This window comes from Hibiscus syriacus, unplaced genomic scaffold (assembly GCF_006381635.1).
Source record: "Hibiscus syriacus cultivar Baekdansim isolate YM2019G1 unplaced genomic scaffold, ASM638163v2 tig00110656_pilon, whole genome shotgun sequence".
NCBI classification, from domain to species: domain Eukaryota; kingdom Viridiplantae; phylum Streptophyta; class Magnoliopsida; order Malvales; family Malvaceae; genus Hibiscus; species Hibiscus syriacus.
In genome coordinates this window covers 1,473,813-1,545,901 of record NW_024062816.1, presented here as the reverse complement: position 1 = coordinate 1,545,901, position 72,089 = coordinate 1,473,813, and the positions used below count along the sequence as shown (strand labels likewise).

General features: G+C 34.8%; 4 protein-coding genes across 4 annotated transcripts; 3 read left to right on the top strand and 1 right to left on the bottom strand.

Moving 5' to 3' along the window:
* Positions 1 to 4,219: 4,219 nt before the first annotated feature.
* LOC120137325 (pectin acetylesterase 5-like) lies at positions 4,220 to 7,412 on the top strand. The gene is made up of 12 exons (XM_039153096.1): positions 4,220 to 4,504; positions 4,608 to 4,690; positions 4,882 to 5,011; positions 5,102 to 5,181; positions 5,277 to 5,366; positions 5,501 to 5,625; positions 5,969 to 6,029; positions 6,251 to 6,304; positions 6,469 to 6,546; positions 6,635 to 6,740; positions 6,902 to 7,047; positions 7,194 to 7,412. The coding sequence occupies exons 1-12, from the start codon at positions 4,303 to 4,305 to the stop codon at positions 7,326 to 7,328; spliced, it is 1,290 nt and encodes a 429-aa protein (XP_039009027.1). The 5' UTR covers positions 4,220 to 4,302; the 3' UTR covers positions 7,329 to 7,412.
* A 13,691-nt stretch (positions 7,413 to 21,103) lies between these two features.
* LOC120137318 (uncharacterized mitochondrial protein AtMg00810-like) lies at positions 21,104 to 23,071 on the top strand. Its single transcript, XM_039153092.1, has 4 exons — positions 21,104 to 21,608; positions 21,681 to 22,150; positions 22,276 to 22,358; positions 22,990 to 23,071. Exons 1-4 carry the CDS (start codon positions 21,104 to 21,106, stop codon positions 23,069 to 23,071), a joined length of 1,140 nt encoding a protein of 379 aa, XP_039009023.1.
* Positions 23,072 to 33,096: 10,025 nt separating this feature from the next.
* Positions 33,097 to 34,428, bottom strand: LOC120137328 (kinesin-like protein KIN-10B). Its single transcript, XM_039153099.1, has 6 exons — positions 34,259 to 34,428; positions 34,087 to 34,175; positions 33,703 to 34,001; positions 33,557 to 33,625; positions 33,416 to 33,478; positions 33,097 to 33,336 (listed from the first exon to the last, which is right to left on the bottom strand). The coding sequence occupies exons 1-6, from the start codon at positions 34,399 to 34,401 to the stop codon at positions 33,253 to 33,255; spliced, it is 747 nt and encodes a 248-aa protein (XP_039009030.1). The 5' UTR covers positions 34,402 to 34,428; the 3' UTR covers positions 33,097 to 33,252.
* A 2,503-nt stretch (positions 34,429 to 36,931) lies between these two features.
* LOC120137354 (transcription factor AS1-like) lies at positions 36,932 to 39,227 on the top strand. Its single transcript, XM_039153117.1, has 2 exons — positions 36,932 to 37,039; positions 37,976 to 39,227. The coding sequence occupies exon 2, from the start codon at positions 38,029 to 38,031 to the stop codon at positions 39,070 to 39,072; it is 1,044 nt and encodes a 347-aa protein (XP_039009048.1). The 5' UTR covers positions 36,932 to 37,039; positions 37,976 to 38,028; the 3' UTR covers positions 39,073 to 39,227.
* The last annotated feature ends 32,862 nt before the right edge of the window (positions 39,228 to 72,089 follow it).

The following is a 72,089-nucleotide window of genomic DNA, read 5'->3' as shown; positions in this document are numbered from 1 at the left end:
CTTCTAACTATTGGATTCGCTGATGACCTTTCTGTACAGTAATTTCTAGCTCAGTAATCTTGGCTTTTAAGGCCTCATTCTCCTGCCTTGCTTCTTCTAACTCTGCTATCTTTTTCTTTAACATCTCGTTTTCTTTTGAAGATGGGACCCATCGTTGTACGAGTTTTGAAAAATCTCATCCATACTAAGCAACTGTGCTTCGAGCCGTTCAATCTGTTCCCGCCTCTGTGTCAATTCTTGGTTAGTCTCATATCTTTTCTCTCTTAGTCTTTGGGCGTGCTACATGGCTTATTTTTTCTTCTTCTTGATATCTTCTTGCGTTCTTTCTATCGAGTTTTATTTTTAGGGTCTTGGCAGTATGATATAGACCATGGGCTCTCATATTCTTCTCTAAGGCCCTAAAATCTTGATTTAGCGCATCAAAACTTTCCTGAACCTTCTCTTTATCTTTGGACAATTATTTTATCACTTCATCCATCTTAATCAGCTCGAGCTCCCACATTGTCTTCTCATCTGAGAACTTTCTGTGTTCTTTTTCTCTCTCCAAATTTTTCAGTCGCATTTCATCTCTTAACAATTCAACCTCTGTTGGGAGCCTCTTCAATCGCTCCTCCATAGTCAACTCATCTTATAAATTTGGCTTCGTGTGTTGTTATTAATCCTCTGCAACCTCCAAACCTCGCAGGCCGACGTGAATACGGGCTCTATCATCTTGAAGCTCATACAGTGAGGTTTCTACCAAGCTGTATAGATCTTTGAAATCCTCTCTCGGTAACCTAGAGTGGAGAAAGAAAACTGCGCCTCCTTCAGGCCGTGGGTAGCGGGTACGAACTGCAGAGTACTGAACTGTTTGAGTGCAATTAGCGGAGTATACCCGATCGCTCCCCATAACCCGTGTAGCATTACAAAACTATCGTTACCGCATCTGAAAAGTATGTCTTCTTTGGGTAACCAGTAAGCCTTCCATACTACCTCGGTATCTTTTATGTTACGGAGAGCTTCAACCCATTCATTCCTCTTGCGATGCTATGGTATTTGACACTTGCTGAGGAAATCCACTAGAGGCGAAAAATTCGATTGATGTCTCCGAGCCCAGCCTTTCTCGACTATCCAAGAGTGGCTCCATCACCAAACTAGTAACAATGAGGCACATCCGGTGAACTAACCTCCCCCCAATTGTCTATAATGGTTCAGTGACAATAATGTTTCTGCAAGGATGGCTGGTGCGGGATTCTTTCTGGAAATAGCTTCGACAAAATCAATTAAAGCGATGTTGAAGTGATCCTCATTCCTGGGGAAAATGACCAAGCCATATAATGCAAGTGCAAAGTAATCTCTTCTTCCTTTTGATGGGTCTGCTCATAAATCAAACTCTTTAGTTGAGGCTAGGAGATTCCCTCATCACGAATATACTCTTCGACCCACTACTTGGTCTTCCCGGTCAGCATGACCATTTTGGTAATGAATCCCTTAGGTTGGATTGCCTTGGTGTAAATGGAATGTCTTTTAATATTTGGGATATTCAGTAAAGTCGTATACTCCTCCAAGGTAGGGGTTATATCTACTTTACCAAAAGTGAAACACCTGTAAGCTGGATTCCAACATTCGGCCAGGGCTCGAACAACCACTGCGTCTATTGGTACTCTGAGAAGCTCTACGATGTCACCGTATATCTCTAAACAGTATCTTCTCATTATCATCCCACGTGGCCCAAATTATTGACAAATCAACCCAATGTGTTTGTCTGACTCGGATAATCACATTCTCTGGCAAAACTGATTCTTCAGTAGTAACAAGACTATCCCCGAATCACGTCTGCCCATACTCAGACCATATCTGAACACGATTGCATTCTCAATCCCATCGGAAGACATTGATGCCTTAAGCTCTCTTTATGACAACTAGGTAATCTGGGAATCAATACCGTTTATGAAATATGTGATATGACAATGATATATGCAAAAACAATGTTAATAAGAGCAAGTTAGCTCAAATAATTAGTCAAAAAATTATAATCTTACATATGACTTAAGGTTGAGATAAAAAATAAAGCATACAGGAAATTAATAGTCCTAACCACATGCGTTCTAGTTCTCCTAGGTTATCCGTATGGCTCTAGTGGGGTAGGCTTACTAGATTGTCTATGTGAGGCTGGGTTCTAACAAAGGTTCCAAAGCCATTTTTACAACCTGCTAAGGTTGCCCCCGATTCTGGCCCATTACAGACTTGCGAATTGGGTTCAGCTCAAGGGATCACACCACTAAAAGCGTACCTCAGAACTGATATCCGGATAGGCAACTTAGGGTGTTTTCCAGAGATACTTTGTCAGACCCACACAAGGAAGCCCAATGCTCCTCGTGTGGTGTGACGTTTCTCCTTACTTAGGTAAACCGAGATTGAGCTCGGGTTTAGAGCTATGATATGCAACAATCCTAAATATTTCACAGAAGTGTAAGCATTAACGGAGAGAAAATCCTTTTTTTAAAGAACATAATGAACCACAAATTAAACAAGATCAACTCATAATTTCCAAATAATAAATATAGGGTAACCAACTCGTGGCTCGACTCTCAATTTGTTTAAAAACAAAGTCCCCAACGGAGTCGCCAGGTTGTCGACACCGTTTTTCGCCGAGCGGGGAAAGACCGATACCGACTCGGGGGTTTTCTCTTTGAAAAGGTTTTTAAAATGTGAGGAGTCGCCACCAATCATTTCAGGTGAGATTGGAACACCGTAAAAACCAGGTGATTTTAATAAAACATTTTATTTTAATAAAATACCAAGTTTTGGGGTATGCGAAAATCCAAAAATTAGGTTCGGGAGTCAGTTACGCGTGGGGAAGGATTAGCACCCCCACAAGTGCCCAAAAATTGGTACATAACAGTGACACCTCAACACCCTAAACATGCTAGATTAACTTTCCGTGACATGGATATTGGATTACAACGCTTAACAGTTTAAAGATCGTTTTCTTACAACTTGAAGATCTTAAACGGATGTCTAAGCAAAGGAAACCTAATATAAGGTTAAAAAAATATGTTATTGGAAATGTTAAAATTTTTGTAACATTTTCAGTAAAGCGTTGTTATTTTTTCTACAGAAATATTAATATCGGACGCTACCGAAAATGTTATTTTTCTATCAAAAAAATATTAACATTTCTGGTAGATCCTTTCTTTAGCCTTATATAAGGTTATTGTACAGCAAAACTACCCGATCTTAATGACCATTTTGTAATCTTTTAAACTTTAGGGTAAATTACACAGTTGGTCATTTTTGTTCCATTTTTTAAACCTATGGTCACTCGACCATAAATGTCAATACGTAGTCACTTTTGTTTTCATTTTGATTAAGACGTGGTCAGTAGACATTAGCTGTTGTGAGTTGGATGACACGGCACGTAAGTAAAAAAGTTTAATTTTTATTTGAACCCTTAAACTTGAGATAAATTACTAATTATGGTCTTTTTGTAAATCCAAAATAATTCATGGATAAAAAGTCAATTAACCATTTTTCCCCCATATGTTCTATTCAAATGGGAAATACCTAAAACCAAACCCCCAAATTTCATTTTAATCCTATCACCATTCCATCGATCCCTCGCCATCGTTCGGTCGTCGATGACCATCACTACCGATGCCATCGTGAGCGCCTAATCAAAGTGATCAAAACCCTGTTGAGAGTGTCCTATGAGCCACTACCGTTCGACGTGGAAAGCTCGTCGAAGTTATGTCAGAGAACTCAAAACAACCGCATTGTTATCAATGAATTCTGGCAGATCAAGTCGTCTTTAGGCCTCACCGTCACTATCCATGTGCTCCCCGACTTCTTGCGAACCAAACCCAACCGATGTGAACATCCGGTCGCTGTCGTGGAAGGGGGTGAAGCGTGGAGGTTTCGGGTTTGTTGATAAACATATGGAAGAATGGGTAAATTGACATTTTATCCCTAGACTATTTTGGGTTTACAAAAATACCCATAATTAGTAATTTATCTCAAGTTTAAGGGTAAAAATAAAAATTAAACCTTTTTACTAACGTGTCATGTCATCCAACTCACGAAAACTAACGTCTCAGTGATCACGTCTTAATTAAAATGAAAAAAACAAGTGACCACGTATTGACGTTTCTAGATTGAGTGACCATAAGTTTAAAAAATGAAACAAAAGTAACCAACTATGTAGTTTACCCTTATTAGAATATTGTTAGTCCCAACCAACTAAATACTGAAGAAACTCTCCACTACAACACCAACGATTTTTTTAAAACGAAAATCAGCTTTGCAGAGAAGAGCTCCCTTTCAATGGCAAATCCCAGGCTTCGTGCGTTGACTCGATGGGGAAAGTGGGCAAAGAAGGATTGGGCCATCGCAGCCGTAGGATTCACCATCATCCTCTTTGCTCTCACTCTTCTCTTCGATTCTCGAAACCCTACCACTCCCGATCTCTCCGCTCACGATCTCGTTCCCCTGACTTTGCTGCATAGGGCCAAAGCTACAGGCGCATGTACCCACTCTTCTTCTCCAGAAAATTCGAATTTTTTTTTGTTTTCGATTTTCTACTCAAAATTAATATTTTGTACTCACATTCGCTTAATTTTCTTTTTCAGTATGCTTAGATGGAAGTTTACCTGGATACCATTTCCAGAAGGGCTTTGGATCTGGCTCTAACAATTGGCTTCTCCACATTGAGGTAAAATTCATTACTTTCACTTTATGCCCTGTTTACTAGAATTTAGCTTTGTTTCAAAGTTCTAGCTTCGAGTAGCTATATATGCAGGTGTGTGTTTTTAATAGCTCAGAAAGATTATGAATAGATACTATTTTGAAATCACTCGGAATATTAAAAGCTTTGTTTTAAAGTTTTTCTTGTTTGGTTTATAGGGTGGAGGTTGGTGTAATTCAATAGAAACATGCAATATTCGAAAAAGAACAGCTTTAGGTTCCTCAAATTACATGGACCGTCTGGTCCCATTTGCTGGGATTTTAAGCCGTCAACCTTCACAAAATCCTGGTATATTTTTGCGTCATTTACTTTATTTTATTTGATAAATTATGCTGTTCCAAGAATCTGCTTTCAAAATGGGTAATTTTCTTTTTGTAGATTTTTATAATTGGAACATAGTTAAGATACGTTATTGTGATGGTGCATCCTTGGCTGGCCACCCTGAAAGTGAGTTCAAGGTAAATTTTGCTAGTCTATTTAAAAGCGGAATGATTATTTGCTTTTAAAAAATGGATTTTTATTTTTCGCATTTTGTTCTTATTACCGTTTGCAGAATGGAACAAAGCTTTTCTTCAGAGGCCAACTCATTTGGGAAGCAATTATGAGTGAACTCTTATCACTTGGCTTGTCTAAGGCGAAACAGGTACCGACATCGATTTTTTTAGAGTTTTATTATTTAAAGTTGGGATTTTTAATTGCTAAATTGTTTTCACTTTTTCACAATTGTTAGTTATTCAGTTGTTCGTTGTGAGGTGATGGATTTTTTTGACTTTGCAGGCACTTCTTTCAGGATGCTCTGCTGGAGGTTTGGCGACTCTTATACATTGCGATGACTTCCGAGATCATCTCCCGAAGGATGCCATTGTCAAGTGTCTTGCTGATGCAGGTTTTTTCCTTGATGAGTATGTTTTGTTTTTTGGCACAAGATCAATGCCTTTTAAATTATAAGCTAATGCTTAAACTGATCATAGTGGTCTATAATATATGAATTTAAAACTACAGGAATGTATATTTCTAAGTATTTAATAATATATCTATGTAGCTATGTATGCAAGAATGCATGTTAGAACGAGTCATTTTAATGTCGCCAAAATATAGTAGGTGCGAGATACTTGCATATGCATATCCAGATTTACGGAGTATTACTTCATTTATCTGTATAATTCAAGTTAATGCATCCTAATTAAAGTTAGTCTTGAGTCTTGACTGCATATGTTAGTTTATTTTCTATTTTCTGCATTGCAGGCTAGATGTTCTTGGAAATCGCACCATGAGTGCTTTCTACCATGATGTTGTCCAACTGCAGGTTGAGATTCAATCTCCATATGACATATATATCCTGCCATGTATCATTCATCCTCAAAAAATGATATATCATTTGGTTTTAGTCATTTTGATAATTGCCATAAAAATTTAAGGTGATCCGGGTACATCCCCTTGGGTCCAGTGTTTCCTTTTTCTTTTCCCCTTGCTTCTTCAATTATTCAATCATTTTTGAAGTTGATCTCTAGTCTTCATACATGTCAGGGTGTAGCAAAAAGTTTGCACAAGAAATGCGTCAGTAGAATGGAGCCATCCAAGGCAGGTTTTTTTTTCTTTTTTCTTTTATTTGCTTCTAGTTTCCCTTTGGCATCCGTATCACTCTTATATTTATATTTGATCATTTTTCTCCTTTGCTGTTGACGTTCAACAAGTTTGAATCACAACATTTACCTGCTGTCATCTGTTATTGATTGCTCTTCCAGTGCATCTTTCCTCAAGAGATTATCGAAAACGTTAGGACCCCGTTGTTCATCGTCAACCCCGCCTATGATTTTTGGCAGGTAATTCGTTCAAACAGTACTATTTGCTAATGACATGATCCTATTTCCTAATATTTATAGGCTCTAACACTGACTGGATAATCATTAGATACAACACATCTTAGCCCCTGCTGGATCAGATCCTCATGGCTACTGGAGAAGATGCAGATTGACCATTAAGGAGTGCGATTCTACCCAGATCGGAACATTACAAGGTAGTTGGATGTGTGATACGTACCCAATTTACTTTGCTCAACAATCCAATCAAACTTTAGAACATCGAAATCAGAGATTTTTCGTGCAATTATAATCTACAAGCATTGAAGACCTCTTTGTTGTGGCTTGGCCTGATTTCTTTTTTTCGCCTCTGGCGTAGGTTTCCGTAGTTCCCTGCTTAAGGCACTAAGTAAGCTTGAGAAAGACAAGGAAGGGGGTATGTTTATAAATTCTTGCTTTGTTCATTGCCAAACATGGATGGCTGAGACATGGCATTCACCCAATTCTCCAAGAATCAACGATAAGGTTAGCGATGCTTTTAATATTCAACATGTTTCTCTATTATAGAATATGGATATCAAATGATAGATTTCAGGACCCGTCATGATTATCCGAAATTAAAAGAGTTGATATTTAATAATCATTAACCATCTCAGTTGTTTTTGAAACAGACCATTGCAGAGTCTGTGGGTGATTGGTACTTCGGCCGTAAACCATCGAAGGAGATTGATTGCCTTACCCCTGCAATCCCACTTGCTATAACATGGACTTCACACGAGGTTTATGAGACATGTCTCGAATACTGATTAACCTCTGCAACTTCAAAACCACAGCTAGATATTATCCCGATTTGCAGTTAAATGAGGACCTCGGATATTGAAACACAGTATGTCAAATCAGTTTTATGTAAACTTTGTATATCATCCTTCTATTGTTACATTTTCGCCCATCTTATAGCCTTTTCTAATGTTCAATACTGGTGGCAATGTGAGATAAAACTTAAGGGAAAGCAAGTGCAACTATACAGTGAAAATGCAGAGGCTAATAAACAGTCCTTTTAACTGGACAAACTCGACGAAACCTCGGCCGACTTTGATATCTTTGATCTTGCTCATTAGGTTTGACAGCCATGGTAATGCAGGCCTGCTTTATCAGATTGAGGCAATTGTTTTCACTTCATTGCACATGATGGGCATGCTGTTGGTCTCCTTTTAGCCCGTTCTTCTTTGTATTTCTGGTATTTGTTTGTGGGTAAATTACAAATCCCATCCCTCAATTTTCATTTCATTCTAGCTTTGGTCATTGAACTTTAAAATTTTTTAGTTTTCAGTCAACTTTGACATTGCTTTCGTTCTGGTCACTTGAGTGTTAAATCACAAACGGTATTATGGTATGATAGATGACACACCCAAAGGACTTCATTTTAGAACTCCACAAAAGCCACCGAACCAGCTCTGATTCCAACTGTCACTCCGAACCAGAACAACTAATTATTGGTTATGTCGCATGCTATGTGCCCGTCCAACTCAGTTGGTAGAGCGCAGGGCTCTTAACCTTGTGGTCGTGGGATCGAGTCACACGGTGGGCAATTCATAATTTTAACTGTTGGAGGTCTCCCACGGAAGTTACTCTCAACCTGGCGTTGTGAGCAGCCTACTATCCTACCTCCCTTTACCCCATTACATATGAGAATAGAGTCAGTTAATTTTTATTTTTCTACTACGTAGGTAAAGACGAACCCTTTAATATGTGCCTTTCAGTGAACGTGTTTTTGTCAAAAAGGTACCAGTTTAATCAGTAATATTATTTGGATTACATTTTAATAAAATGGATATTATTACCCTAATATTATCAATCAAATGAATGAAATGTACAAATCAAAATCATCGTAGACCTTGGATTTCAAGCACATGCAAAACATTTATTTAGATAAAGATGGGTGGCTAATAGAATCGATAATTAACAACAATCTGTATTAAGAATTGAGCATTGCCAACTGGAAGGGTTGCCAGCTGGAGCCGTTAGCTGTTGGTTTTGCTAACTGTTTCTGGTAAATTGTCAGGCGGTTAAGCCAACTGTCTTTTGTTGTGTAACACCCCCAACCAGTATCCGACCCGAATACGAGTCTGAGGTGTCACATTGACTTTTCAAACTTTGATACTTAAAGAAAACAGAGAAATTTAAAACTTTCATTAAAATAAAAGCGGTTTATTTACATAAATTGACCAAAATAACCAAAATCGATCAGAGCATTCATAACTTACACTTTACTTACATGACAACATACTATACACGACAAAATACATACTTTATCAGTTACTTCTGATCTGATCCGCTAGCAGTGTTGCTGTTCTTGCCACCCTATTTCCGTTCTTCCTGATTCTTGGTACCTACATGTAAATCACTTACACACTAAGTCACAGACTTAGTGAGGTATGATATAAATGTATGTATTCACATGTATAATCATGAATTTATGAACATGCATTCTTACCATTAATCAGGACATTCCAATGTTCATGTATCGATTACACGATAACATATATGATGATAACATGTACATATAACACATACATCTCATTCCAATTTCACTTTAATTTATCTTTGAATTATCCATGTACATTATTGAGAACAAAGGTATGCGAGTACATAGAGGTTGTGCACTATGTTGTCACCACAGCTCGTATAATTCCCTCAAGGGGCACTGAATATTTGTCCCGAAGGACCACTATGTCCCGAAGGACCACTGATTGTTCCGAAGAACCATTATGTCCTGAAGGACCACTGATAATCCCTCGACTCTTGCCATGCCAATTATACCTATAGCTCTCGTATCATATAACATGGGCTTAAATATGAATACATTTCTCATTTCATATCTCTTTCATCACTTTTCATATAAACAAATATAATCATTTCCATTAATCCACATACATGGATTGTTTCTCTTGTAATGGCATTCGTTCCCATAATATCATATTGAAGCATAATGAATTATACATGAAATCACTAAAAAATAATACATGTATGCATGTACATGAATATTAAATCATGAATTCAACTATCAGAGATAGACTTATCACAAGTCTTATCTCTATACACTTTAACTAGAAAATGCACTCACCTTGGCCTTGCTTGTTTCGACTTGATCCTAATCCGTTGTTTGTTCCGGAACGAAATTATGTTCTATATCTACATAGTAATACATTGATACTAATTAGTATATTAATTAATATATTCTAAACTATCACTCCTTAGGCTAAAAACAAAGTTAATTTCTAACTTTTAATGAACGTATGCATCGATGCACTATACCATGTATCGATGCATCCATTGACAGGTGAATCGATGCACTACCTATGCATCGGTGCATAAATCCCATTCGATGTTTGTATTTTAAACAGGTGCATCGATGCACTCCTTACACATCGATGCATCAATGGCATTCGATGTTCATTTATTTGAGAGTGCATCAATACACCTTGAAGGTGCATCGATGCACTCAACCCAGAATTGCCATTTTCAACACGAAATTCACCCCTTTCCAACACAACTCTTCTTATTTCACTTTCTTTAAGATTTCTAACTCGCATACATATGCTTACACTCATTACTATTCAATAACCACTTCTTTAAACTTAAAATCCAATCTTCCACATAGAATTCAAGAATTTCACCCAAATTCCAACATGTTCAAAATCTAATTTTAATTATTCATCTTCCTTAATTAGGTAGATGACAAGTCAAATTCAACTTCTTATTCCAATTATAGACTCTATTTCGAAATTTCATTCAAAAACTCCAGATCTTTAAATCCTTCTACACTCTTCATTTTGTTGTTTTACAACAAACTAAGCTTTCCTTAAGCTTAATTAGCATCTAAGGAGCAAAACCTAACTTAAATTTCAGCAAACAATTAGCTTATGAAGAATCTCACCTATGCTATAAGTCTCACGTTTGGGAGAAAAGAAGAGAAGAAAAGAACTCTAGAACCTTTGTTTTTCTTTCTTCTCTTCCACGTGGAGCTAATATATATATATATAAAATCCCTTCTTAATTATTTTCCTTGCCAAAAGACCATTCTATCCTTCTATTCCTTCTTCCTTGCAAATTAACCCTATATCAAATTACATTACTATTCAATTATTCTACTTTAATCACCAAGTTCTGAAATTTTACAATATAGTCACTAACCCGTTATTGAGGCTATTAAAAATCTCCCCCTAAAGAAAATCCGTCCTCAAATTTTCTTTTCACGAAGATATGGGGGTATTGAATCCTCATATCTTCTTCACGCTCTCATATTGCTTCTTCTACTTTGTGATTTCTACATAATACTTTAACTAGTGGAATAGTCTTGTTTCTTAGTTGCTTAATCTCATGAGCTAAGATTTTAAACGGTTCCTCTTCATAAGTCAAATCCAGTTGAACCTTAACCTCTTCTGGAGTCACAATGTGGGAGGGGTCAGATCGATACTTCCGAAGCATTGAGACATGGAAGACATCATGAATCTTTTCCATTTCAGGTGGCAATGCCAATTGATATGCCACTGGTCCCACTCTCTTTACAATCTCATAAGGTCCAATGAACCGCAGACTCAACTTTCCTCTTCGACCAAACCTCAAAATCTTCTTCCAATGAGACACTTTAAGAAACACTTTATCTCCAATTTGATATTCTATCTCTTTTCTCTTTAAATCTGCGTACGATTTCTGTCTATCAGTTGTTGCTTTGAGGTTACTTTGAATTACTTGAACCTTTTCTTCCACTTCTTTGATTAACTCCAGACCAATAATTCCTTTGTCTTTAAGCTCGAACCAATTTAGAGGCGTACGACATCTTCTTCCATAAAGAGCTTTATAAGGAGCCATTTTGATGCTTGATTGATAACTATTGTTGTACGCAAATTCAGCAAGTGGCAAATACCTCTCCCACAATCCTTTGAAACCGATAACACAAGCTCTTTAACATATCCTCCAAAATTTGGATTGTTCTTTCGGATTGTCCATCGGTTTGTGGATAAAATATTGTACTAAAGTTCAACCGAGTTCCTAACGCTTTATGTAATGACTTCAAAACCGTGATGTAAACCTAGATTCTCGATCCAAAACAACGGAAACAGGTACACCATATAAACGTATAATCTCTCTGATATATAACTCGGCATACTTATCCATAAAAAAGTCAACTCGTACTGGAATAAAATGAGCTGACTTAGTCAATCTGTCTACAATAACCCATATCGAATCTCTTTTATTCGGAGTCAAAGGCAACCCCGTTATGAAATCCATTATTACATTCTCCCATTTCCACTAAGGAATAGACATAGGTTACAACAGTTCTGACGGAACTTGATGTTAAGCTTTAACTTGCTGACACGTCAAACATTTGGATACAAATTCCGTAATATCTCTCTTCATTCCATACCATCAATATCGACTCTTGAGATCCATATACATTTTGTTTCCTCCCGGATGCATAGTCAATGGACTGCAATGAGCTTCCGTTAACAAGTCTTTCTTTAATTCATCATCATCTGGAATTGCTAGCCTCCCTCTCCATTCTTTATCTGTTGTAGTTTCTTTGAACACTTTTCATCTTTAGCTTGCAATTCTTTAATTCGATCTAGCCATGATGGCTTGAGAGTCAATTCCGCACATATGGCACCGTCTCCTCTTAGTGATAGTCTGGCATCCAAAGCTCGTAATACTGCAAACGTCTTTCAACTTAAGGCATCCGCTACCACATTCGCTTTCCCTGGATGAAAATCGATCACTACATCATAATCTTTTAAAAATTCCACCCATCTTCACTGTCTTAAATTCAATTCTTTCTAAGTCATCACATACTTTAAACTCTTATGGTCCGTATACAGGCAGCATCGCTCGCCATACAAGTAGTGATGCCAGATCTTAAGAGCGAACACTACTGCAGCCATTTCCAGATCATGTGTTGGATAATTCTTCTCGTGCGGTTTTAGTTGCCTCGATGCATACGCTACCACTTTGCCTTCTTACATTAACACGCATCCCAAATCGTTATGAGACGCATCACTATACACTACAAAGTTCTTGTCAGACTCGGGTTAAATCAACACTGGAGCTTCTGTCAAGGCCTTCCTCGGTCTTTCAAAACTTTCTTGGCACTCCAGAGTCCATACAAAGTTTACAGCTTTCCTCAATAATTTAGTTAGGGGTAATGCTATTATCAAAAAGTTTTTAACAAACCTTCGATAATAACCAGCTAACCCTAGAAAACTTCGGACTTCTGACACATTCTTTGGAATTTCCCACTCTAAAATAGCTTTGATCTTTTGAGGATCCACTCGAATTCCTTCAGAAGAAATCACATGTCCAAGGAATGTCACTAACTTCAACCAAAATTCACATTTAGAAAGCTTGGCAAAAAGCTTATTTTCTCTCAAAGTCTGTAGAACTATCTTCAAATACGAACTATGCTCTTCTTCCAACTTCGAATACACTAATATATTGTCAATGAATACCAAAACAAACCGATCCAAATAGGGTTGAAATATTCGGTTCATAAGATCCATGAAAGCAACCGGAGCATTCATAACTCCAAACGGCATCACAATAAACTCATAATGACCATACCTCGTTCTGAATGTTGTCTTTGGAATATCTTTATCTTGAATCTTAAATTGATGATAACCAGAATGTAAATCAATCTTCGAAAATACTGAAGCTCCCTTTAACTGATCAAATAAATCGTCAATTCGGGAAAGTGGATACTTGTTCTTGATGGTCACTTTATTGAGTTGCCTATAATCAATGCAAATATGCATGGATCCATCTTTCTTTTTGACGAACAAAACTGGAGCTCCCCATGGTGAGACACTCGGTCTAATAAACCCTTTGTCCAATAATTCTTGTAATTGGATCTTTAATTCTTGTAACTCTTTCGGGGCCATTCTGTATGGTGACATGGCAATAGGTGCAGTTCCCGGCATTACTTCAATCTGAAATTCTACCTCTCTATCTGGCGGCAAACCCGACAACTCTGCAGGAAAAACGTCAGAAAACTCTCTGACTGTAGGAATTTCTTCCATCCCCTTCTCTTTTACTCTCACATCAAGCACACTTGCCATAAACCCTTGACATCCCTGTAGCAATAACTTCTTTACTGACATCATCGATATTACATTAGCCAATGGGTTCCATCTTTCACTAAATACAATAACCTCTATACCTTCTGAACTTCTCAACGTTACTCTTTTCAGTCTACAATCAACATTAGCATAGTAATGATATAACCAATCCATCCCCAGTATCACCTCAAATTAGTCAAAAGGTAATTCCATCAGATTACCAGGGAATTCAATTCCCTGAATCCGTATGGGACACCCTCGACCCACCATATTGACTCGAGCATTGTGTCCTAACGGATTAGTCACTATTACATCATTGCTAGTAGATTCTAACGGAATATTCAATTCTTTCACCAACTTACTACAAATATAAGAATATGTTGACCCCGTATCAATCAATACAAATACATTCTTGTCATATAACTAAAAAATACCTGTTATGATTTATGGGTCATCTCTATCCTCGCTAGTCCTGAGATTATACACACGAGCTGTAGAATGTATTTCTTGCAGAGCTGACGACTCTGATTGACTTCTTCCTCTGCCTCTACCTCTACATCTCTGTGTAGCCGAGGCAAACCTCTCTGGCTGAGCAGATTCACCCGCTAATATGGGACAATCCCGAACAAAATGTCCAGTGTCCCCACATTTAAAACAGGCTCCAGAAATCATCATGCATATCCCCGAATGGTTTCTTCCACAATGTGGACATTGTTTAACTTGGCTCGGGTTAGATCTCCCAGCTCCAGATCCCACTGATTGTGTCTGTCGACCCCTCATCTGATTTGATCCCCTTGTAGAAGATGTAACTGACTCCGATCTCGCTTGGGGTCGAGGACCAGCATCTCTGCCCCTTTTTTATGGTGCCGAACTCGATGATGCACCTGTTCTTTTTTATGTCTGAGCCCGCGAATCTCCGAACCTTTCATTCTGAGCCCTTTCTAGAGCTTTAGCACGGTTCACCACTTCTTGAAATGAAGATAGATTTAACACAATTAACATCTCTTTCAAACGAGGACGTAATCCCTCCACAAACCAATCATAAACATCCTTTTCGGTAGGGATCAACTTCGTAGCAAAACAGCTCAACTTGTTAAATTCACATTCGTACTCATAAACTATACGATTCCATTTCTTCAAATTCATGAACTCTTGCTTTATTTGTCGGATGAACTGATCTTCGATATATTTATGTTTTAACTCTTCTTAGAATAAGGACCAAGTTACTTGATCACCAGACATTCTCAATGTAACGTTGGTCCACCAAATCCTTGCTTGCCCTCTGAGCAATGAGACTATTCCATCCAGCTTTTCTGGATCGGAACAATGGAGTCCCTCAAGCATGATTTTTACATCATTAAGCCAAAGATCTGTAGCAACAGGACCTTCTTCGGCTTCACCTCTAAACTCTGGTGCTCCTAAACCCTTCAACTCCTTTGTAACATTCATTCTTGGAGTTGAAGTAACAGAAGGTTGAAAACACGCCAATACCGCGTCCAGTGTTCAGAATAACACATCTTGATCATTTACAGGCACTCCAGAGGGTGCCTGATCTTCACTCTGCCTGGCCAAGGCATGTGAATTACTACTTTAAGTGAGCCTATCATCTCCCGCTTCACTTTTAGAGCTACCATGTACATCTATAAAAACATACACATATCATTCTATCAGGAAAACAACATACTTACTATTATATCAGATCAGAAGTTTTCACTATTTTGTTAGCATATATACTTTGTAGGACTCTCTAGACTTCGGTTTATGCCGAGAATCGACTAAACCGTAGATCTGATACCATTAAATGTAACACCCCCAACCAGTATCTAACCCGAATACGAGTCTGAGGTGTCACATTGACTTTTCAAACTTTGACACTTAAAGAAAACAGGGAAATTTAAAACTTTCATTAAAATAAAAGCGGTTTATTTACATGAATCGACCAAAACAACCAAAATCGATCAAAGCATTCATAACTGACACTTTACTTACATGCCAACATACTATACATGACAAAATACATACTTTATCAGTTACTTCTGATCTGATCCACTAGCAGTGCTGCTGTTCTTGCCACCCTATTTCTTCTATTCCTGATTCTTGGTACCTACGTGTAAATCACTTACACACTAAGTCACAGACTTAGTGAGGTATGATATAAATGTATGTATTCACATGTATAATCATGAATTTATGAACATGCATTCTTACCATTAATCAGGACATTCCAATGTTCATGTATCGAATACACAATAACATATATGATGATAACATGTACATATAACACATACATTCTCATACCAATTTCACTTTAATTTATCTTTGAATTGCCCATGTACATTATTGAGAACAAATGTATGTGAGTACATATAGATTATGCACTATGCTGTCACCACAGCTCGTATAATTCCCTTAAAATGCACTAAATATTTATCCCGAAGGACCACTATGTCCTGAAGGACCACTGATTGTTACGAAGAACCACTATATCCCGAAGGACCACTGATAATCCCTCGACTCTTGGCAAGCCAATTATACCTATAGCTCTCGTATCATATAATATGGGCTTAAATATGAATACATTTCTCATTTCATATATCTTTCATCACTTTTCATATAAACACATATAATCATTTTGATTAATCCACATACCTGGATTGTTTCTCTTGTAATGGCATTTGTTCCCATAATAACATATTGAAGCATAATGAATTATACATGAAATCATTATAAAAATAATACATGTATGCATGTACATGAATATTAAATCATGAATTCAACTATCAGAGATAGACTTATCACAAGTCTTATCTCTATACACTTTAACTAGAAAATGTACTCACCTTGGCCTTGCTTATTTCGACTTGATCCTCGTCCGTTGTTTGTTCCGGAACGAAATTATGTTCTATATCTACATAGTAATACATTGATACTAATCAGTATATTAATTAATATATTCTAAACTATCACTCCTTAGGCTAAAAAGAAAGCTATTTCTAACTTTTAATGAAGGTATGCATCGATGCACTACACCATGTATCGATGCATCCCTTGACAGGTGCATCAATGCACTACCTATGCATCGGTGCATAAATCCCATTCGATGTTTATATTTTAAACGGGTGCATCGATGCACTCCTTACACATCGATGCATCAATGGCATTCGATGTTCATTTATTTGAGAGTGCATCAATACACCTTGAAGGTGCATCGATGCACTCAACCCAGAATTGCCATTTTCAACACGAAATTCACCCCTTTCCAACACAACTCTTCTTATTTCACTTCCTTTAAGATTTCTAACTCGCATACATATGCTTACACTCATTACTATTCAATAACCACTTCTTTAAACTTAAAATCCAATCTTCCACATAGAATTCAATAATTTCACCCAAATTCCAACATGTTCAAAATCTAATTCTAACTCTTCATCTTCCTTAATTAGGTAGATGACAAGTCAAATTCAACTTCTTATTCCAATTATAGAATCTATTTCGAAATTTCATTCAAAAACTCCAAATCTTTAAATCCTTCTACACTCTTCATTTTGTTGTTTTACAACAAACTAAGCTTTCCTTAAGCTTAATTAGCATCTAAGGAGCAAACCCTAACTTAAATTTCAGCAAACAATTAGCTTATGAAGAATCTCACCTTTGCTATAAGTCTTCACGTTTGGGAGAAAATAAGAGAAGAAGAGAACTCTGGAACCTTTGTTTTTCTTTCTTCTCTTCCACGTGGAGCTAATGTATATATATATATATCCCTTCTTAATTATTTTCCTTGCTAAAAGACCATTATATCCTTCTATTCCTTCTTCCTTGCAAATTAACCCTATATCAAATTACAATACTATTAAATTATTCTACTTTAATCACCAAGTTCTGAAATTTTACAATATAGTCACTAACCCGTTATTGAGGTTGTTACATGTTGGGTTAAACTATCAGGGTTAAGTGTGGCTATATTAACAGGCCTTTTGACCAAGGGCTGAACATAGTCTTTAGCCTACATTCTATTTTCCTTCACTCCATTTCAGTTCTCTGTGTTTTTCCCAGAAGATGTTTTTCTAAGTTTTAACATGGTATCAGATATCTAGCGATCCAAGTGCCAGTGATTCAACGATGATCTTTCTTTGATGATTCTATTTTTCTGCTCATCATACCTGACTCGTTTGTTGCTGTCGAAGCAATATCAGAAGGAAGCAGTGCTGCTGCTGCCAATAATCAGATGGTGGAAACACCATTCATGAACAAGTATGTTAATATTCGACTAGATGACAACAACTTCCTTCTTTGGAAGCAGCAAGTTCTCCTTATGATTTAAGGACATGAGCTGGAACATCTACTGGATGAATCGTTGCCGATCCCACCTCAAACCATTATCGATGAGTCTGGTGAATTAATAGTGAATCCGGTGTAATGGTGGCACAAAAAGTAGGATAGTTCTTTGGCATCCTCGGCTTGTAAGAGCACATACCTCTACTAAGATCTGGAATACGGTTCTCAGCATATTCTCCAAGCTCTCCACTACAAAGATTATGAGCTTGCATGGAAGACTCAGGTCTCTTAGAAATGGAGACCTATATGTGCGTGAATTTTCCACAAAAATCAAAGAGATTTGTGATTTACTTGCGACAAGTGGAAGCCCAGTTTCTAAGATTGATCAAATTATTACATTACTCAATGGGCTTCCAAGCGATTTTGAACTGTTTGTTGCTGCCATAACAGTGAGTCGTGACCTTTATACCTTTTACACTATCACTTTGGTTTTCATTGATGTTGAATTGCAGATTGGTGACCTTATGAAGACAGTGGTCAGCATAAACTTGACCAGTTATAATATTTTCAATGGAGAAAATGCTAATAGTAATCGTGACAGGTATTACACTAGTAATAGGTCGAATGATTCTCGTGAAAAAACTCAAAACATGAATAAATACAAGGGCAAACCTAGGCATCAATGTCAATTATGCGGGAAGATTGGTCATCTAGTGGATAGGTGTTGGCATCGCTTCGATGAGAACTTTAAAGGCGTAGCTTCAAGGAAGTCCAAAGATACCAATGAGATGCAGGCCAATGTGTATAAATATGATGCTAATGATTCGTCATATAATATGTTTGTTCATACAGCTGCAAGAGGTGAGGTGCTCGCTGAAGATGCCACCACTAACACTGTACAAATCAACTCTGTCATTGCTAAAGGAGTTTTGTCTGCTGCTGACAAATTGTATCCCGACTCTGGTGCTACACACCATGTGATCTACGACAAATCTAGAGCATCTTTGGGTCGACCATACTCAGGAAAAGGTAAGGTCTACCTTGGTGATGACTCCACATTACCAATATCACATATAAGTAATGTGCCATTGACTGCCAATACATGTGATTTACAGCTAAAGAATGTCTTGTGCGTTCCAAAAATAACTAGGAACTTGTTATCTGTGTCTAAACTTACACAAGACAACAATGTATATCTTGAATTTCACTCAGACAAGTGCTTTGTGAAGGATGAAGAAACTGGTAGAATCCAGTTAGAAGGTAAACTGGAAAATGGGTTGTATTACTTTAATAAAACTGCTCGAATGGATGGCATGCTTCATCAGGTTATTGCTTCTGCTAAGGAAAAAGATGTTAAGTCCAATAAAAGCTTATGGCTCTGGCATCGACGGTTGGGACACCCTGCGTCGAAAACTATATCTTCACTCTTTCACATTAAGATTGGTGTTCATAATAATAGTGAAATATGTGTTGCATGTCAGCTAGGAAAAAGTCACGTGCTTCCATTTTTGCAATCGGATACAGCTTATAGTCGGTTGTTTGAGCTGGTAGAAACTGATGTATGGGGTCCATCACCGATTAAGTCTGGTGGCTGGTAATATTATGTTTCGTTTATAGATATGTACATCATGAATGTATAAGTATACTTGATGTGTAATAAATCGGATATTACTCAAGCTTTCAATTTATTTCATGCTCTTGTTAAAAATCAATTTAAAACAAACATTGTTGCATTACAAACTGATGGTAGGGGTGAGTATCGAGGTTTAGAGCAGTGTCTTGCAGCTGCAGGAATTAAACACATGGTTACATATCCACATACCTCGCAACAAAATGGTGTAGTTGAGCATAAACACCGGCACGTCATTTATACAACCTTAACACTTCTAGCTCAGTCAGCCATTCCCTTCAAATATTGGTCGTATGATGTCCTTACTGCATTTTATCTAACCAATAGGTTACCTGCAGACTTGCTTGGAGGGATCTCACCATTTGAGAAGTTGTACAGTAAGAAACCCGATTATCAGTTTCTTCGAGTATTTGGCTGTCAATGTTTCCCATGTCTTCGACCTTTCAATTGGCACAAGTTTGACTTCAGGTCCAAGCCGTGCGTGTTTCTTGGCTACTCTCCAAAACATCATGGATATTAATACCTTGACAAATCAGGTCGTGTGTATATATCTCGGCGCGTGGTGTTCAATGAAAATGTGTTTCCATGTATGTCTCAGCGTGTTAGTATCAATCAACATGTTAAACAAGTCGACTGGGTTGTTCATTTTCCTTGCAAGGAACTCAGCATGACCGATCACGAGGATACTGGGTGTGATAATCCGGTTAATATACCTGATCTGGTGGAATATACTATATCTGATTCATCTGACACACCTGGTGTAAGTGTTGGTCATGATGATAGAGATCACACAATGGAGGCAGAGCCAGATGCTGTGTCGAGAGCCGTTGCTCAACTAGAGGATACTCATAGTGAGCCTACACATTCAAGTGCTACTCCAAATGATGCTCATAATGGTTTAATAAGTGTTCAGGAGCCAGGTGCTTCAAGTAGGCCTGTATCTAATGAATATAATTGTGTGAATGCTCAGCATATCACGAATAAGCATCACATGGTCACACGCAGCAAAGCAGGAATTTTCAAACCTAAGGTTTATAATGATTTGTTTAATGAGACTCCTATGAATGTGCAAGATGCTTTACAACATAAGCATTGGCGTATTGCAGTAGAAATGGAGTTCAAGGCGTTGACTGATAATAACACGTGGAAGTTGTTTCCTCTGCCAGCTGATCGAAAGGCCATTGGGTATAAGTGGTTGTTTCGCATTAAACACAACTCGGATGGTTCTGTTAATATATTCAAAACAAGGTTTGTCGTAAAAGGGTACTCTCAAGTACCAGGATGCGACTTTGTTGACACCTTCAGTCATGTGGTGTGATTATTCACGATAAATGTGCTACTATCAGTTGCTGCTTCACGTGGATGACAAGTCTATCAAGTAGATGTTAATAATGCCTTCCTCAAAGGTAATCTACAGGAGGAGGTATACATGATTCAACCAGAAGGGTTCGAATAGACTGGTGATCATGGAGAAAAGCTAGTGTGCAAGCTTCAAAAGGCCCTTTATGGACTTAGACAAGCCCCTTGCAATTGGTATCAAAAACTTCAACAGTGCCTGTGTGACATGGAATTTCGACTTTCTAGAGCTGATAACTCGTTATTCATTCGTGGAACAAAGCATGATATCACATATGTTGCTGTGTATGTTGATGATATTCTTGTCACGGGGTCTTCTGAAAAATATGTTAACGAGGTTAAGAAGCAGCTACATGACAGGTTCTCGTTAAAGGATCTCGGGCTTCTTCACTATTTTTTGGGCTTTGAAGCTGTTTATACATCAACTGGAATGTTTTTGAGTCAAAAGAAGTATGTGCAGGAGCTATTGACCAAGTTTAATGTTCATGCTAAACCAGTGGACACACTCTTGCCTATTACACCCAAGCTGAGTTCAGAAAATGCAGGAGCTCCAGTCAATGCTCAACAATATCGAAGTGCAATTGGTGCACTATTGTATGTGTGTCATACTAGACCAGACATTGCTTTTGCGGTTCACAAGGTAGCACAGTTTATGCAGTCCCCTTGTGAAGCTCATTGGACAGGAGTTAAATGCATTCTACGTTACCTAAAAGGTACAATGGATTATGGATTATGGTTGATCAAAGGATAGGGGCAACTTTAAATCAAGGCCTTTACAGATGCAGATTGGGGTAGTGATACCGATGATAGGCGATCAGTTTCCGGGTATTGTGTTTACCTAGGCAGTCATTTGTTGTCATGGAGTTCACGCAAGCAAAGGTCAGTGTCCCGATCAACAGTTGAGGCGGAATATAGAATCCTTGTTGATACAACTACTGAGGTTCTGTGGGTTAAAGCAGTTCTAGATGATATGAATATTGAACTGTTTCAAGCTCCGGTTATATGGTGTGATAATACCAGCACCGTAACCATGGTTGCTAATCCAGTCTTGCATGCTAAAGTTAAACATGTGGATCTTGATGTTCATTTTGTCAGGGAGAAGGTCATGAACCAGCAACTAATAGTCAATTATGTTCCTACAAATTGTCAAATTACGGATGTATTAACCAAGCCATTAGTTACAACTCGATTTCAGGAATTATGCCAAAAGCTTAATGTTTTCTCGCTGCAGAGGCTTCAGCTACACAAGAATCAAGTTTTTTTACCTCAAGAAATTGAAAAACAGGGTGAATGTTAAGAATTGAGCATTGCCAGCTGGAAGGGTTGCCAGCTGGAGCCGTTAGCTGTTGGTTTTGCTAACTGTTTCTGGTAAATTATTAGGCGGTTAAGCCAGCTTTCCTTTTTTGGGTTAAACTATCAGTGTTAATCCATGAAGGAGGCAATCAGTGTGGCTATATTGACAGGTCTTTTGACCAAGGGCTGAACATAGTCTTTAGCCTACATTCTGTTTTCCTTCACTCGATTTATGTTCTCTTTGTTTTTCCCAGGAGGTGTTTTTCTAATTTTTAACAATCTGTACATCTAAGCAAAAACAAATGTATAAAGGGAAGTGGAAAGATCCGATTTGCTTTACCATTGTGTTAACTTATAACTTTACTATTTATGGAATTTAATTGTAGATTTTTTAGGAGTTGAATATATCAAGAAAGCTTAAGGATTTGATTCGTTACTTCTTTTTTTTCCGTTTCTTTTTATAATACTGAGTATAAAAGGAACACTAAGGGTCTGTTTGGTCTTAAGAAATGAAGGGTATTTTCATTTTCATTTTTTAGAAAATGAAAAAAATATCAATAAAAATGTGTTTGGTGGTAAATATAGAAAAAAAATTATAAAATGAAAACAAAACATAGTAAAAAAAGCTAAAAACGTAAAAAATGACATTTTCGATGTTTACCTAGAAAATTGTTTATAAATTTTAGAAAATGAAAAGAACACGGATTTTCATGTTTTAATTTACAGGGGAAAATCCATTGGTATCTCTATAATCGATCAAAAGAATAATGATGCTTTGTAGAATCTAGACTTCAATTGCAGAATCGACCCTGAAAGTTTCAAAGCTTGTGTTCCCCTCGTCACTCACAATAACTTGGAGTCTTATATTCAAACGAATTGTTGATTGTTCTTCTTCCCCGATTCTTACGAGTAAAGCTGCTACCACCCATTCTCTTACTTTTTTTTTACCTTTCTTTCGTTAGTTATCATTTAATCGATTTTTTTCCAAGGAAAACCCAATTTTGTTCCTTTTTCAATAAAGAATTAGGGTTTGTTATAGTTCATCCAAACTAATTTTGTACCGAATTAGCATGGGAGATAGATCTATTCTCCAAGCCGTGGTGTCATCCCAAGGTGTGATGGTTAGGAAGCTTTTGCTAATTATATTTCGATTGGTTTGTTATAGTTCTAGTCTATGTTGCATTGATATTGATACGGGGACGGGGACGGGAAACGACAATTTTTAAAATTATAGGATACGGGGATAGCAAGGGTACGACATATAAAATAATTTTAAAATAATATATATATAAATCATAAATAAAGTCAAATATCAAGACTCAAACCATAATATTAAGTTTAGAACAATAAAATCCATAAACAAATCACAATATTAAAATGTTAAATTTCAATATTCAAACCACAATATTAACTCTAGAATAATAAAATTCATAATCAAATCATAATAGTAAAGTGTCAAATCTTAAGACTCAAATCATAATATTAAGTCTAGAAAAATATTAAACCCAAATCAAACATTATTAACATCTTCCGAGATTAACTGGCTCTCTAAATCCAGCTCATCAAGCGAGAGTTCGGCAAACTCTAAAATATTCAACATCTCCCAATGAATCAAAATCATCTCCACCAACATCCCACATCTTGGTTTTCTCATCCTCATATTGACTAGAACTCCTTGATAAAAGAAGAAGATTGTAGTGGTTGTAAACTAAATCTTCGGCGCGACTCAGATTTAACTTATTTCTCCTAAGTGAGTGGATAAAAGAATAAGTGCTCCAATTTCTTTCACAACAAGAGGATTAAGTAGGTTGTCCAAGCACTTTGAAAGACAAAGATTGGAGCAATGGAATTTCTGCACCAAAGTTAGCCCACCAACTTTTCAGATCCGAAGAATACCTCTTTGTAAGAGACATCAAATCTTCAAAAGGCACGAGCTTAAGTGAGAAACAAGCAAATTCATCCAAGACTTTGCCATTATCATCATCATTTGGAAATAACCTACGAAAACATTTCATTCTCTCTCGAGACATTTCACCATCTCTATGAGGAGCAACTCTACAAGGATCCTCGCTTAGTCAACCATCACTATAAAACCTTCAACATATTAATAAGAAAATTACACATAGCATCAAAGATTTAGGAGTTGAAAATATAAAATTCAAAACTAACAAAGTTATGTATGTACCTTGGATTTAGTGAATGAGCTAGACAATGAAGAGGAATATAACTCTTTGTCCAACGTGCTATAAAAATCTCATAAACAACATGATAAAAAGGACTGAACTCTGAAAGAATATATGTTTCCTTCTTATAAATTTCACACTTCACTTTCTCAATCATGGAATCCCACAACTCATATATCAAATGAAGACGTGGCTTATCAGTGTCACATATTCTAAGCATATCATAGATGGGCTTTGTAAAATCAATGATGTAAGCTGCTTTATCCCACCAATCATCACTCACAAGCTTTTCTTTCACATAGTTTGCTTTCACCATGTCATACTCCCTATAAGAATTTTATTCATCGCTAATGACCATTGCTTGAAGTTCCTGCTTGATGAGCTTAAACCTCTTAAGCATCACAATGATCAAAGCAAAACGAGTATCGACAACTGAAAGTAACTTGAGAGGACTAAATCTTTGAAAGATTATCAATCTCATGTTATGGTTCATGATGAAATTCTTGATTTGTATGGCATCCCCATGAATATCAGTAATCCAATGGCACAAGTTATATGTTTCCTCATTTCCCTTGACATTTTTTCCAGAACAAATGTTCTTCAAGGAAAGATTAAGTGTATGGACAACACACAGTGTCCAATAAATATGAGGATACATGTTCTCAATAATCTCTCATGCCCCCTTGCAAATTAGCAATTAGTTGCATTGTCAGTAATAATATACACTATATTTTGATGACTAACCTCATCAATCACTTCTTTCATCATATTAGCAATGAAAAACTTATCTTTGACTTCACCAAAATAATTCACATCTTTAAGAAACATAGGTCCATTTCAAAAGCAGCCATGAAATTAATGAGAGGCTTTCTTGTTGGATCACTCCAACCATCACACACAATAGTTAACCCTTTTTTGCCATGTTGCTTTAATCAGTTGCAAGAGCTTCTCAACATTATTTTTTTTCTTGTTGGAGCAATGTGGTTCGTAATTTATTATAACCAGGGGAACATAACCATGAATATTGTGAGTTGCAACAAAAGTGAAAGCCCTATGATAATGAGGATTTCTAGGAATATTAAAGGGAAAACCATCGGTGTAGAACATTCTTGTAATTTCTTCATCTAATTGGGCTCTTGTATTCATGTCGAATGATCTAGAAAGAGGTGACAATCTAGGTTTTCTCTTCTTAGAAGAATAATAAATCTCAATTTCAGCTGAAGATTGAGAGGGAAAAGAAACTTCTCTAGTTACTCCTTGTTTCTTTATATTCTCCCACTCTTCTACCAACCTTACCATTTCAAGTTTTTGATTTGTAGTTATCTTTTTGCAAATTGCATCTCTTTCAAATGAAATTTGAAGCAAATGTGCCTTTATCCTAGTATAACTTTCATTACGAGTTTCGCCGCAAATGTTATATAAAAAATTCCAAGTTCCTCCAACAGTCCCTCACTTTTCTATCTTTGTCACATAATTCCACAATGGAGATAAATTCTCATTTTGGGACAATGAAATTGACCCACTCCCACTATTACTTCCAGTCCCACTACCACTTTGAGATGCCATATTTATACTAAATTAATATGTTTACATTAAACAAAAAGTAGAATGAAACAAATCAATGAACACATAATGAAAAAGAACTAAATAATTTAATAACATAATTAATTGATGAAGTACCAAACTCTAATTTCATCTCGTAATGAAACACCAAACCCAAAATATTTTTAACAACAATAAATAGTTAAACTAAATAATTTAAAATTAATTTTTCATTATATTTTGCAATCCCCATGTGTTTCCCTTTCTCGTTCCTTCTTTTGATCCTCACCTAAAGGTCATTTATAAATGTCAAACATTTATTCAATACCAACAACTTTTGTAAATTAAAATGGTAAATGTTTATTCTTGTTCTGGAATTCAATAACATTTCTTAACTCAAGCATCTATTTTTTTTTCATCTTAAATCAACGAAACAACGACTTTTGTAAATTAAAATGGTCAATGTGACAGTCCACTCAACCCCACCATTTTGTAAACTAAAATTATTTTATATAAAATAATTAAGAAACAACAAATATTTAACATCTATTTTTTTTTATTTTTTCCTCTGCAATTATTTTTTTCATGTTTAACATCTATTTTTATATAAAATTATGTAAACTAAATTACCAACGAGTTAAAAATTGTTTTGATTGACATGCATGTGTAGTAAATCTTTAAAGCTAGAATTGAAACAACTTTGATTGGCATGAACCAGCGAAGCTTTTTTTTTCTAAAAAAAATTCTCTATGGGATGGATCTACTGATACGAAACTTTGAAATACCACAATGAAACTTTGCATAATTGAAATAGAAAAGAGAAGAATGACTTACGAGCAACAGGCTGGCTGGAGAGCTGGAGAGAAATGAGAGGATACGGGAGCAGGAAGGTTACAGGAAATTTTGAATTTAATCCCATTCCTCGATAGTGATTAGGTTTTCTTTTGTTTTGTTTTTTTAATCTATTAACGCAAAATACCAAAATTACCCCTGGAGATGCATGTGATAGACACATGCCGTCCCCGAAACATCCCAGGTCTCGATTGAAACATCCCCGACCTTGTACGACTGTACCCCGTCACCGTGGTGCGTCCCCAGCCGTCCCCGTGCTGTCCCCGTGCCGGGGACTTTTGGGTACTTGAAACGCCCTCCCTTTGCCGTACCCGTGCTTCTTAGGTTCTAGTTAGGCTGATTATTTCTTTTTGTGGGTAGCCTGCTGTTGTTTCTTGCTTCATGTTGCTTCTTCCCTTGTTTGTCTTTTGGAATTGGAGTCTTTGTTGTTCGAATTCCTTTCGTTTAAGGATGTTCTGTTAAACTATTTTCATTGAGATATGTACTAAACCAATTTGAATGTCATTCTGACCCATAGAATTGCTAAAGCTTCATTATTTTTCGACTGATTTATGTAATCATTTTAAGTATCGTCCCAACATGTAATAGAATAAACGGAATTGAAATTAGGAGGCATGTTGGTGAGTTGTTTGCTTATTGGATTCTCTGGAGGCGAAAACAATAGCATTAAATTTTCAGAATCGTCCAATAGACAAAGGAAGCTCCGTCGATTTTTCCAACTTCTCACAGGTATCATTGGCCTTAGATAAGGTCCCCAGTTGCTATTATATTATTGTTTATTGAGGTTGTTGTTGGTATTGTCTTTCAAATTTGATGACACAGAAGCAAATTCATCTAATTCGAACGAGGAGCATATTACATTTGTATGTCACAAACTGACGAGATGGCTCAAGTTTGAGAAGAGATTGCTACACCATTATGGATTAATTAGACTTAATTAGAAATTCAAAACAAATGTAGTGATTATGAAGTGATAATGGTGAGTATATCTTTTGAATTATATTTAATTATTATTTTTATTAAGAATACAAATTGAATTCTTTTTATTGGATTCAAAAATTTCAATTGTTTAATCATAGTATTATTATATTATTCTAATAATTATATTTTTATTAATTAATTAATTATTTATTTGTTTATTTATATTTAAAAAATTAGATACCATACACATTTTCACTATTTTCGTTTTTGAAAACGAGTTTTCATTTCTTTTGACCAAGCATGTTTTTTCACTTTCAGAAATTTGAAAATGAAAACTATTTTTTGAAAATAAAAATAAAAAAATAAAAATGGAAAATGTTTTCTAGAATCAAACGGACCCTAAGTTTGCATTTTGTCTTGAGCTTCCATCCAGTTCGAATCATATCAGCTACATTTTTTGGCAGGATTTCGAATACATCTTTTTTGGATTAAAAATTCATAATTATAAACACATGTTTATAATGTATAGTGATCTAATAAAATATGACACATTCAATGAAAAATCGATAAAGTTTGCAATATCTTCGTATGCTGCACTCTACAATAAAGTTCACAATATCTTTCTAAAGCAAGCAAAAAACAGATATGTCAACTTCGATCAACAAAGGGAACGTTGGAAAATGTGCATCGAGGGGGGCATATGGGCGTGTAAAGAATTCTATACTAACATCAAGAAATGGATTTCTTATTCACTGCTTTTACAAAGGCACTAGGCCATGCTTATATAGGTACATCATAGCTCACATACTCCTGGCATGTAAACGTAATCAACTCTCAACAAACTCTTAACTGCTCTCAACGTTCTCAACTGTATAATAACCTATAGTTCTAACATTCTCCCTGCTTTTTTTTTCCTCTCTTCTATCAAATGAAAACACTTGAACTTTAGACCTAAACTGCTCAAACAATGGTCTGGACAACGGCTTAGTAAACCCATCTGCAACCTGGTGACTTGCTGGAACATAGTTAACAACCACTTGTTTAGCAACAACCTTCTCTCGCACAAAATGCACATCAAGCTCCATATGCTTAGCCTTTGCATGATATACTGGATTGCTACTCATGGCCACAACACCATTGTTATCACACCAGATAATTGGCACTCCTTGTCTCACAACTCCCATATCTGAAAGAAGTGCATCAAACCAAGCCACATTTGTTGCTGCATCAGCTACACTACCATACTCAGCTTCCATAGTGGACCTTGAAACTGTCTTCTGCTTCTTAGAAGTCTAGGACACAAGAATATCCTCCACAAACACACAATGCCCATAAATAGATTTCCTATCATCAAGATTACCACCCCAATCTGCATCAGCAAATGCCATTATCTTCACATTCACTCAATATGGAGATATCACTAGGCCATACTCAAGTGTGCCTACAAGATATCGAAGTATTCTTTTAATAGCAACCAGATTACCCTGACGTGGTGCATGCATGTACTGAGCTACTTGATTCACACTATAGGTGATATCATGTCGAGTATGACATGCATACAATAACGCTCCAACGATGCTACAATACTCTCTCTCATCACACAGTAGGTCACCAACAACAGACTCCAGCTTGCCCATAACCATATGCGTTACCACCTAACTGGCTTTATCCATACCCATTTTTATTAACAACTCAAGGACAAATTTACGTTAACTTAGCACTAACGATCCTTCTTAGCTTCTTTTTAAGTTTCTAAGTGAGTTAGTAACTTCATTTCGTGACCTTTGATTAGTGAAAGAAGTTGAAGAAAACTTCAAGGTCAAAGAAAAGCTATCACTTAGTTGAACCTTGAGTTGTTATCAGCAGCTTAGGATCAAGGTAACATATTTCTAACCCATATATACCACTTGTAGATCATTAGACGTGCTTGGTTAGCTTGTATGTGTTTATAAAACATGTAAGTGCATTCATGGTAGATTGTGTTTTAAGATGTTATAGAACATGAAAAATGAATTATTATGACTCATTTAATCTTACATAAGCTTTTAATAACTCTTAGGGGCCTTAGATAGGCAAAAGGGTGAAGTTGGGTGTCATTTCTGTGGAAAATAGAGATTTATAGGGTTTGGTATCAGTATTGGAAGAATAATATCGATATTGTTCTTCAGATAACCAAAACAAGGGGTTTTTGGTTGGGTAGTATTGATATCCTATTCATAGGGTATCGATACCATCCTTCGAGTATAAATACCCAAGGGTGAGATATCGGTACCATCGTTAAGTTATAAATTCCAGTAGTCAGATTTTGTATTGGTACTCGACGAGTATTGATACTACTTAAAGCATAAACATTAATACCCTAAGTAAGAGTAACATCGAATCCAAAATTAGTATCGATACCTAGAATGGCATTGGATCCTAATATAAAGAAGTATCAATACTCTACTTAAGGGTATCGATATTATAGACATCTGTTTTTTTCCGGAGTTTATTATTATTATTATTATTATTATTTTACAGGACCAAATTACAAGCCCGAATAGGTCTAACATTTGAAAACCCTAATAGCCCATCATGTTAACACTTTGGCTAACCCTAACTTAGGGTTATCCACCTACCACCCGTCCCAATAGCCACTCACATCGCCAGATATGTTCCCAGCTCCCGCCGCCCAAGCCGACCCATTCCCACAACCAACTTCACATCGTCGCCTCTATTATTTGCTCTGACGTCGCCATTTCAGTTAACGGCGACAAGAAATCAATCAACAGTGGAAATGAGCTTAGTAAACAACCAAATCAAGCAAAAAATCAATATAATAAAAGGAAATCCAAAGGCAAATCTAGGGTTGTCAAATGCTTGAGTTAGGGTAATTATTCCTTAGGATTGAGGCTTATTGCTTCACCAAACTTGGATATAACATGCAAAAGGGAACACTCGAAGGGGGAACGAAAGACAAGATGGCAGATTGGGAGATCAGTTCGGGGGAAAATTGGGAAAAAGACAAAAAAAAGAAAAATGAGGAAGCCATTTCGAAAAATGGAAAGATCCGAAAAAAGGAAAGAAAAAAAAACGAGGGAAAACCTTACCATATTCGACGCTCGTCAGAAGTCAAAGGGTTGTTGAAGTTCAAAACTTTTGAAAGACATTGTTGTAGATCTAAGCTCCTAGGGTGGGTCTTAGGACAAAAGAGGTTTGAATTCGACTTAAAGAAGAGGATAAGAGCATTTTGGGGTTGTTTGATTCCCTTTTGGCCACCATGGACGACAGTGAAGGCCATCGGTGAACGGCAGTCATCTCCTCCGACGAAGGGAACTTAAGAGCGTCTAAGAACTCTCTCTCTATCTTTTTCTCTCTCTCTTTCTTTGAAACAAATGAAAAAATGGGAAAGCCTTAGGAAATAGGCTTTATTTTTAGGGTTATATATCACTAATAAAACGACGTTGTTTCACCCTAGCTCTCACCCTTTGGGTCTTCAAGGGTAAATAGCAGTTTTGATCCTTCGAGTTTATGTAATCTTATGTTTTAACCACTGAATGAAATTGGATTTTTTCTTAATTCGGACATGTGGTTTTCCCTGACTTTAATTTTAGTCCATTTTACCTTTTAATTTACCAGCTTTTATTTCCTTACTACTTAATTTTAGGTATTGTTTTTTTTACTCGTTTAGCATAATTTTGTACATTTAATTTTTAGTCAAAGTAGCGTTTTTTCATTCCTACATTCAAGTGTTGTTTACTCTTTCATTTTTCTTTATTTAGTTTTCCTTTTATTTGCATGTAATAACTTTAAATTTACTTTCCAGTAAAATGTACATTTGCATTAACTTACTCTTGTATATTCCTATTTTGATCCCTTTAGTATTTGCCTATTTATTACGAGTTGTTTACATACATATTTACGTTACCATTATATATGCATTAAATATCTTATATTCATTCAAACTTTTATTGTACGTGTAATTATAAGCTTTATATATATATGTTAAGTCTATTATACATATTGTTTATTTCGCAATATACCTATGCTATACATTATATTTAGATTTTAATTACTTTCCTTTATTATTTATATGTTATGTATATAATGCAATTACTTATAAATATATTAAGCTTTCTTTATTTTTTTTATTTTTCTTAAGTTGCACGTATATTTTAATTTTTATTAAACTTTTTATTTGATACAAATTTAAGTGCTTTACTCGAATACTTTCAAGAACATCTATTGTAGAATGGGCGTGAAAAGCACTACATGATAGGAGTAATGTGATTCGACAACATTCAAACAAAAAGCGAACTTAAAATAAATTAAGTCCATTTTTGGCAATTTTTATGATTTGAAATAATTAATCAATGTTCAATATAAAGGATCTCATTTTAATTTTGACTCGAATTTGCAAATTCCACTGCAACGACAACGTATAAGCGATTAGGTACCGATTTTGGGCGTTGTGGGGGGTGTTTACCCTTCCCCATGCATAATCGACTCCCGAACTCTTAAATTTCTGTTAATACACAAACCAATTTTTGGCTTTAAAATGATTTTTCTTAAAATTGTTTAAAAGATGTTTTTAGGTATTTGACTTACCTAATCCAAATGTTGATAGCAACCGGTTATGACAGAAGCTATAAGGCATCATCAAAACATCGAATGTATTTTTTGTATCGATACCAAGAGAAGGTACCGATCCTGTCAGGTCAATACGAATACTAATGAGTTTAGTATCAATACCTTCGTATTGAATTAGGCAAAAAAACTAATTTTGACTTAAGGGTTCAAAAAGGGTTCTAGGAAGGTTAATACTTCTTTAATGAGCTAACAAGTGAGAACAACAAATTAATACAACAAAATCTTGAAAATCTTATGAAATCAGATGACATAAAAGTTATGCCTTTATATGACACTCGGAAACAACAAGGACACATGAGATTCTTTAGTAAGTATGATGATAGTCTTATGTGATTAGAAACATCTGGATATATCTTAGCTAGTGACAGGACACTTATCTTTATTGACTGGACGCAAATGTCTCAAGTACTCCAAGGGGTAAGCTAACTGGGTGTATGTTTCCAATGCAATTACATATCTCACCTCATATACCCAATGAAATCATAGGCAAGTTAGAGGGGTATGAGTCTCGAGATACAGTAAACCCTTCGACCACACCGTCATGCCTACTTCAGCTTTGTGTGTTTAATGTTCCTGTATGCTTATGTCTCTACCTGTCAACATGCTTATGTAGTGAATGCATATCCGAATTGTGAGCTCATCATTAGGAATTTGTTTTCGAGTGCAGGTTATTAGATCTTCCGAGGAGCTTATCGTCGATTCTTGGAAACTCTAATGTCTAAACGAATTTATTAAATCTCACATTATTTACCCACTGTAAAATTTTGGGTCCCAAAGGCGGAAACAGAACCAGTTATATCAGAAAATTTTGATACAAGTTCACATTTTTACTACCATCTTCTAAAAATTCAACAATCAGTACAATAATGAATGTACTGCATGAATACACTTCTACAGTTCTGAATTGACAGACCAAGAAAATAGTACACAAAACATATTACTTAATAATTCCTTTTGCAGCTCTGCTGAACAAGTTGTAAACCTGCTTTGATGAGAGGCCAATCTTTTCCAAGTCACTTAGCTGCAACCAAAGCCAAAAGCTGCCTACTAAGCTTTTTACCCATAATTCAAAAGATTATGCATAGGAAAACTTCCCTTACCGATTCTAAAGGTGATGTTTCTCTAAGTTCAATGATATACTCTGTCATCTTCGTTCCAATACCCTATGTACAACAAATAATGATTATGTGTCATGAGAAAATTGGGAAAAAACTGCTTAGTCTTACTTGGCCGAACGGTACCTTTAGGCCTAGTAGTTCTTCCCTGCTAGCTGTATTTAAGAACTCAACATATTCTTGAATAAGAGTGCTCTACAGGAAGGTTTATGAAGTTAGAGCAGATGGAAATTTATCAAGTTGGAACAAATGTATGACACGTATATACACACCTTCAACTTAGAACTCCATGCACTACGTTTATCGAGTGGGGTGCCACCCACAGTTTGGAATTTGTTGGCAGCAAAGATAATGGAAGGCGACTGGGGAGATTTTGGCTCATGTGACAAGGAAATTTGATCCTTGGATGATTGCTCCTTGATGGATTCTGGAATTATATTGGAACTGATGGGGCACAAGGCCTTTCTTTGGGGGCTTTGCATTGCGGTTTTCCTCTCACTAACCGGAGATAATTCAATGGTATCGACCGATGTTTCGACTGCGGTAGTCTCTTCCTTGCATGATGATTCTTCTACACATAGAATACATCGAGTAAGAACTATTCTACTAATAACTCAAACGATTTTGCCAATAAATTTCATACTAGATTAACATACCAGCTAAGTTCATAGTTGATTCCAACATAATCTCCTCAACATCAACACCTCCATTACTGAATAAATTTCTGGTAGTCAAAGATATGTCCCTGCAGACATGTTCAAATTAAGCAATGGGTCTATGAACTCTGCTCCGAAGGGGTATTCAAATACCAGTCAAGTTATTTTGTACCTGGCTTTGGCATTAGAAATTTTGGCTTTACAAGAGCTGTTACAGTCGAGCTTCTTCATATAATGTATGGAACTTGGTACCATTCTTAGTGCACTCTTTTTCTTGCCTTTCGATTCGAGCCAGGCTTTCAATTTTGCTTCCATATCAACTTTTTCCTTTGGTGTCTGTTGTGTTTTTGTGTTGGAAATCCTATTTCCTCTTTCATCTTAGATATTTAACAATTCTTGTTAGTTAAACAAACTTATTCTTAAAATATATAAACTATTTCAAAATTATCATTTTCTTTATTCTTTTAAACTTTGTGATAAATCTTTTTCTTTATTTCCATTATCCTTCGGCGCATAATTAATTAATCCTATCGAGAATGGGATTTATGGTTTATTCATAATTTTTATTCTTTAAAATATTAAAGTTTTTGAATGCATCATAATTATTATTTATAACTTAATAAATTACATTATAATGATGTAAATTTTAAAATATTTTTAGATAAATAATGTAAAATATAATATTAATAAAGATTAAAAAGAATAACATATTTACCTTTTAATCTACCTATTTATTATTTAAAATTTATTTTATATATATATATATATATATATATATATATATATATATAAATTTAGACTTTATAAATGAAAATATATAAATTAAAAATAATATATTTTCTATATTTTTTCTATAAATATTTTTATTTTAATATTAAGAATTCAACTTATTACAAAGAAAATATACCACATGAATAATTTGATAAAATATACATTTCAACAATCTTATATTATTCAACAAAACATTGTAATATTACATTATTGTCAAACAAATCAAACAAGATAATACAATATTCTCCATAATATATCAAGTAATGGAACAATCCAATAATCTTATTCCCAAAGTTAAACTTAAATTTCATGAACCAAACGTAAAAGTACGATGCAAAAAATGGAACTGTGTAATATTGTAGTGGCAAAATAGTTATTTCTCTAAAGCTTAGTGCCTAAAATCATGCTACCAAAACAATGTTATTTTTTTACTATCATCACACATTTTAACGGCACAATGACATAATTGAAGCGAAAATCAAAGTTCAATACTATAATTAACAAATTTGAAAGTTCAATATATAAACAATATGACGTTTAAAATTCAATAGTATTTGGTGCAATTTATCGTTATATTTATTTTAATATATAAGTAGTGGTGTAAATGAATTATGAAAACATTTATGTTTGATTCATGTTCATTTAAATATTAAATAGCGCATTCAATTCGTTTAACATTCGTGAACATATTCATTCATGTGTTCACCAACATGTATATTTTCACCGTCACGTTTGTTTAGCGTCCATCAACATATTCACTTATTTATTGATAAATGTTAACTAAACAAACAAATAAAAATGATTAAATTATGCCACTAGTCCCTAAAATACCTAGGTTTCACAATTTGAACTTCAAAGTTCACATTGTATTCAATTTAGTCCTTATCGATACCATTATTTAAAATGTTAAAAAAATCAAAGGAATATAGAACCGGATATATGAACTAATAAACGAGTCAATAAACGAGCTTTCAAATGAGTTTATTCGTGAACATAAAGGAACTAAACACACATCTTCAGATTCGTTTGTTTATTAAATGCGAAAAAAATTAAATAAATTACACCATATACCACTAAATTTTATCCATGAATTTGTTTATACCATTAAATTTCAAATTTTATCAGTTATATTAATAAACTTGAAAATGAGTACACTCATTTTCAAATTTTATCAATTATATCACACTCGATTATATTAATAAACTTGAAAATGAGTACGCTCATTTTCAAATAAATTACACCATATACCACTAAATTTTGTCCATTAATTTGTTTATACCATTAAATTTCAAATTTTATCAGTTATATTAATAAACTTGAAAATGAGTACTCATTTTCAAATTTTATCAATTATATCACACTCGATTATATTAATAAACTTTTCAAATAAATTACACCATATACCACTAAATTAAACATATTTTATTCAATTGGTAAGCAACTTGATATCACTTAAGTAATATCTCAGATTTGAATCATTGTGTATACAGAGAATCCCCGCTTGGAGATCCATTCACCAAAGTCAAATATATTATCCGGATAGATCCAGATTATTTAAGTCGAAATCTTAAAACTGGTATGGTGAAAAATGAGTAGGCGAAAAACACATTGGAATCCTCAATTTTAGGAAGATATTAATTAAGATAAGATTCAGTCGATATATGTGAGTGGTATAATCTAATAAGTTGTCTGTTTATCTACGCTAATTATCTAGTAACAATATCCCTGGTGATGTCAGAAAATGGTAGTTCCGTTTCCTTCCGGTCGCAGTGCCACTCGCGTCGCGTTCACGCCCCTATTGTCAGACACTTTTTTCGGTCTAAATTTCACAGTGCGTTTGACAACGCTCTAATTTGAGTTTTCATTTACCTTTTACTCTCGCTGTTCCTTTGTTGCCTTTTTTATCCTAATCCCACCATTCTAGTGATTGTTTATGGGAATGATTCCATCCCATATTCACTTTTGCTCTACGTAATCATCATTCTCAAGGAATATTATTTGGATAAAAAAAGCCCCCTTTCTTTCCTCTATCCGCACTCTCGCTTTTCCCTTTAGCCGCTATTTCTTCTCTTTGGGCTCTCGGTTTCGGTTTATCATTTTGCTGTTCTTGTCGGATATTATAAGCTTGAAGATGCAACGAACACGGAGCTTGAATTCGGGCACTTGAACCAAACACAATATGGTGAGCTTGTTCTGTCAAGTTTTTACTCCCTTTGTCGTTGTTAGTAGATTATAAGAGAAGAAAAGCTTGCTCTGGGATTATGTTATCGCTTCAAATCATCTGTTTTTTATGCTTTGTTTTGTATGAATTTTGTTGGCTTTTCCTTTTCATTTCAAATAGAATCCTGGGTATGCGTTTTTTTGTTGTCAATTATTGTACCATATATCATCTTTTTTGGCGCATTGTTTTGCTGTCTTCAATAATGATTGTCATCACTACCTGTATACTAATAGCTTTTGTTTATGGCAGAACTGTGTCTATGTATTCAGTCATTGCTTAAAAGCATTCCTCCAGTGATATTTGATCTTGTTATAATATTATAATATTTGGTTTTTTGTTCTGTTTTCCCCATTCAACTTGTCTCTCTGTGCAGTGTTTGGTAGCATCGTGCTGGTCGGATTTTGCACTTTATAACCAATCCTTTTTATTGGTCTACCAGCATTTAGAGTGTAACTGTTAGCTATCCGAGTCAAGCTAATTTGGGAGGCTTTTGGAGTTATTGATTCGTACTTTTAAATTTGTCTGGAAATTTATTCCTGAATTGCTCCTGGTTTCGGTGCGGAGAAGATTATGGCGTATATTGTGGCCAATTATGTTACAGGTGGTGGTTATGATTCTGCATGAATATTGCTGTTTAAATAGGATTGCCTGCTTGTGTTGTGCACTTGGGTGTTTTCTTAACATCCATGTGTTTGTACCCTTGGTTTTATGATACTTATTTAAGGTCTAGAAAGTGCAATGGAGAGACTACTCTATGTGCTATGATGTTATAAGTTCATCTTTAATTTACTAGTGTCATCTAGTTCCGTGTTATTAGTGAGTTTGTTACTGTTTTATCGGTCTATTATCAGTCTGGTATTAGCAAAGTGATGGTTGAACTTACTGGTTTTGTTGCAGATACATTATGAGGATCGTTGTAGAGCGATGGGAAGTGGTGTTTACCCCTGGATATGAAGGAGAGACAGCGTTGGAGAGCTGAGGAAGACGCTTTGTTGTGCGCATACGTGAAACAATATGGACCGAGGGAGTGGAACCTTGTGTCAGACCGCATGAACACACCCCTAAACCGGGATGCGAAATCTTGCTTAGAAAGGTGGAATAACTACCTCAAACCTGGTATTAAGAAGGGATCTCTTACGGAGGAGGAGCAACGTCTTGTAATCCGTCTTCAAGCCAAACACGGAAACAAATGGAAGAAAATTGCTGCTGAAGTCCCTGGCAGAACTGCTAAAAGACTAGGCAAGTGGTGGGAGTTATTTAAAGAGAAGCAACAAAGGGAACACAAGGAGAACAATAAGACAGTTGAACCAGTCGAGGAAGGCAAGTACGATAGGATATTAGAAACTTTAGCTGAGAAACTAGTGAAACAAGGTCATAGCTCAGCCTTTCCCATGGCTGCTTCCAATGGGGGCTTTCGTCCTACCAACCCACCTTCACCTGCACCAACTTTTCCACCTTGGCTTTCTAGTTCAGGCAATACCTCAGTTGTCAGACCACTTTCCCCTTCCGTGACATTAAGCTTATCTCCCTCAACAGTGCCTGCTGCTCCTCAAATCCCATGGCTGCAACCAATGTTGGGAAATATGGTTCCCCATGGATCATTTCCTTCTAGTAGTGACAACATGTTGATATCTGAACTGGTGGATTGCTGCAGGGAGCTGGAAGAAGGGCACCGTGCTTGGGCTGCACATAAAAAGGAAGCAGCCTGGAGATTAAGGAGGTTCGAGTTACAACTTGAATCTGAGAAGGCCTGCCGCAGGAGGGATAAAATGGAAGAAATAGAGTCGAAGATCAAGGCTCTAAGGGAAGAGCAGAAGACTGCCCTTGATAGGATTGAAGCTGAATACAGGGAACAACTAGAAGGGCTAAGAAGAGATGCCGAAGCAAAGGAGCAAAAATTAGCAGAGCAATGGGCCTCTAAGCATTTGCAACTCACTAAGTTTCTTGAACAAATGGAGTGCAGACCAAGGGTTGACGAGCCTAATGGCCGGTGAGCAAGCTCTTTCATCTGCGTCTGCTTACAACAGACTTTGCATTGGAATGGAGCACATTGTTTTCTATTACATGCGTCCATTCTCTTCCGATATTCGACTATAGATGTCTATTTATAAATGCTATATACTTATATGGTGGAACAGTATGAATGGGAAGAGAGCATTACCTGAACTAGGACTTTCTTTTGTGTTTACCACCTTAAATATTAAATTTACATTCCAACTCTTGGACCAAACTGTTTGAATCCTTTGACGCCGAGTTATAAATAACATATATATATATATATATGATCGTTTCACGTTTAATGAATCCTTGACAGCTTCTGTAATTGTAATTGTAGTACATAGAGAACAACATTGAAACTGTTAACTGTAATTGGACCAAACATGAGCACACGAAGAACAACCCGAAATCATTGCAACTGTTCTTATCAAGTTTTGTAAGTTTCAAAGATATAGAAAAAGTCTTAACCCCTTGAAAACTTCTAGAACCAGTTTTTCATTGATGTCTGCTCATGTTTTTGCACCAGTTTTTACTGGTGATTGTTTTGAGGTTGCGATTGAGGTGGTTGTTGATTGTTTAGTTGCCCTCCCCTTGCTCGCAAGTATCTATGAACATCCTTCATTCTTCGGAACTGGCTCCTTTCCCCTGGCTGCAATAGAGGATATAGGCATTAAGCAACCAAGACGTTAAAACTAAGATACAATAGTCATTCGATGCTTGCCTCGAATTCATCTCCAAGTTCTAGAGTCACTGGCTTGCGTTCATGTTTTTCTCCTAATGCTTGGTTGTGATCGCTTTCGGACTGCGGTCGAGGCAGTTCACGGTCTTGCTCGTGATCCTTCTTGGGTCGCGGTTGAAGTGGTTGCTGATCGTTTTGTTTTTCTATCATCTCTTGCACATGCTTCAGAGCAGCCTTCAATGATCGAAACAGTCTTTTTGTCCCTGGCTCATAATAAAACTGCAATTGGGATACAAGTTTTATCAATCCATAGTTCCAATCAATTGACATAGTGAACAAAGCTTAGTTAATTAATAGTAATTCACTATATGTCAATTTTATTTGGCAAAACACACGAGATTGGAAAAGGATCCAATACACATGGAGCCCTCTTTAGAAATATAATGATTTTAACATTATTGTCACATATATGTTGACCTAACTAGGGGAGATTTATAAAATACTCTATTTATTTGGATCGATTTCGAATAAAATATTTCAATTATTAATAGGATACCTAACGATAAATACCGTTATAGAATAACGATAAACATACTCATTCACACGTAAATACATTAAGTGATAATAAATACTGTTATAGAATAACGATAAATACCGTTATAGAATAACGATAAACATACTCATTCACACCTAACAATCATACAATGACGAATAAGTATATACCTATATATAAAAACGTCTATATTAATATATGTCAATAATCTTCAAGGTAATTCTTTGATTTATCACTTATTAACGGGGAGATTTAGAGAGAGAATACACATCAGTTCTTCCTTTAAATTAAAATTGTTTCTACAAGTCTAAAACAAAGGTTTCTAGCAGCTAAACAAGAAAAAAATTCACAGCCTACAAGTCTAAAACAAATATTTGTAGCGGCCCGAATGACAGACCAAAGAAATTCAAAAGTGTCAGGGACATACCTATTCATAATGAATGGATATGATCATTTAGGTGAAGAGGTGTAATGAATGGTTATGACCATTCCAATAGTCACTTAAAATTCCTATATATATATATATATAAAATGGATTGTAAGTGATGAAGCAAATCATTGTATTCCAATTGAAAATTCCAAGCGAATTAATACATTCTTCTTCCTCGGTACAAGTTTGTGTTTTATACTTTCATATCCCAACAGAGTTCTTCCTTTTAATTATAATTGTTTATACAAGTCTAAAACAAAGATTTGCAGCAGCTAAACAAGAAAAAATTAACGGCTACCAATATATATATATATATATATATACACCAAAACCTTTCCCATAAGCTCTTTCCCTACATTGAATTAGGAATAAAAATGAGTTTTGAGTAGGTTCTAGGCTAGGGTTTTTTTTTCAAGCTTACATTTAGGCATAAAATCAAATATTCTATGAACCGTAAAAAGAAAAACCAAGTAGTGAATCTAACAATGCATCTGTTGGTGAAAGATTAAAGGGGTGAAACAAGTTGAAAAATAATGAAGTTACCTTATCTACTTTTCCAATGTATTTCAATGAAGTTCGAGGTCTTCGCTCAACAAGCCATCCCTCTGGTAATCCAAAAGTCTGCCCATTTACATAAGAAGGCATCAGCATTGGGTGTTGAACCTGATCTGCTGGTGGTCTCCAAGCCAAAGGCTCAGCTTCAGTTATAAACTGCACGTCTTCTTCAACCATGGGCACATCTTCTTTTGGCCCTAATGTTGAATCCTTTGTAGCATCTTCCATTGAAACTACTTCAAGAACTCGAGACAAAATCATAATTGTAGAACAAAAATGGATTTGCTCAACCTAGCAGAGGTTAATGAATAAGATATAGAGTACCGAAAAAGGTAAATAAGGAGAGGCAAAACCCCAATTTAGGTTTGAAAAATTGATATTCTTTTGTGTTGTCTGAGACATGCAAAAGAGGAGAGGCAGGAAGGAAGCGTTATGAACAGACTTTTTGAAGTTGGACAAATTAATTAAGGTTAAACTACTTATTTACTCACTCAACTATCATTTTAGTTCCATTTTGGTTATCCAATTGTGATTTTTTCAAAATCATACTTATAGGTACATTTTAGTCATCGTCCATTAAAAATTAGCGGTGTTGCTGATGCGTCATCATAAAGTAATGCCACATCATCATTGGAAATGTAAAAAATTCCACATCACCAGTTTTATTTATTTTTTAACAACGGGTGGTTGAAACAAAACCAAAATGTAACGTTAGGTATAATTTTATTAAAAAAAATTGGGTGACCAAACCGGAATGAAGGTGATAGTTAGATGACTAAATATGTAGTTTACCTATTAATTAATTAATTACATATACTTAACAATTAATAAGTACTAACTGAATTTCATGTCAAAATTTGCAAAACCTTACTTTGTTACCATGTATGTGAAAGGGTACATTTAAGGAAGGTAGTAGTTTTACATGGCCTTATAATTTTCTTGTGATTAATATTTCAACAATCATATTGTTGTATTTATGTTTCAAATTCCTATCAAAATTCTCAGGAGCTGGCTACACATTTTATTATTAATGATAGTATACGTTGCCTAAATATCGTTTTAAAATAATAAAAAAACAAATATTTCCGAATATTAATGTATGTGACAATGCACGAATCAAACAACCTCAGTAGTAAATCATTCGTTTCCTCACACCTACTAGCAAGAACAGTTTCAAAAGCATATTGAAAATAATCGAATTTATTGAAGGCCCATTCAAACTTTTCATACCAAGTTTTGGAAGTTTTGAAGATAGCAAAAGTTCTTAGTTGTTTATGTTGTCCAAAGCTAGATTATGCCGAACGCATTACAACATGGAAGCTTTGTTCTTAAGAGAATCCAGGGTCTCATTAAAAGTCTTATTCATGCTTCGACAGCTTCTGGAACCAGTTTTTCATTAATATCTGCTCCTGTTTTTGTCCCCAAAGTTTATTGGTGATTGTTTTCAGGTTGTGTCGTAACCGGTTTTCGCCCGGGCACAGAATTATTTACTTAGCGGGAAAATAATGTGAATAAATGGTTTTTAAAATATTTTAAGGAGTCGCCATCGGCCTTTTGGGTCAGGTAGGTCGAATACCTAAAAATTATCTTTTAAAAGAGTTTTTAGGAAAACATCAGTTAAAAGATAAACTGGTCTGCGTTTTAACCAAAAAATCATTCTTTTTTAATAATAAAAAGGGGTTCGTGGTCGATTACGTTTGGGAAAGGATTAACACCCCCACAACGCCCAAATTGGTACTTATTAATTATAAATTGTCTCTATTATTAGAAATTTAAATATTCAAATGTATTTAATTTAAGATCTTGTTATTCCACACTTATTACTATAAAAAATCTATTAATAAATAAGATATTTATTTATTTAGAAATATCAGAAAAGGGCTTATAGGTGTTTTAAGACAGCTCATTTCTTAATATTAAAAAATAAATAAATATTAAAATATTTCTATTAAAATAAATTAGTATAGTTTATAAAAATTTATTTAAGAATATCAGAAAAGGACTTCTAGGTGCTTTAAGACAGCCCATTTCTTAATATTAAAAAATATAAATATTTAAAATATGATTATTATTATTTTTTTTAAAAGTAAAAAATTTAAAAAATAGGATTTAAATAGAAAACAAATAAGATAATATATATATATATATATATATATATATTTATATGACTTAAGATAATACTAATAAAATAATAATAATTTAAACATATATCAAAAATAATAATAAAACAAAATTATAAAATTAACTTAAATGAATAAAAAAAGATCAAACTATTAGGGATTAAAATATAAAATATAAAATTTAAAGATCCTAATTCGAATTATTCAAAAGATATGTACTAATAATGTAATTTAGCCTTAATTAGTCATTTCGTGGTTTAAAATAAAAGTTGTTAAAACTTAAAACTATAATTCGAAACATTAATATAATATAAACATTAATAATGCAATTTAACCATAACCCTAAACATATATATAAACATATATAATTAGTGGCGAAAATATAAAAAAAATAAAATTGAAATACTAAATTAAAAGACATATAAGCTGATTTTGGTGACCAAAATGTAAATTTATAGAACTTGAATGAATGCAGAAAGGGTTTTACCCTTATTAAATTACAGACATGCCCCTCCCCAAAACGACGTCGTTCGGGTAGGGTATTAAAATCCAAAAACCGGCCTCCTTGGGCCAGTTTATTTCATTTTCTAGTTTGGACTCTCGTCTTCTTTGGCCAGAAAGAAAACTGGCCACCGGCCGGCAGCCATTTTCCGGCACCGACACTCCCGCCGGTCACCGTGAACGGTGGCCTGAATTTTACAAATTAACCCAAATCCTCCATATTTAAACTCTAAAGCCAAATCCGATACCATTTTCTCCTAAAACCCTCCAATATTTCCTAGATCTAAGGAAAATACCTTCGGTATTTTCGGTTCGACGGTGGTTTGGAGGGCTCCAACGGACGTGGTAAGTTTCTCTCCCTTCTCTTTGTTTTTCTTTTTTGAATGTTTGTTTGTTGGTGTGGTATTTGGTTTGTTGTTTGGATATTTTGCCTCTGTTCGTGGTGGTTTTCTGCTCTCTGTTGCCCTCTGTCGCTGTTTGTTTTTGTTTCTCCCTGGCTGTCTCCTTTCGTTTTTTGCAGGACCGATCCCAAAGATGAGTTATGGTGAGTCACCGAACCTGTGGTGACTCACTGAAGAACGAGACATGTGGACGGATGAAATGCTTCTTTTGGGAGCTTCAACGGTTCATGGCAGCGTGGTGGCATCGTCGGAATGGAGCACCTGGCAATGGGAGTATCGGCAACGGCTGGAGGTGGCATCTGGCATAGGCGGCGACGCGTGTTTGCCATAGGGTATCATAACCCTAGGGTTTTGTTTGGAAGCATCAGGACCATTGGATCAGATTAGATCCAACGGTTGAGGATCTGCGGCGACTGGGGCTAGGGTTAGAAAACCCTAGCTGATATGTTACAAACCCTAAAGGGTTTGGGTCATCTGTTAGGCCAGATGTTGGGCTTCGGGTTTTGTAATATATTTGGGTTTGTTTTGTATTTATTTGTAATAAAATAATAATAATATTATTATATTAATAATAATAATAAAAATAATAATTAAGAATAATTTTAATGAAATTGAAAAATTTGTGTGTACAACTGCCCCTCTTTGCTCATTCTTGTGTTAACAAGAATAGAGAAAAGACGAAAAAGACAATAGTTTTTCATTTGGCTTCTTTTAAGTAGGATGCAAATGTTGAAAACATTCTGCCTAGAGGTCTTATGAATGGCTCTGAAGTCTTATCATCTTGCACTGTAGGTCTTATAGATGACCCGGAGGCTTTAAAAAACATCAAAAAGTTCCCAAAGGTTTTAAAAACATCGTGCACTGAAGGGCTTACAGATCACCCGAAGGTTTTGAAAACATCATGCACTGAAGGGCTTAAAAATGACCCGAAGGTTTTGAAAACATCATGCATTGAAGGACTTACAGATGACCCGAAGGTTTTTGATAACATCATGCACTGAAGGACTTACAGATGACCTGAAGGTTTTTGATAACATCATGCACTGAAGGACTTACAGATGACCCGAAGGTTTTGAAAAACATCATGCACTGAAGGGCTTACAGATGACCCAAAGGTTTTTGATAACATCATGCACTGAAGGACTTACAGATGACCCGAAGGTTTTTGATAACATCATGCACTGAAGGGCTTACAGATGACCCGGAGGTTTTGAAAACAACATGCACTGAAGGGCTTACAGATGACCCGAAGGTTTTTGATAACATCATGCACTGAAGGACTTACAGATGACCTGAAGGTTTTTGATAACATCATGCACTGAAGGACTTACAGATGACCCGAAGGTTTTTGATAACATCATGCACTAAAGGACTTACAGATGACCCGAAGGTTTTTGATAACATCATGCACTGAAAGACTTACAGATGTCCTGGAGGTTTTGAAAACATCATACACTGAAGGACTTAGTGATGACACGAAGGTTTTTGATAACATCATGCACTGAAGGACTTACAGATGACCCGAAGGGTTTTTGATAACATCATGCACTGAAGGACTTACAGATGTTAGAAATAGTTTACTACGTAAAAAAAACTATGGAAATCATTTTCTTATTTTTCAACAATTTCATTTTTAGAAAAGATTAAATGAGAAATTTTGGAAATCGTTTTCTCATTGAAATAACTTGTTGATTGTGTAACATGACCCAATTAAAATAATGTCTCTTCTGTGGATTACATCCATCTATTCTTCAGTTGTTTGTGTGATTCTTGCATTTAAGGTTTTGAATTCTACCTTCTTCTTGTAAGGTATTGTTCATCATGAATCTTCTTTTTCATACGAAGATCTGTAAAACTTCATGTTTGAATGCATTTAGATGTATCAATGTAATGCATTGTCTATTGTGTAAATGATGTTCTTATGAATGCATGAATGTTTATGCAATCTTCATTTGACTTCAAAGTGGTGAACTCGGTCTTCTTTCACTTCATCATTTATTGCCAGGGTTACCTTTGAATATCAGTGTAGCAACTTATGCTATCAAGCTTGTATCTCTGAAGAGCCATCTGATCAACTTGTATCTTTGTGTCTTCTTTGTTTCATTTAAGTCTCAAAAGAAGTGTTTCATTTATGGAACTCTTGTCGTATTCATAATTATGACCTTGATACCCATTTTGTCTTTGATAACATCGACTTTCTTTTCTTGGACTTGTGTAAAAATCCAATAAAGCCTTCATCTTTAAAAAGAGAATCTATCATCTTTGAGAAAATCTATCATCTTTGAAGAATGTAGATGTAGATATACCTGACTCAGCAGGGATTGATTAGGAGATCAACATCTGTTTTGATCTGACTCTTGCAACACATTATAAGGAGGATGTATCTTAATTCCTTCATGTCTCCACATCTAATCAAATCTCAATAAGGCAACTTGGACCATATCATGTCGAGATACTTAACAACAACCTGTCGTTCAACATTTGTTGGCTCCACTAGTTTCTTGTTGTTAAAATTTCTTCTTCCCTTTTGTGGAAAAAAATCTTCATCATATCTCATTTCAAACTTTGGGGTTGAAGAAAACTTTATCTCAGATCAATAAATGAAAACACCATATGATAGCAACATTGGTTCAGCACCATAATCACTGGTTCAGAAAATATTTAACAATATATTTATCCTCTCATGTGGTTTCTGCCCAGATGTTCATAAAACATTTGACAACACATTTATCTCTTCCTATGGCTTCTGCATAAATTTCTGGTCAAGGAAGCTCTTTGCTCAGTGTTCAAAGCTTTTATATGATGTCACAAGACCTCTTGAGAACAAAACTCAGGGGGAATATAGGTGAGAGGTTGGTGTGTTTCGTGACCAAAACATTGGTCAAATTCACAAAATATTCTAGTGATGAATTGAATAAGAGATTCCAATTGATCTTGATATCGTCTCAGGTAAGTACCAGTGTGATACTGGTCACATTTTCTTCCATAATGAGTGTTGTAGAAAGTAGAAACACATCAACTATAGGAACCATGTACAGAAGGATGTTCATGGAATTCTTGCCGCTAGGGATGAAACGCACATGATAAAACCAGAATAGATGAAAACTCAGTTCACGCTGGCTGACAATGATAACCACAGTAACAACGGGAATAAAGGTAATATACGTAAACAGAGTCTCTTTATTCAATGTCATCAAGTAAACAAAAACTGATGTGAAAAATAGCTTTGTAACCCCAACAGTACGGTTGAAACTAACTGTCAGGAATCTCAAATAAATATTTCCAATCATCACCGACACAGAGAATGCAAAATTCAAAGCCGAGATTTTGAGGAACTGAACCCTGGATCGAATGGTCTACCTGGGGACTATCTTTATCCATGCAACCATAGTATAGCCTAAGAAAGAACACGCTGTCATGTGATACATGGTTAAGAAGATTGGGTATTTGAAACCATACTTGCTGGGTAAACATCAGAACCCTAGTGCAACTGTCTAATGAAAGAAGCGATTATGTATAATCAACTCGACTATCACTGTTTCTCCATTTTCATTCTTCATACCTTTTTGTCTCATTGGAAATATTTGTTCAAGGCAATGATCTTGACACAGGATGATGTGGGCCTTTAGCATGCCCTAATATTTGTTGAGATGAACGTTCAAAATGCATTAACATTTCTGATTTTGATTGAAAGGGGTTTTCAGCATTCCCCAACATTTGCTTTTTGTTAATCTGAGCCTTCAAAATACCCCACATGGAACTGTCTGAAGTAATCTTTAAAATGTTCCAACATTTGTCGTTACATATGTTAAAAGTGTGCTCAACATTACTTCTTGCTGAGATGAGCCTCCAAGAATGCCCCACCGTTTTATTTCTGGTTGAAATGGGCTTTCAAGATGTCCCGCATGGATCTGTCTGAATTAGGCTTTCAAAATGCCCCCACATTCTAAACTGTAAGGCTTATTCTCAATGTTTGTTTGATTTGAATTTCATGATCCCCACGAGGTCCAATTTTGACAATGTATTATTGTGGGTATTTACGGATTTATCTGTGCCCCAAATCTTTTTATCTTGAATACTCTCATTCTGATGTCACTAAATAGCAGTGTTGTAAAGTAACTTGAGAAATTCTCTTCATGTTGTCACAAACTTAAGAAGTAATCAATCATTCTGACAGAAATGTCTGAGATATGTGCCTCTTCCGAATGAGGTGCCTATTCTTTGGATCTGAAGGGATCTAATTGGACAGAATGGTGTAAATCGCTTGGTAATTCATTTCAGGCTGACACAGTGAACCTTGTTTTCAGTGAAGGCTCTTGAAAAGTCTACACCCATGCAACATGTTGATTTTGATAACTACTCATCTGATTATAAAGCAAGCCTTTCAGATATTGATAGTTCTTCTGATACCGAGGAAATCCTGAATTTTGATTCTGATGAGGAGAATAAACTGTTATACTTGACGAAAATGAGGTACTCAGAGATTGAGGCTTTAATAATCATGGAGATATGTGGTCCGGATTAATCAATTGCAGAGTTGACAGATTTTATGTGTGCTGCTCAAATGGCTAAGGTTACTGACGTATTTTTCCAATAGAAGATAGGAAATCAATATATACAATGACCCCAATTACAAGAAAAGGCAAAACTCGGGCTATGATCTTTGGAAAAGGAAAGATCAGATGAAGCTTGAAAAGAAGCTTCTTAATGAAGACGATCATGCAGTTCATCTTTCAACTCCAATGATTGGTTTTGAGGTTCTCATCGAACCAGATCAGATAACTCAAAGAACACTTCCAGAAGATGCTATTGGGCCTCCTTATTTCTACTATGATAACGTGGTATTTGATCCAGTTGTATTTGGGCTGAAATGTTATGGTACTTATATAAATATGGAGCCAGAATTTGTAGATGCGAAGTATTTTTGTGCTGCTGCACGAAAAAAAGGGCTATATTCATAATCTGCCAATTGAGAACATATTTCCTCTTATTCTTCTTCCTCCGCGCACCATTCATGATGCTTTTTCATTGACAAAGAAATGGTGACCTTCTTGGGATCCAAGAACAAAGCTGAACTGCTTACAAACATGTACAAGAAGTGCCAAATTGACAGAAAGGATCCGTAAGGCTCTTGAAGCTTATGATAATGATCCACCTTCGAGTGTCCAGAAGTATGTTCTTGATGAGTGCCGAAAATGAAATCTGGTATGGTTTATAAGGAATAAATTTGTTCCACTTGAGCCTGATGAGGTGGAAATGCTTCTAGGTTTCCCTAAAAACCATACATGAGGAGGATCTGCTAGAGACATGTTCCCCGGTAGTATCAATGTTCTATCTCTTTTCTCTGGAATCAGTGATACAGAGGTTGCCTTTTATTGTCTTGGCATATCCTTGAAATGTGCAAGAACTGAATGGTGTTTGGTTGGAGGAATTGATGAGTAGATTTGATGGACTCGACCTTGTTGTCGGTGGCATCCAGTGTAACAACCTTATCGGAAGAAATAAACATCAACGGGATGAACTAGAAGATTTTTGTTGGTGCATTTTCTTGCAATGACTGCCACAACAACTTTCTCTTTTGTAACCCCAAGATACGCACTACCATATCTCACTCTTCCCAAACCATAGAAAGGTTTAGTTGATAGTAAAACTGGTTATCTCTACTTTTGGAATCATGTAACCAATGTTACCTAATATGAAAGGCATACAAGTGTAGAATCTGTTCCAATGTCTTATTCTGTGCCATAAGTCCTTAATTTCAAGTTCAACAATCTTCTGAAGGACATAATGGATATAATCCTGACAAGGAAAATAATCGGCGTGGAAGAGGTATCAATGATGCATCAAGACTTGAACCAGTATCACAGTATAACCAGAGTGCAGATGGTGGACTTGTTCATTCCCATAATATACCTTAATGGGACTTATAACTCTGTGATGCAATCTTCTAGAGAACAAGGATTGATGGCTGGGGAAAATAATTTGTCTGATGATGCTTATCGCCCTCAGCATGAAATAAGTGATAATATTTCTTGATGGATTGCTAATAATGTTACAGGATATCTTCATAAGTTCAATTCTCCAGACTTTCTGGCTTCTTGGACCACTTACTTTCAAGAAAGTGCTTCATCATTTTTGGCCTGACTTATTCTTTTTCTTCAATAGAGGTAGAATAGGCAATAACTTGCTTCAAGGACCTTCCTCATTTGAGACTGTCCTGTTTGAAAATGTTTTTTCTCCTTTCTTTATCGAAGAATGACAAAATTTTGTAAAGTATTGCCCTTTTCAGGTTCACAATAGAATTAAATCATAAGACATGAAATTAATAAACATCAAATAAATCAACTACTCTTTTAAATCATTCAAAAATCATAGTCCTATGGCAAGTGTCAAAACTATTGACTGATTTAAGGTGTAGGTTGATTCTGGTAAAGTAAGGTCTCTCAGATCAGTCTAGCATATATGTCTCTTTGGGTTAACTTGAAGAAATGATTATTATGCTCATCTTGTAGAGATACTTCTCATTGTTATGCTCATCTCGTAGAGATACTTCTTGTGTCTGACTCTCAGGAACATCTTTGGGATGTGTGGTGCTTCATTAAGAGCTTAAGATCGTCTCTTATGTCGTTGTTGCACCATTTAATATTCGAGCCACCTTTTCAGGTTTTCAACTCGAATCCTCCTTTGGTTTCAAGATGTTATTCAAAATTTACATCTTGAACCCCCTTTATCATTTTTCATATCATGCATTAAAGATTTTAAAAACCAATTTTTTGCAAATAAAAATCAATCTTGAGAGGCGGAATGAATTATAAAGATATTCTCTTTTAATTAGATGCCTTCAATCTTGCTTTGCTTGACTTGGATCTGCTTTGCTGGGGATTTTCTCATGAGATTCATTCATTTCCAGTATTTCTTGCGCTTCTTTTTGAATTAATTGTACTTGATCAATCTTCTAACTTGAGGCTCCATGAGTCACCCATCTAGGTTCAATTTTTTTCTTTTTTCCTTTTTTTCCTTTTTTTCAAGTATAATATTTCTTGACAGAATCTGAGTTTATTTGGTTTCTTAGAACATTCTCATTCATTTCTGCCAAAATCAATGCTCCTCCGAAAAAGACCTATTTTTTACAATATTTGACCCTTCCCAATTAGACATCCATTTCTCACGAAAATCGTTATGTATAGGCAAGATCTTTTTAAACACTAGATCACCCTCTTGGAACTCTCTCGGATGTGATCTTTCATCATCCGTTTCTGATGCATCTGCCGAGCTTGGATCCCTTCAGCCTCCTCTAATTTTAGCTCCTTTAAGATACAAAGTGATGGTATCTCAAATTGGTAAGACTGAATAATAAGGTGTTGCCTCAGTGATGTTCGAACAGTATTTCGATATGTATATAAGGCAAAAGGTAGCTTCTCGTGCCAATCCTTGTAAGTTTAAGTGATCTTTGTAATGATCATCTTAATGTTCTTATTTTCTCCTTCAACTGCCTCATTCATCTTTGGGCGATATGTCAATGAGTTTGCATGCTTAAACTGTGCACAAAGTTCAGTCATCTCATGCATAGAAGTCTTTGTGAAAATATGTATCTCCAAGGGGATGAATATTCAAGATTAACTTTTATTTACATGAAAACAATGTAATTAATGCATGATATATTTACTTAAATCAATCATTTTTTCTTCTTTGAGTATGCTCCAATCATTCGAAATTATCTTCGATAAGATGGTCCATAATGCCTCATCTCGTCTCTTCTTGCAGAAAGATTCACGGATAATTGAAAGTTTGGTTCTTTTGAGGTCATTTGGTTTATGATGGTTTTGTATTTGGAAGGACAAAAGTGTGACTTTTGAAGTCGTGTATGTGGTGGAAGGTAGTATCATAAACCAGTAAACATCTGGATTTGGTCTCTCAAAAATAGGTAGAGATATTTCTTCAGAGTCTCAGATAATCGTAGTGTCAGGATTTGGTTTTGTAAGGATCAAGTAATTGGCGTTGGATGGGATATGGAAGATATAACTTTACCACTTGCCACAGATCTATAACTCTTAAAAAATTAAAAGAATATTTAATATACCTGATACTTAAGAATTTCAAGATTAAAACTTAATTCCTTTCTCATAACCATAAAAGCAACACAAATTTATTTATTGCACAAAGGGCGGAGAAAAGGAACAAAAAACAAGTTCAAACAAGATGCTGAAAGTAGAAAGGTACTACAGTGGTAGATATCAACTTCCAGTTGTTTATCTATCATGCCTCACTATAATGTTAGGTGTGTAATAGGACTAAGGTTTTTTTCCTCATTTGCCCCCCATTTATTGATCATTTTTTGTGTCAACTTCTTTGGATAAACCCTCAAATGCACAAATCTTTGCTTCTTCCTTATCAGTTTCTATCATCATCTTCTTCTTCCCCGAGTGAAAATTGGGCTCAATTTTATATTCAGAACAGCTTCCTTTGGTGATGAAAATTTTGTTCTGATTCTGAATGCATCTTGCAGCTGTGATTGGAGTAGTATTCACCAGACTCTTTATATTGCCCACTGCTTCACTTGTCCTCAGAATATCTGATACAAATGTTTGAGGTTTCTTCAGAGTTACATTTTTTCCATTCATTCTTAAACTGGTGGGCCAATCTCGAATTACCTCTCTTTTCATTTCTTTCTCATTCTTTAGTATCAGAGAAGTATCAGGAGTTGAATCTGTCATATATACTTCATATTCCTCAATTTTGCCTTTTTTTCTTTTCAATATCTTCTGCTGTATGATCTTCATTTACCTTGATCATGTTAACTTCATTTTGGGGTTTGAATCCCGATTGTTTGATCAAAATAGATTGACTGTTAACATCCACTCTTACCATTTTATGAACCAAAAGGTCTTGAACTTGTCTTTTGAAGTTACCGCAATTCTCGATGGAGTGTCCTCGGATTCCAGCATGATATTCACAAAAGACTTTCTCATTATACCATCTCTGGTAAGGAGGAAACAAAGGCTTAGCTTGACATGAGCCAATAACATGGGCTTTGAGTAACTCATGATATAACTTGCTGCATGAAACTGAAGGAAACTTGAGTAAAATTTCCCCTGACATCACTGTCACATTACGATTGTTTTCTTTGCTTTCTTGAAGACCTTGTGAATGACGATCTAGATGTTTGCTTTGTTTAGCTTTCTTCAATAGTACTGAAATTTCTTCTATGCTTCTCTTCAACTTGATTTTTGTCTCATCTTCTGGGGTCATACCCGATTTTTGGAGATTTATCGAATTTCCACATTCCCTGGTAAAGTTATGGTCATTTGTTTCCATTGTATCATCTACGTTATTCATAATCCCATTCAAATCTTTCACAACAGGGTCCTCTAAGAGTTTCTCTCCATGGATTACAATATTCACCAGGTCCATCAATTTGGTCAGTTGTTCCTTTGAATCCTCCTGGAACAATTTTACTTGATCAGTCATCTTTTGTTGTGTCTCGATAAATTTCTCTTATAGTTTCTCGATTCTACCAACCCTTGCTAAAATCTCATTCATGGCTATTATGCTTCTTTAGGAAGACCAAGTTAACTCCACTTTGATTCTATCATGGAATTCTCCACGAATTATTCCACGTTGTCATGATTAAATGCATGTAGAATAGTTTGAAATAAAATGTAATTATGCAAATATGCAAATGCAAAAATGAAAATATAAATATAAACATAAAAATGAAAAAAATGCAAAATGTAAATGCAAATGTAAATATGTGAATGTAACAATAAAAATGCAAATTGTGCAATACAAAAGCAAACATAAAAGTATAAATGAAAATGTAAAGATGCAAAATGCAAATGCATGTATGAAAAGGTGTCACTCAAGAGTGATCATCTTAGAACAGATTTCATTGAACACAAAATTTTTCGTGCATCAAGCAAAACTTTTACATATAGGGGACAACTTTTAGTCCTATATTCAACAAAACTTTACATATAGGAGATAACTTTCCCATTTTCTTCTTGAAAGATAAGTTAGTCGATCAGCTTATGGGTCGTATTGCTTGTCTGGACTGCAGCTTCTTCCATTACATTCTGGTGTTTCATCTTCTGTATCAGTTCTCGGAGTTGCTCATTTTCCCTTGTAAGAGAACTTTTGTGTTCAAGAAGTTCTTGGACAAGATATTCATATATATTGTAGTTCTTTTTCAGCTTGGTGACCCCTGTTATCCACTCTTCTAGAGTGTTTCCTATGCCAACATTTTGAAAGGCTTGACTGATCTTTTGGAAATCTTCATGCATGGTTTTCACTTCTGTGCTCAATTTCTTGTTTTGATCCTTCAAATAACATGCTTGAGCTTCATAAAAACTACCTTTATTCTGAATACCCTGACAGATGCTCTTACCATAGACTGCTTTTGGTATCAATCTGGCAGGATCTTTGTGGAGTACTTTTGGTATTAATATAACATGATCTCTATGTGTATTGCTCGCTTCTATCTTTGGAGTTTCCTCAAGATGTTCTTCCTTGGCTGCATTATATTTTGTTTGATCATAAAACTTTTTGTCCATTTACGATTTCTTTCCAATTTGATGAACAGTCTTTCAAGTCAACACCTTTTGGTTATGCCATGATCATGCAATGCAAAAAAAGAATATAAACAAATTAGAGTAATGTAACATGAATGGAAAAAAGAAAAAAAATAGAATAGTTAGTACCAACTGATGGAAAGAAAAATTCTATCTATAAATGTATAACTACTAACCTCATACTTTCTAGTTCCATGCTTTGTTTGGAAAATTAACTTAACTGCATGATTTCTAGTTCACATGCATTTATTCAGGAAAAAAATAAAATAAATTAAAGGCTAGAGTTTATTTCTCCTTTGTGTACACCTACGGACAGAGTTCAGTAGTGTCTTATATCAGGAGAATTTCTAGGGTTTATTATATGCAGGGTTTTGGTTCTAAGAGTAAAGGTACCTGAATTATCCTTGTTGATGCCTCCTTGGGTTGTCAAACCCTCAATCCTAGTCCATCATAGACTAAAGTGGATAGAGTTCAATTCGAGGGGATACACTTCTCTATGCCTGACACGGAGAATAAATTCTCATGAAGACATAGAGCATATGAACCCCGAAAACTACTTGCTAAGTCTGATACGAAAAATAAATTCTCACGAAGACGTCGCTTTTTCTCCCACTTAAAAGGGACAAATCTCAAGTATAGAGATTATGTTTATGCAATACAAGTGTTGTATGTGAGGAGAAATATTCAAACCTCTAACATTGACAAAATAAAAATGAAATTTAACATATGAAAAGAAAACATTAAATATATATATATATATATATATATATATATATATATAAATATTAGGAAAATAATAAGTATATAAAAAATTTTGAAAAGAAAGAATTATAAATTAAAATATATGAATTTTTAATTTCTAATTAATAGAGACAATTTATAATTGATTTTAAAGCTTGACCAATCCCCAGCGGAGTCGTCAAGCTGTCGTAACCGGTTTTCGCCCGGGCACGAAATTATTTACTTGGCGGGAAAATAATGTGAATAAATAGTTTTTAAAATATTTTAAGGAGTCGCCATCAGCCTTTTGGATCAGGTAGGTCGAATACCTAAAAATTATCTTTTAAAAGAGTTTTTAGGAAAACATCAGTTAAAAGATAAACTGGTCTGCATTTTAACCAAAAATTCATTCTTTTTTAATAATAAAAAGGGGTTCCTGGTCGATTATGTTTGGGGAAGGATTAACACCCCAACAACGCCCAAATTGGTACTTATTAATTATAAATTGTCTCTATTATTAGAAATTTAAATATTCAAATGTATTTAATTTATGATCTTGTTATTTCACACTTATTACTATAAAAAAATCTATTAATAAATAAGATATTTATTTATTTAGAAATATCAGAAAAGGGCTTTTAGGTGCTTTAAGACAACTCCTTTCTTAATATTAAAAAATAAATAAATATTAATAAAATATTTCTATTAAAATAAATTAGTATAGTTTATAAATATTTATTTAAGAATATCAGAAAATGACTTCTAGGTGCTTTAAGACAGCTCATTTCTTAATATTAAAAAAATATAAATATTTAAAATATGATTATTATTATTTTTTTTAAAAGTAAAAAATTTAAAAAATAGGATTTAAATAGAAAACAAGATAAATAAATATATATATATATATATATATATATATATATATATATATATATATATATATATATATAAATACTAATAAAATAATAATATTAAACATATATAAAACTAATAATAAAACAAAATTATAAAATTAACTTAAATGAATAAAAGATCAAACTATTAGGGATTAAAATATAAAATATAAAATTTAAAGATCCTAATTCGAATTATTCAAAAGATATGTACTAATAATGTAATTTAGCCTTAATTAGTCATTTCGTGGTTTAAAATAAAAGTTATTAAAACTTAAAACTATAATTCGAAACATTAATATAATATAAACATTAATAATGCAATTTAACCATAACCCTAAACATATATATAAACATATATAATTAGTGGCGAAAATATAAAAAAATAAAATTGAAATACTAAATTAAAAGACATATAAGTTGATTTAGGTGACCAAAATGTAAATTTATAGAACTTGAATGACTACGGAAAGGGTTTTACCCTTATTAAATTACAGACATGCCCCTCCCCAAAACAACGTCGTTCGGGGAGGGTATTTAAATCCAAAAACCGGCCTCCTTGGGCCAGTTTATTTCATTTTCTGGTTCGTCTTCTCTCTCTTTAGAGAGAGAAGCTCTCGTCTTCTTTGGCCAGAAAGAAAACTGGCCACCGGCTGACAGCCATTTTTCGGCACCGACACTCCCGCCGGCCACCGTTCACGGTGGCCGGAATTTTACAAATTAACCCAAATCCTCCATTTTTAAACTCTAAAGCCAAATCGGATACCCTTTTCTCCTAAAACCCTCCAATATTTCCTAGATATAAGGAAAACACCTTCGGTATTTTTTGGTTCGACGGCGGTTTGGAGGGCTTCGACGGACGTGGTAAGTTTCTCTCCCTTCTCTTTGTTTTTCTTTTTTGACTAGTTGTTTGTTGGTGTGGTATTTGGCTTGTTGTTTGGATCTTTTGCCTCTGTTCGTGGTGGTTTTCTGCTCTCTGTTACCCTCTGTTGCTGTTTGTTTATGTTTATCCCTGGATGTCTCCTTTCTTTTTTTGCAGGTGTGGTGGCTTTTATATCCACCACCGAGGCTCTTGTCAGACCGATCCCAAAGATGAGTTCTGGTGAGTCACCGAACCTGTGGTGACTCACTGAAGAACGAGACATGTAGGCGGATGAAATGCTTCTTCTGGGAGCTTTGACGGTTCGTGGCAGCGTGGTGGCATCGTCGGAATGGAGCACCTGGCAATGGGAGTGTCGACAACAACTGGAGGTGGCTTCTGGCATAGGCGGCGCCGCGTGTTTGCCCTAGGGTATCATAACCCTATGGTTTTATCTGGAAGCATCAGGACCGTTGGATCAGATTAGATCCAACGACTGAGGATCTACGGCGGCTGGGGCTAGGGTTAGAAAACCCTAGCTGATATGTTACAAACCCTAAAGGGTTTGGGTCATCTATTGGGCCAGGTGTTGGGCTTTGGGTTTTGTAATATATTTGGGTTTGTTTTGTATTTATTTGTAATAAAATAATAATAATATATTAATAATAATAATAATAAAAATAATAATTAAGAATAATTTTAATGAAATTGAAAAATTAGTGTCTACATGTTGCGATTGAGGTGATTATTGATTGTTTAGTTGCCTTCTCCTTGCTCGCAAGTACATATGAACATCCTTCGACTCCTTTCCCCCGGCTGCAATAGAGGATATAAGCCCTATTATTCCATAGTTTTGATATCATTGTGATAGATGTGTTTACGTTATTTAAGGAGATTTATAAAATATATTTGGATTGATTTCAAATTAAATATATCAATTATTAATAGGATACCTACCGTTATAGAATAACGATAAACATACTTATTTGATAATAAATTAATAATTATACAACGAAGAACAAGTATATACGTGTATATAAAAACATTTAGATTAATATTATGGCTTTTACGTTGTGAGCATGTCAATGATCTTCAAGACACTCCTTTGGTTTATAACTTATTATGGGGGAGATTCAGGGAGAGAATACTCACCCATTCTTCCTTTAAGGCTTAAACGTAAAAAAAAGTGCCCAACGTATATCTTTTTTTTCCAGTTTAGTATCTAATTTTTTTTGTTTTAGTTTAGTGCCTAACATTTAGGGATGTGTATGAGACCCGAACCCGATAAGTTATGACCCGACCCCACCAGATCGGTTGGGTTTTTTTTTTAAAAAAATTCGAGTTCGGGATAGGTCATATTTGGGTTTAGGGTGAAAAATACCCGACCCGACTTGACCGGGAAAAAATATAACTTTACCTTATATATTTAGAAATAATTACAATAATACACATATATATACTATTTTTTTCAATTAAATCACTGTTTTTATTGAATAAAAATAATATTTTTTATTATTTCGGGTCGGGTTCGAATTTTATCTCAAAAATTGGGCCGGCTGGAGGGTATATATTTTTGGGGTCGGGTAATGTTAGCCAAAACCCGACCCATGCCCATCCCTACCAACGTTTCATTCCGTAACTCAATTTGGGTTAGATCGTGACAGGTTAATTTCGACCGTTAAATGCCACTTAGCATTTGTTTAATAGTAAAAAAAATAAATTTTCTAATTAAAATAATAACAAATTAATTAATAGAAATTGACAAAAATAAGAAGTTAAAAGAGAAGTTCTGCTGTGAGGTGGTTAAAAAACGGCGTGACTTGTTAAACAAGTGACATGTTAAAATCTATACCGTAAATGTTATATGATTTAATCGGAAATATTATTTGAGTTGGTAATTAAAGCGATAATAACCGATTATGTTATCGTCCAATGTAAAATGCGCCAAAAATATATAGACGATAACATAACCGATTAATTATTGAAAACATTATTAAATATAATAACATATTAGACAGCGCTTATATAACATAATAGGTAGCGCCTTTTTAACTTGATGGGGCTTTGGAAATTCGACGATAATAAAATATGTTAATTACTGGATTTGTCATACTGAAAACCGATTTTATCAATTTTTAACCAGTTATATTGTATATATACATATTACTTTTAAAGTAATCGGTTTTGAAATTTTAAGAATCGATACTTTTTATACGTGTATCGATACTTTATAGGAACAATTATGCAAACCGGTTTTGTCAAAAAGATGATGACCTGTTATGTTATTTTAGAACCGATACCATTTTCAAACCAGAAGTATCGACACTTTTATGTACAATATCGATACTTTCGAGACGTTTCGTTTTTTTTCAAAACCGGTAGCAATTTACCATTTTTGTTATATTGAAACCGATTTTATCAATTTTTAACATGGTATATTGTCATGTATCGATAGATGTTTCATAGGTATCGATACTTCTTATGTTCATCTAGTTTGGAAATCATACTGGATAAAAAGTATCGATACATATACAAAATGTATCGATACTTTATGTAAACATATTTTACCATTAAACCGATATATTTTTACAGCTTACATGATTTATTATTTACATATTACTTTAAAGTAATCGGTTTCGAAGTTTTAAGAATCGATATTGTAACCCCCCAGACCGATGCGGGTAGCCCGATTCGATCCGGGGTGTCACATTTGGGCCACCGGAGCGACCCACCGTAAAAATAGCAGAAATTTTAAAACTTTTTATCAGAACATGTAAACTTATAAAATCAGTTTTCACTATTTAAAAATAAAACAGATTTCCAAACTCGTATATAAATAAAAATACAATTACATGCCCCCTAATCACATGTACCATACTCTGCAACAACGTCGGAAGAACTCCCTTACTGAAGTCGATAGATGCACTGGTACAATTCTTTTAACCTGAAAATGTGAGTAATAGAGTGAGCTTTGGAAAGCTCAATAAAACAGAACTACCAGATGATGCTGAAGAACGTACATATACAAATAAACATATTTTTCCTTATCGATTCAAACATTTACAGATCTTTATACTGAGCAGAGATTCTACGGATATTTCAGGTAGTAACAAATAGTATTCATTCCAGATGGAAATATTTCGGATGTCTAGGTTCAGGAGATCATAATAGGTTTTCTAGTGTGTTCCCGTAAAACCAGTGAAAAGATACATATCTTTTCTTTTAAAACAGTGGCAGTTCAAAACATATTTTTATTCAAAAACCATATTAATCCATCCAACCAAACACACCATAATGTGTAGGTTTCCCAGAACCATACACCACCAACACACCAAGTAAGGCCCTGAGCACAAAACAGAGGAGCCTGCAGTAACGGTAACGATAACTTCCTCCAACAACACCTCCTATAAAACATTTATCAAAACCATAGTAATCCCTCCAACCAAACACACCATAATGTGTAGGTTCCCCAGAACCATACACCCACCAACACACCATAATGTGTAGGTTCCCTAGAACCATAACCACCAACACACCAAGTAAGGCCCGAGCATAAAGCCGAGGAACCTGCATATATAGTAATCTCCAACAATACCCCCAAATAACAATTTATCGTCAATAAATAGAGATATCCGAAAACAAACCATAATTCAGATCATATATCAGAACAGAATCCAGGTCAGGAACCAAAATAGATTTCAAATCAAATGTTAGAATATAATTGAAATTGGAAATCAGATAAAATATTTATGTGGGTAGGGAACACACCAGAGTTTACAGATATTATTCATAAGTACAAAATAATCTTATCAGGCAGAGAAACATGGATCTTCAGTATACCGATAGAATGTTGGGATTTATAATCACTATTGGAAGAGTTCAATAATTGACGGAATCATAAGTTATTCAGATTGAGACTTATCAAGATCATATCTTATTCATACATTTTTCGGAAGCTCTATATAATCAAAAGGGTATTCAGAATCCTTTACATCTGAGCTACTTATATTTTCAGATATAACCTAACAAATTTGAGCTGATAAGGGAGAACAATGATTCAGAAATTTTAACAACTTTGTCGATTGATCGGATTAACGAGTTACTCGATATGAATAATTCCCATAACTAATGCTTATCGATTGGTCAATTCTTTGTCCTTCCAGGGTATTTATTTTTTTTATACCTAACATTCTTATCCATAGATATTCCAATGCTCTTTATTTCATTTTCATAGGGATGATACATCACATAAGTTCATACGATTTTTCAAGCTTATTCCAATCTCTTACTTAATCCTCAGTCCTTGAGGTTACCTAGTTTGTTTAGCAGACAAGTCTATTCCAGTTTCTACGGAACTTTCCAGAGTAATTCCGGACGTTCCTGAATTTCAGATACATACTGTATTTACGTTCAATTCAATTTGGTCTTCGTAGTCGATTTATCTAACAAATATCAAATCCTTACTACTGAATGTGTTCTAGAGTTAAGCTGAGCTGAATACTTCCAAAACTATCATCGAGCCAAACTTGAAAATATAAACACGCATTCAAGTGACATCTATGTCGTTCAGGTACTGATATAACACTAGCATTGGTTGCTCGGCTTAGTAGGTGATCCATAACTTTTAAGATCAATACCACACCCACGTTTATTTAGATTCCTTAATTAATCCATCTACTTAGTCTAGGTCATAAGGATATTTTGGTCATTCCGGTGCTCAGTTTCATTCCATTCTTTTTAGAGCTCGAGGATATCCAATCATTCCTGAGCTTGGTGATATTCTTGGGTCATTTCCATTATAGGGGTATTTTGGTCATTTTACAGATCTACAATATTTCAATTTTTTCCTTCCATTCGGTCTTATTATTTAATTCTAATTTATCATCTATTTCAGTCCCTTCGAATAATTATGATAAAAGAGCACCCTCCGATAAATTATTCTTCAGGTATTTACTCATAACTCGGATATTTTCGGTCAAGTGCCTTCTCAGATTTTACAAACGGAATATCATAAATTTTTCTGTGCAAAGACAGGATCTTAACAATTAAATATGTACTTAATCGAATTAAGTACGAATCCTCAAAGTACTTTCTTATTCAGGGTCAAATCAGACTATTTTACCTCTCAAGGATATTTTTGTAATTTCTTAACCAGATAATTTCGGTATTAACTCTTAACAAAAATAATATAATTTAGAGATCCTATGATTAATTGCTTTCCCAAACATTATATGATTTCATTCCATTCTTTTTAGAGCTCGAGGATATCCAATCATTCCTGAGCTTGGTGATATTCTTGGGTCATTTCCATTACAGGATATTTTCGGTCAAGTGCCTTCTCAGATTTTACAAACGGAATATCATAAATTTTTCTGTGCAAAGACAGGATCTAACAATTAAATAGTACTTAATCGAATTAAGTACGATCCTCAAAGTACTTTCTTATTCAGGGTCAAATCAGACTATTTACCTCTCAAGGATATTTTGTAATTCTTAACCAGATAATTTCGGTATTAACTCTTAACAAAAAAATAAATTTAGAGATCCTTGATTAATTGCTTCCCAAACATTATATGATCTTAAAATGATTCCCTTAACAAACTCCTAGTATCTTGCAACCCTCTTGGGTTTAAAAATCGGTTATCTAAAATTTCAAAGTAAAACTAACATTTCTTATGCACATCAGTGTTTTCAGATCAATATGTCTTTAAAAACCTCTTATCTCACTTCCATGGTCAAATCTTGTCTTTTTACAATATAAGGGTATTTTTATAATTTTACCCTACCGGAGTATTCTCATAATTTCTCATCTAAGTACCTTTAACATTTAACCCTTAATGACATATATTATAAGCTATAAATCCATGATAATTCCTTTATCACTAATCAGAACTCATAATATAATTCTAACAGTCCATTCAATTTCTTATGTTAATCATTTGAACCATAATCAGTTGCCAAATTCTATTGTATTCGGATCGAGTGTAGAAATTCATTAACTACACAAATGAGACTAACATTATCTTATTCATGCATTTACCAATATTCACATATTCCATAAAGCATAAAGAGGTAGTAAAGTATTACCTCGATTTTCATGCAATACTGATCGACCATAAAAATTCCATTCGAACGCCTTGATCTTCAATTCAACTTCCAATAATTCCTCAGATACATATCAACTTAAATATCAGAAACGGAGCTAATTACGATAAATGGATCGAATCGGGTGATAATCAGTGAAGATGGCTTACCGGTTTCGAATTTGGCAAAACGGACTTCGGATTCGGATTCAGGACGTCGAAAGCATAAAATATGACTTTTCGGAAATTTGGAATTTTCTATCAAAATCAAAGTCAACGGGTTTGACCGACAATTTCGAGGCCTTCGGGTCTGAATTTCGAAAAACGGACAGTAGAATCGGATTTGGAACGTCGAAAAATGTCAGGATAGGTATACTCGGTCGAAGTCAAAGGTCGTTTAATGCCCGGTAAAAGCCGGTCAAAGTTTTGGTCAACAGTGGTCAACGCCGGTCAACGGTCAACAGATCAACGGTCAACGGGTCGGGTCAAGTTGTGACCGGTCAAACCGGTCAAAACAGTTCCAAAACCGGTCAAACCGGTCACTTTTTCCTTCCCCACGTGCAGTGGCGGCGCGTGAATAGTGCTAAAATCCCGGAAAAATTTCTAAAAATTATTTTGAGCGATTTCGAGATACTTAGAAAGCTCGGTTCACAATTTTGAACGGCAAAGAGCTCGATTTCAACAAATTAGAAACTTTGACCGCTTCACCTCCTCACGCGCCACCGTCGCCGGAGACCAAGGATGACACCGGCGAACTCGGAACGATGCAACGAACACGATGGTGCGGGAGGTGTCGTAAACAGATGACCCGATCGTCGTGAATCAATGAAAAACCAACTAAAACCGAGTTATTACCGATGATACTTCCGACTGAAATTAACGACGAACGACGATGATTCACGATGAAAGGTTTGGGGGGTTTTGTTCCTCGGTTGACAACGAACACGATGGTGGTTTCAGCTCGTCGATCGGAGGTCAGACGGCGAGTAGATCGGAGTTGGAAGGAGGGTAGTTGGAGAAGACAAAACTAGAAAAAATATGAAAACCTGCACGGGAGAAGAAATTTATAATTCAATATATATAAAAATTGGTTAAATCATGGGTTTAGCCACGCAATTTCCTGCACTTTATAACTGCCAACTTTAAACTTTACAATTTAACCCACTGTTTCTTTCAAAATACCAAATTAAATCCACTACTTTATAATTTCTTAAATTTAGCCCCTAAATTGGGGTGTTACAGATATTTTTCATACGTGTATCAATTTATAGGCGCAGTTATGGAAACCGGTTTTATCAATTTTTACTGTTAAGTTATTTATATTGAAACCGGTTTTGTTAATTTTGAACCTGTTATATTGTCATGTATCGATACATTTTCTAAGGTACCGATACTTTTTAGGCGAAATTATAGAAACCGGTTGTGTCCATTTTCAATCTGTTATATTTCATCGATTATTTAAATTTTTTACTGTTTTCTCAAATTTTAACCGATTTCGACAACTGATTTTATAAAACACATTAATAAATAGTATTGATATTTCTTCAACACTCATCAAATATAAAATATAGATACATGTAGTATGTGTATCGTTTCAGAGATGTAAATATGGATATAAAATAATCAACCAAGATATGCTTGAATATGTGAAGAATGCCTTCCGGATAGTATCCATTTCATCTAGCTCATGAAGATAGGAGAAACGTAAACCGAAACCGTGTAAGAGAAATATAGCTGATGTAGAAGCAGCTGCATATTTAAAATCTCAAAGGCGGTCCATTTGTTCTCATCCATTTGTTCTCAAACATTTAAAGAATCAGAAGCATATCGAACTTATGATTTGGTTCTCGAGAATTAAACGGATGTTTAATAATAATGTTAATAAATAAGACATGTAAATCATAAGTACCGGTACTTAATTTGTTATTTGTATTATCAACATATTAGGTGGAATTAAAGTACATATCGATACATTTTGTGTGTAGATTGTTTGAGTCTTCATGTTGAATTAGAGTATAAAGACCGATATAACAAAGTATTGATACATATATAAAAGTTTACGATATTATCATTATACCGATAAAATGTTACCTTGTAAATTTAACTATTTCTTATACAAAGCTCTTTATATACGGGTTATCAAAAAGTTGCTGGATTTACACATAAAGACATATAAAATGCACTTGAAAGATGTAAAGCAAAGGAAATCGTCAATGGGGTGACAATGCAATAATTGCTTACTTTTAACCGGTACTTGGAGTATCGATACTTGGATATTTTCATATGTTCCCCTGTATTGTGTACTTGAACCTTGCCAAACAATCTGTAGAATAAAGTATCCCGTAAGTCATGGCCAGAATCAGTTTTGTAGTTGGGATTATTCAAGTTAATCATGTTGACTGCATAGGTAATAAAACCCCCTTGCAGGGTCCAAATGGTAAGCTAAGAATTGGTAAGAAAAACTTTCTTTGAGGGTTTAGGGACTGAACTCCTCCCATGTAATGAGTGCATGATTCAACATTACATATAATAGTTGTATTCAGTTCTTGAAGAATTGTTCTTCAATGTATATAAGGATAGTTGTAATGATATCCATTCACGTTTCGAAACCAATTAGTTAGATGCATGCAATACCCTATTTCCTCAAGGCAGAGAACAAGAAATCTGACACTTTTAATGATTTACTAAGAGCGGTAGTTTCTGCTCTGCATGAAGACCGAACCTAGAATCAACGTCGCCATTATCCATTATGCCTATTACTTTAAATTGAACCTGCTGAATGAAGGGATTTACACACAACCACAAGCATTTTATGGGAAACCCCAAGTATGGGTTACCAGGACATCTCCATTGCAGAATTTTAGCAGAATAGTTGGGTTTCCTGTGTTCAAATTCTATCATTCAGCAGGTTCTCTTCAGCAGACATTATAGGCATAATGGATAATGGGAAAGTTGATTCTAGTTTCGGTCTTCATGCAGAGCAGAAGCTACCGCTCTTGGTAAATCTTTAAAAGTGCCAGATTTCTTGTCCCCTGCCTCGAAGATATAGGGTACTTCATGCATCTAACTAATTGGTTTCGAAACGTGAACGGATATCATTACAACTATCCTTATATACAATGAAGAACAATTCTTCAAGAATTGAATACAACCATTATATGTAATGTTCAATCATACACTCCTTATGTGGGAGGGGTTCAATCCCTAAACCCTCAAAGAAAGCTTCTCTTACCAATTCATAGCTTATCATTTGGACCCTGCAAGGGGATTTTATTACCTATGCAGTCAACATAATTATCAGCTTTCTTTATCCTTTGGCATTCAGTCAGACTTTAGAGATTAAAAATTTGTAATAAATTAAAAGTTCTTAAATACTTTAATCCAATAACCATTTCAAAAACAATTACATGAATACATTGATACTTACTGGTTGCTTTCGATTTTCTTGAATGTTGATACGTTGGGGCTCCATTTGAAGGTCATCATCTTTGCGAACAAAGATTGAACTTTCAACCTATAATAGGTCAATTTCAAGGCCATCATCTTCGTGAAGAAACACTTATTTAATTCGAAAACACCAAACTCAAAAACCTAACCCCTATCTCCAAAGACTACAATACTAAAAAATTAGGGTTTTGACAACATACCTTTCGATTCGATTGCATCAACAAACAAATAACTACGCTTTAAAAAATACGCTACCACTATTTACATCAACTAACTTCCCTCTAAAATTATGGTCGTCTTCTATACGAGTTGTCTAGTTTGAATTAGGGTTTCCTTTGTAACCCGATATTTATATTGAATACTCTTACAAAAGTATCGATACTTTGTTGACGTTTTATTTTTTTTCAAAACCGGTATTTATTGAATGGTTACATTGTATATTGAAACCGATTTTATCAAATTTTAACCTTTTATATCATTATGTATCGATACATTTTTCATAGGTATCGATACTTCTTACGTACATGTTACCATTACTTTAAACCAGTATATTTTTACATCTTACATTGTTTATTTACCTATTACTTGAAAGTAATCGGTTTCAAAATTTGAAGAATCGATACTTTTCATGCGTGTATCGATACTTTAAAATTGATACCATTACTCTTACAGAAGTATCGACACATGTACGGTATCGATACTTTCGAGATGTTTCGTTTTTTTCAAAACCAGTAGCAATTTACCGTTTTTGTTATATTAAAACCGGTTTTTATCAATTTTTAACATGTTATATTGTCATGTATCGATACATGTGTCATTGGTATCGATACTTCATACGTGCATCTTGTTTGGGAAGCATACTGGACAAAAAGTATCGATACATGTACAAAAAGTAACGATACTTTATATAAACATATTTTACCACTAAACCGATATAGTTTTACAGCTTACATTTTATATTTACCTACTAATTTAAAGTAATCAGTTTCGAAGTTATAAGACTCGATACTTTTCATACGTGTATCGATACTTTATAAGCTTAGTTATGGAAACCGGTTTTGTCAATTTTCAACCTGTTATATTGTGATGTATCGATACATGTTTCTAAGGTACCGATACTTTATAGGCGAAATTATAGAAACCGGTTGTGTCCATTTTCATTTTGTTATATTTAATCGATTATTTAAATTTTTTACCGTTTTCTCAAATTTTAACCGATTTAGAAATTCTAAGAATGGAAACTTTTTTGTGGAGATTATAGAAAAAAATACTTTAATAATGTGTATCGATACATTTGCACGCAGATATAAAATACAGTAACTTGTATTGATATTTCAACAATCTCAAATGTAATTGACTTACATCGATTGTTACCCACTATTCCATAAATAATCACACACACTACATCTTCGTAATGACCAATTCCGCTTGGAATTTTCGCTTTTTCAACCTACAATTTTGCATACAAATTTTTGTCACAACAAAATAATAAAATAAAATTAAGTTTTCTTTTATTCAGCTTACCTTCTGTTTCTTCTTGGGTGTAGGACATTCTGAATCCAAATCTACATCTATAACACTCTCTGGTGTATAAATCACATCCACATCCTTCATCCTCACTTCCTCCATCTTTTCTTCTTTATTTTTTCAATTCATCATATTTTTTCTCTACATAACTCTTCATCTCTTTTATTTCACCATTCATTTTTTCCTCTTCATCTAACTTTTCTCAACCACCCCTTCACCCCCGTCAGTTCACCCCTCAATTCCACAACTTCCTTTACCACTCCATCAATTTTCCACCCGTCACCATCTTAAGTTCACCCTCAAATCTTTAACTTTCACCACTCCATCTATTTTTCCACCCACTTCCCCCTTAAGCCTCTCAATTGTCTCTTCGACTCTTGATTATATTTGTAAAATATCAAAAAGGAAGTTTTTTACATCTGCCAATTCAGACATCAAAATGTCGAATTTACTCTGTTTTCCCTCACCGTCATCCCCCTACTACCATATCTTCTTCCTCCATTGCCTCCACTGCCTCCTCTACCTCATTGCCAATAACCTTCAAAATTAAATTAAAATATTAACACATTGATTATATTCTTAATATTATTTAATTACATTTATTACCCTTTCTTGCTTCGTCGGTTTATCCAACTTCAACTTCTTCATGACTCTAACCCCTCTTTCTTCCCCATGCACGGATGTGTGCCACTCTGGTTCTTTCATATGTCGGCACACTATTACAGTCCGACCAAAAATCGAACAGTACAACCTGCATTTATAATTAAATGTATCATTTTATATAATAATTATACTATCATTTTATATAAAAAACAAAAACGTTCTTCAACTCATTTACCTCTAAGATTGCTATGCACCCTTTGAGGTATCTCTGGTGGCCCTTTAGAAAGCTTATTATTGATTCAATCAATCTCGAATGGACATATTTAGCCAAATTAAATTCACCTTTTAATCCTTCATCGCAAATCAGCTTCATATTGTCCTTGCTCGTTGATGTATCACCCGTTGAACAAAGAAAGATCCCGACAAGGTACAATATAACTCGGGCCTTCAGGTCATGCTCCTCATAAGATCCACTTTTGATTTCCTCTTCAAGTTCAACATATGTCACCTTGTGCTTCAAATCATATTGGAGGCAAGTGTTTCCAGTTCTTAGTCTTACTGACTTCTATAACACTTTTGCCTTTTTTTCTACCCCTAAGACGGCTGCAGCACATGGGACCCCCAGAGGAAATGAATAATCACCATATTTAACTATACATTGTTGGAAATCGAATTGCTCCACCAAGGATCGACACAATTCCCTCTGAATTAGTCGATCCTTAACTCCTATCAAAGATCCAAACTCTATTTCTTTCAGCACATTCAATTGTTCCTTCTCCTTAAGATGTTCAATTAATGAATTCACTCTTTTTATGCTACACTTTGTCGACACTTCCTACATTTTTTTAAAAATATATAATGTTATTGTTCTTATATATCTTTTATCAAAGTATTTACAAGTTTAATGAATATATTCTTTTCATGTGCTTTCCTCCAAACTTTGTATTCTTCTCTATCCATTTTTGACCGTGTCAACTAAGGTTCCTTCTCAATATCAGTCAACGACTTCCATTTCTCCAACACATCATTTTTCACCTAAAATTAAACATAAACGTTTCTTAATCAATACATTAACACTAAATAATACTCAATGTCAATTTCATTTTACATACCGAACCGATGTGATTGTCAACTTCCTTCATCCTTTGGCATTCGGTCATACTGTCAACATTTAAAATTTGTAATCAGTTTAAAGTTCTTAAATGCTTTAATCCAATTACCATTTCAATAATAATAACAAAAATATATTGATACTTACTAGAAGTACATATATTTACCCTTTGGTTGCTTTCGACTCTCGGACTCAATTTCAAAGTCATCTTCGCCAACAACAATTGCAAGATCTGTTGCATTCATTTCTCCTTCATATATCAGTTTACGCAAATCAAAATCAAATACTGGTTACATACACTTTATTCAATATACAAATATCGATAACTACTCTTGTAGTAAAATAATTTCATTCAAAAGAATTTGAATGACCACTACTACAAGTATCGATACATTTATACAACCTACAATATCATTTTCTACCTATAATATTATATACAAGTATTGATATTTATTTTCTACCTATAGTATTATATAATCAGTCCCAAAATCCTTCTTGGCTTCGCAATCCCCAAACCAAACCCAAAAACCCTAATCTCTATTTCCTTCAAACAAATGAGAATACTTAATACTACAAGTATCGGTACATTTATACAACCTAGCTACAATATCATTTTCTATCTATAATATTATATAAAAATATCGATATTTATTATTTACCTAGAATATCACTTTCTACTTGTAATCGGTCCCAAATGTTTCTTTATTTCGAAAACCCCAAACACATAAAACCCTATTTTTAATTACTATAATAATTAAAAACCAGGGTTTCGACAACGTACTTTTCGATTTGACTACAGCAACAAACAAACAAACTTCTCTTTAAAAACGTCTTCTCAAATGCAACAACAATTACGCTTCAATTTTGAAAACTACGATTGTGTTCTATCTATTTTAGAGAAAATTTAGCTATGCGTTTGATATTTTAACCGGATATGTTATTTATATTTAATCGATACAATTACCAAGTCTCGATACTTTTATGTCAGGTGTCGATACTTTCGATAGGTTTTCATTTTTTTTTCTTTTACAACTATCAATAATTTTTTACGTATACTTATTAAAGTATTTATACCTTTAACATATCCGGTAGCGCTTTACTGGTTTTGTCATTATGAAACCGATTTTGTCATATTTTTACCTGTTATATTGTTATGTATCGATACATGTTTATAAAGTATCGATACTTTATAGGCGCTATTATTGTCTTTCTTTTAAATTCCAAAAGTATCGATACTTATTTGAATGAAATTGATACCTTCAACATATCTAATATCGCTTTACCGGTTTTGTCATTATGAAACCGGTTTTGTCATATTTTTTTCCTGTTATATTATTGTGTATCGATACATGTTTATAAAGTACTGATACTTTATAGGCTTTATTATTGCTTTTATTTTAAATTTCAAAAGTGTCTATACTTATTTGAATGAAATTGATACTTTCAACATATCCTGTAGCGCTTTACCGGTTTTATAATATTGAACAGGTTTTCTCATATTTTTATCTGATATATTGTTATGTATCGATATATATTTTAATAGTATTGATACGTACCGACAAGCTAAGTTTGTCGGTTGCCAAAATTTTTAATATTTCTTTATGATTTCCACCTACGATATTATTATTACTCAACATTTTCGATAGCGCTAAACCGACTTTGTTAAATATCTTATTATGTTTCCAGTAACGCCGTATATTAGTCAGCATTTCCTGAAACAACCCCTAAAAACCTTTTCACCCTTTAACCCTAACCATTTTCTCTCTATCCCCATCGCTCTCTTCCCATTCCTGTGAGAACAAAACTGAAGGAAAAAGCACAAAACAATAAATAAAAAAGGACAAATGCATAGTTCAGTAAAAGGAAAAAACTGGAATTACAACCTATCTGGTCCAGATGGCACGAAAACGTTTCAATTCAACCACGAAAGTTCTGCTTCAGAGCCTTACGATTCAACATTTCT

Excerpts from the sequence above, each read along its gene's own strand:
- LOC120137325 (XM_039153096.1), top strand. The coding sequence starts at position 4,303 with ATGGCAAATCCCAGGCTTCGTGCGTTGACTCGATGGGGAAAGTGGGCA. Across the intron at positions 6,547-6,634 it reads CCGCCTATGATTTTTGGCAG|ATACAACACATCTTAGCCCC; the intron begins GTAATTCGTTCA and ends GATAATCATTAG. Across the intron at positions 7,048-7,193 it reads CTCCAAGAATCAACGATAAG|ACCATTGCAGAGTCTGTGGG; the intron begins GTTAGCGATGCT and ends TTTTTGAAACAG.
- LOC120137318 (XM_039153092.1), top strand. The coding sequence starts at position 21,104 with ATGGAATTTCGACTTTCTAGAGCTGATAACTCGTTATTCATTCGTGGA. Across the intron at positions 22,151-22,275 it reads TTCAGCTACACAAGAATCAA|GCGGTTAAGCCAGCTTTCCT; the intron begins GTTTTTTTACCT and ends GTAAATTATTAG. Across the intron at positions 22,359-22,989 it reads CAGTGTGGCTATATTGACAG|AATCGACCCTGAAAGTTTCA; the intron begins GTCTTTTGACCA and ends CTTCAATTGCAG.
- LOC120137328 (XM_039153099.1), bottom strand. The coding sequence starts at position 34,401 with ATGGAAGCAAAATTGAAAGCCTGGCTCGAATCGAAAGGCAAGAAAAAG. Across the intron at positions 34,176-34,258 it reads ATTTCTAATGCCAAAGCCAG|GGACATATCTTTGACTACCA; the intron begins GTACAAAATAAC and ends ACATGTCTGCAG. Across the intron at positions 34,002-34,086 it reads ATCAACTATGAACTTAGCTG|AAGAATCATCATGCAAGGAA; the intron begins GTATGTTAATCT and ends TTCTATGTGTAG.
- LOC120137354 (XM_039153117.1), top strand. The coding sequence starts at position 38,029 with ATGAAGGAGAGACAGCGTTGGAGAGCTGAGGAAGACGCTTTGTTGTGC.